At 33.8% G+C, this 68412-nt stretch overlaps 11 protein-coding genes, 1 long non-coding RNA gene and 1 other non-coding gene across 16 annotated transcripts; 5 read left to right on the forward strand and 8 right to left on the reverse strand.

Moving 5' to 3' along the window:
* Positions 1-2415: 2415 nt before the first annotated feature.
* LOC108450801 (BTB/POZ domain-containing protein At3g22104-like) lies at positions 2416-5599 on the reverse strand. 2 transcript variants are annotated; one of them, XM_017748576.2, is made up of 3 exons: positions 5052-5599; positions 3398-4504; positions 2416-3077 (listed from the first exon to the last, which is right to left on the reverse strand). In XM_017748576.2, the coding sequence occupies exons 1-3, from the start codon at positions 5112-5114 to the stop codon at positions 2631-2633; spliced, it is 1617 nt and encodes a 538-aa protein (XP_017604065.1). In that variant the 5' UTR covers positions 5115-5599; the 3' UTR covers positions 2416-2630. The 2 variants fall into 2 exon arrangements, with proteins under 2 accessions (XP_017604065.1, XP_052883913.1); XM_053027953.1 differs by lacking the exon at positions 5052-5599 and adding an exon at positions 4672-4942.
* A 2668-nt stretch (positions 5600-8267) lies between these two features.
* On the reverse strand, positions 8268-19515 carry LOC108452981 (anthocyanidin reductase; the record flags this gene model as incomplete). Its single annotated transcript, NM_001330008.1, is given in 8 exon segments — positions 8268-8585; positions 8667-8880; positions 8996-9155; positions 9245-9445; positions 9550-9716; positions 10150-10331; positions 16170-16177; positions 19503-19515. Coding segments are annotated over 6 exon segments (1011 nt in total). The 3' UTR covers positions 8268-8443.
* On the reverse strand, positions 14670-17555 carry LOC108452980 (uncharacterized). The gene is made up of 2 exons (XM_017750826.2): positions 15714-17555; positions 14670-15559 (listed from the first exon to the last, which is right to left on the reverse strand). The coding sequence occupies exons 1-2, from the start codon at positions 16294-16296 to the stop codon at positions 14925-14927; spliced, it is 1218 nt and encodes a 405-aa protein (XP_017606315.1). The 5' UTR covers positions 16297-17555; the 3' UTR covers positions 14670-14924.
* LOC108452979 (oxygen-evolving enhancer protein 3, chloroplastic-like) lies at positions 17704-18994 on the reverse strand. Its single transcript, XM_017750824.2, has 3 exons — positions 18570-18994; positions 18102-18397; positions 17704-17921 (listed from the first exon to the last, which is right to left on the reverse strand). The coding sequence occupies exons 1-3, from the start codon at positions 18868-18870 to the stop codon at positions 17823-17825; spliced, it is 696 nt and encodes a 231-aa protein (XP_017606313.1). The 5' UTR covers positions 18871-18994; the 3' UTR covers positions 17704-17822.
* On the forward strand, positions 19111-24471 carry LOC108452978 (kinesin-like protein KIN-14C). Its single transcript, XM_017750823.2, has 17 exons — positions 19111-19613; positions 19707-19952; positions 20032-20176; positions 20250-20359; positions 20446-20565; positions 20647-20850; positions 21166-21375; positions 21453-21527; positions 21641-21787; positions 21861-21996; positions 22085-22194; positions 22484-22645; positions 22723-22943; positions 23309-23390; positions 23487-23591; positions 23672-23776; positions 24021-24471. Exons 1-17 carry the CDS (start codon positions 19569-19571, stop codon positions 24198-24200), a joined length of 2403 nt encoding a protein of 800 aa, XP_017606312.1. The 5' UTR covers positions 19111-19568; the 3' UTR covers positions 24201-24471.
* A 493-nt stretch (positions 24472-24964) lies between these two features.
* LOC108450577 (thioredoxin-like protein CXXS1) lies at positions 24965-26433 on the forward strand. Its single transcript, XM_017748258.2, has 3 exons — positions 24965-25195; positions 25450-25572; positions 26071-26433. Exons 1-3 carry the CDS (start codon positions 25094-25096, stop codon positions 26221-26223), a joined length of 378 nt encoding a protein of 125 aa, XP_017603747.1. The 5' UTR covers positions 24965-25093; the 3' UTR covers positions 26224-26433.
* Positions 26434-27011: 578 nt separating this feature from the next.
* On the forward strand, positions 27012-29066 carry LOC108453434 (transcription factor ILR3-like). 3 transcript variants are annotated; one of them, XM_053028296.1, is made up of 5 exons: positions 27012-27119; positions 27899-27961; positions 28062-28139; positions 28216-28378; positions 28546-29066. In XM_053028296.1, the coding sequence occupies exons 1-5, from the start codon at positions 27040-27042 to the stop codon at positions 28810-28812; spliced, it is 651 nt and encodes a 216-aa protein (XP_052884256.1). In that variant the 5' UTR covers positions 27012-27039; the 3' UTR covers positions 28813-29066. The 3 variants fall into 3 exon arrangements, with proteins under 3 accessions (XP_052884256.1, XP_017607023.1, XP_052884255.1); XM_017751534.2 differs by having other exon boundaries at positions 27016-27547; XM_053028295.1 differs by lacking the exon at positions 28062-28139 and having other exon boundaries at positions 27016-27547.
* Positions 29067-29236: 170 nt separating this feature from the next.
* On the reverse strand, positions 29237-31803 carry LOC108453433 (sulfite exporter TauE/SafE family protein 5-like). The gene is made up of 4 exons (XM_017751533.2): positions 30855-31803; positions 29958-30092; positions 29745-29870; positions 29237-29642 (listed from the first exon to the last, which is right to left on the reverse strand). Exons 1-4 carry the CDS (start codon positions 31650-31652, stop codon positions 29337-29339), a joined length of 1365 nt encoding a protein of 454 aa, XP_017607022.1. The 5' UTR covers positions 31653-31803; the 3' UTR covers positions 29237-29336.
* A 2348-nt stretch (positions 31804-34151) lies between these two features.
* On the reverse strand, positions 34152-37657 carry LOC108450298 (cysteine-rich receptor-like protein kinase 25). Its single transcript, XM_017747856.2, has 7 exons — positions 36591-37657; positions 36188-36325; positions 35893-36098; positions 35380-35590; positions 35013-35250; positions 34679-34829; positions 34152-34599 (listed from the first exon to the last, which is right to left on the reverse strand). Exons 1-7 carry the CDS (start codon positions 37354-37356, stop codon positions 34324-34326), a joined length of 1986 nt encoding a protein of 661 aa, XP_017603345.2. The 5' UTR covers positions 37357-37657; the 3' UTR covers positions 34152-34323.
* A 3329-nt stretch (positions 37658-40986) lies between these two features.
* On the reverse strand, positions 40987-44566 carry LOC108450299 (gibberellin 2-beta-dioxygenase 8). The gene is made up of 3 exons (XM_017747858.2): positions 43898-44566; positions 41461-41782; positions 40987-41373 (listed from the first exon to the last, which is right to left on the reverse strand). Exons 1-3 carry the CDS (start codon positions 44317-44319, stop codon positions 41143-41145), a joined length of 975 nt encoding a protein of 324 aa, XP_017603347.1. The 5' UTR covers positions 44320-44566; the 3' UTR covers positions 40987-41142.
* On the reverse strand, positions 42546-42619 carry TRNAV-CAC (transfer RNA valine (anticodon CAC)). The gene has a single exon. It is a non-coding gene; the product is annotated as a tRNA-Val (tRNA).
* Positions 44567-51649: 7083 nt separating the features above from the next.
* LOC128292617 (uncharacterized) lies at positions 51650-54018 on the forward strand. Its single transcript, XM_053027480.1, has 5 exons — positions 51650-51686; positions 51769-52631; positions 52674-52880; positions 53359-53466; positions 53776-54018. The coding sequence occupies exons 1-5, from the start codon at positions 51650-51652 to the stop codon at positions 54016-54018; spliced, it is 1458 nt and encodes a 485-aa protein (XP_052883440.1).
* Positions 54019-55837: 1819 nt separating this feature from the next.
* Positions 55838-60205, forward strand: LOC128292710 (uncharacterized). Its single transcript, XR_008282644.1, has 3 exons — positions 55838-55975; positions 59375-59481; positions 59899-60205. It is a non-coding gene; the product is annotated as an uncharacterized LOC128292710 (long non-coding RNA).
* The last annotated feature ends 8207 nt before the right edge of the window (positions 60206-68412 follow it).

The following is a 68412-nucleotide window of genomic DNA, read 5'->3' on the forward strand; positions in this document are numbered from 1 at the left end:
TAAAAGTAAAAGGGTGGATTTTTTAATGATGAAAATTTATATGAATAATATTGGATGTTTTAACTTTTACTAAAAAGATAGTGGGTAGTTAATTAAGAATATTGGGAGGTAAATAAAGAATTCAAGGTTTAGGGTTTTTATCAAAAAAATTAGATGACATAATTTTTTTTTATTAATGATTTTAGTTTATTTTATCATTTAGAATTGTTGCGCACTGAAGTTAGGGCTGGCAATAGAATTGTTCATGGATTATGTTATTCATTTAGGTCTGAAGGTTTCGTCTAATATTTGAGAGTGTTTAGGCAAAAATATTAGGCCCGAAAAATAGGCCTAGGTAAAAAAATTAGGCTTGTTTAAAATATGAGTTGGGATTAGGCTTGAACATTTAAGGCTCAAGCCGACCCAACCAATTTTAAAGTTTATAATACTTTATATTATGTTATTTTTATATATTATCATATTACATAATACTATTCTAATGTAAACATTAAAATAATGTTAAGATGACTATATAAAAATTTTAATAAATAAAAATATATAAATTTATTAAATATTAAAATAAAATAAAATAAATATTTTTAAAAAATAATATGAATGGGCTTGAATTAGCCTTAAATATTAAAATAAAATAAAATAAATATTTTTAAAAAATAATATGAATGGGCTTGAATTAGCCTTAAATATTAAAATAAAATAAAATAAATATTTTTAAAAAATAATATGAATGGGCTTGAATTAGCCTTTTGTAAATATGGGTGGATTTGAGTAAAATTTTAAACTCATATTTCGAGTTTGGTTGTTTGATTAAGCTCATTGAAAGAGTTTATTATAATCAATAAATGCTAAATAGAGTGATAAGACATATTACACGCTTAAAAAAATATGAATTTAAATATTAAAAATGACATTGTTGAAAATAATAATTACGAATCCAATCAAACCAACATAATACAAAAAAAAATAAAAAATAGAGACATTCAATAGTTTTGCTTCGATTCTTAAAAACCTTTCGGCGTTAAAAATAAAAAGGGCTAAGCGGTAAGCCTATTAAACCCCCTTGGCTGAACAATAATAAAAAGCTCAAGTGAGCCCGCATTGCATAAGCCTTGTTTAGCCATTTGAGCCCATCAGAAAAGCTCAAATAGATACTGCTTTCTGGCTTCTCTCTTTATTTTTGGTTTGTCTGCATAGCGTCAGTTCATAAACCTGAAGCTTTGACTATATTATTTCCAAATAAAATATAATAAATTTAACACCTCGATAGAAGGTTTTGTTCTTGACTTGGCGTTCATTAATGATCCCACAATTTGGTAAAACTTCAAAAAATAAATTTTAAAAAATCACTAATATCAAAGTTGTAGGCGATTGTATCCGAGAGAGTAAGAGCACTGCCTCTTTCAAGGATGTTGGTCCAACTCCAATCGAATCCCTTTGCATTTATGGCTCACACAAACAATGATTCATTAAATTGCTCCACTTTCCAACGTAATGTTAACGTTGGAAGTGCCATGTATTTTGTCCCTGTTTTGATGTCCTCATTCATCGTTAATCATTAGTTCATTATTAAATTCTCATTCTCCAAGGAAAAGACACAACCATGTTATTGAAACTTGGAACTCCCAAGGCAAGCCATAGTGCTTTTTACTTTAGTCTTCGGTTGATGCTTTAAAATACATGAAATGTGAGCTATTGGCAAACATCTTTGGGGTCTCCTAAATTAGCATTCTTGTAGTGAGCCCCGTAACCACGCGTGCACTTCGCCGCATAGTTCGCGGTCTGCCTTGGCAGGGTGTGACTATCACTACGGATATCCCTTTAGAAACATCCATTTATTTTATTAGTGCGCTCTCTCTCTGTATCTTATTGGGTTAACAAAGGACATAGATACCCACATTGTCTCTATTTTTTTCTGGTATCTTCAAAACATATTTTCCTTTTCTTTTTTTAAATAATAATACAATGAGATGACGATGTAAGTTCGTTACTTCCTGCCATCGTTTCACACCAGCTTATCTGTTACTTTTGTTTAATATGCTTACTAAGTCAGCTTGATAACTTGGACAATTAAACTTCCATAAAACTGTGTAATTTGAAAAGCTTTGCTTTGGCATAAGCTGGCTGCAATTTTCTATCTGATGCAGGAGCTTCTCTTGGAAATAGATGATAAAAGTGATTACTGATAACGACCATTTAGAGATGTAATTTGGGACCTTTTTTTTTTTTTTTTTGAGATGTTCAATAATTACCGCTTTGTTGACTACATTTCATTGACATTCAACAAACTGTTCTTAGTCACCGGTTGGTAAGACCCAGAACTTAGAACTTTCTTTTGACTTCTTTTAATATTTCATTTTGATAATGTCAAAAGAAAGCAAAATCTTAATTTGAGAATGAAACTAATAGGAGATAATCAAATTTGCTTTTATAGTTCTTACTGAATGAAGTAAAACCGGAGCAGATATCCCAATGTATCGAATATTTGCTATCAACCCACTCTTTACAACATTTGAAACAAAAACAATTTGCATTTACATTGATTGGCTTTAGAATGTACAACTATTTTCAAAGACAATGTAGGGCAAACTAAAAAAAAGAAAAAAGAAACAGAACTTTGTAGGCAAGGATGTGTTTCAAGAACAGAGTTTTGGTAAGAATCTAGCATTATTACCAAGGCTGGATAATCTTGTTCTTGGGATATTTCCTATTTGAGTATGGATTGTTCCAGAGAACTTATCCAGTTCTGTTACCCTGAATTGCATTCCTGGCAGCTGTACCTCAAGTTGCTCGGTTTTCCCTGGAACGTCGACTCGTTTTGCATACACAAGGACTTGATCAGAGTTCTCGTTCTCTTTGATGCTTTCCTCGATAGAGATGGAACCACTGAAGGTGTCAATGTGTTTTTGGCCCTCAAATAAGTTTTCAAGCTTGGACTGCTGATTAATGAAACCTTGTATAGCTATTCTTGATGGAAATTTTGAGTTTCGAGCCAAGTGTCTCAATGCATCTGTGGAGAGCTTTGCATAGTTAAGTGCACTGCAGATTCTCATTTTCTCTGCTTCACATATTCCTCCATGAACCTGTTCAGAAATTTCATCAGTAACTTGAGAGTTTGGATTGGCATTGATCCTGATACTAACTGTTAAGTGATCTCTTTCCAATACGAACAATCAAATTAGAATTAGCTAGTGTTTAACAGCTATCTAATGAATTTGCTTAAACATTACAAGCCAGAATTGATTGATCCCTAGCAAAATGTAACTTGTAAGGAATATACTCTAACCAACATCATTACTTAAATTCCAAGTAACATAGAGAATCAGGTTTTGCTATAAATTTTGTGCAAAGCACTTAATTCCATTTATAACAAGGGTAAAGATTTATAAGTTGATAGCAATACCTGTAGATAAATGTCTATGGCTTGAAAAAGCCTATCATGGGATTCTCTTGCAGAATCTGGCAGCAGGAGGACTAATGCTGCAAACTTTGAAGGGGTCAGGTAGGAATCTGCTGAGACTTCCACAAGGTATGAGTCAAGTAAGCTACCAACTTTTCGTAATCGAACCAGGGATGAGCAACAACTCAGTTCATTCTGAAATGCATTTACCAGCCTCAGAACCAGGTTCATATCATACATGTAATGTTTCTTTCGTGGTGGTGGAACAAGCAGAAAATCTATGGTTGCTTGATCCAGTTGTGAACCAATAAGAGTTTCCAAAACGGATTTGCAATGCTTGCTAATCTTTTCCAAACTTGAAGCCACTCGAAACATATCGAACAAGTGCTTGCAAGAAAGGGAGTTCCTATCAAGCAATGAAAGCAAATTGATTATGACCTCCATGATTCTGCACTTCTCAGTTGGGGTGGCAGTAACAAATCTTGATCTTTGATAACAGAAGAGGAACTTAGTTATTGTAGCATGATCAAAATGTTGGCATATCATCAATTTGATTACCTTACCAATCAAATCAATATTCAAAAACAGAAGATCCTCAAACCACCAAGATACTTGAGAGGAATTGTTTCTGATACTATAGCTGCTCCTTGTATCACATGAGCATTGGAAACTCGAGTTCTCAGAGGAAGATGTGTATGGACTGGCAACAATAGGAGAGACAAGCCTTCCTACAACACAATCGAGGACTTTATCAAGAATTAGAGAAGGTTTTGATGGAGAAAGCAACAAATCTTGGCACTCTTTCAAAGCTACAAGGAGCTCAGACCAGGACCAGAAGCTGATGCCATCTAGAGACTTTTTGGTTTGGTTCAACAAGCTTGGCCTGTGGCCATCACTCTCCATCTCCATAAACTGTGCAGCGCAATTTAGTAAGACTACACTGGCAGGAGTTATCTGGGTTCTCCCGTTGTTATAGCAAAACCTTGCTATGAGCTCAAATCCCACAGCTCCCCCAGGAAAGTCATGAAATACAACTTTCAGGTTCCCGCTATTATCCATCGAATTACCAAACAAGCCGCCGAATCTTTTAGAGAATGATGCAAGAGTTTTCTGCAGTAAGAAACAAATTCAAGAGGAATTATAGCACATACTTAGAATATGTGAAAAGAAAAAGAAGAATTCTTTGATGACATTTAGTTCATTTTAATCCAAAACGCCAAGCGGTTACCAACTCAACAAAAAAGGCTAAATATGAACCCCACTAGCATTAAACATACCTATCTACGCTAGAAAATGAAAGAATCTTGCATATGTGTGAAACAGTGAGGTGAGAAGTGTCCATCAACAATAAATTTAAGAGTGGTCCTGTTTCTTCTGTAATCTAGAAGAGGGGCCAAGCCCATGATCATTGGTGAAAGGAATTGCTTATCAGAACCCGGAAGAAATAAAGACGCATAATAAAAGAGAGCACACGAAGGCAGAAACACAGTTGACTTCAAATGAATGCAATAAATCATAGAAGCTGAGACAACGAGTTAAAGCATGCCAAAAGTAGTGATATTTATGATTTTCTCTACCAACAAAAGCTTGAAGTTGAAGTGAAAAATCCCCACAATGAAAAAAAAGGGTTCAATAATCAATGGTAAATATATATTACCTTGTCTACCATAAAAACCTCTTCACCGTTGACATCCACTTCAAGATCACAGCAGACTTGCATTGTTCAGATAAACTAAAGTGAAAAGCTGAGAACCCCAATATGGTAAAAGAGGTTTAGGGAGGTGACGAACAAAAAAGAAAGGGGATGCACTTTCTTTTAGACAGAGCCAAAAAAGGAGAATAAAGGACGTAGAAAAGTTGCTTGTATGAAGAAGCTGGTGCCGGTGCGGTGTTGGTTGGTCAAATGGACTATTGAGCATAAGCGACAAGGTTGGTTAGTAGAGAGTAGATAGAGAAAGGAAAGGAGGGAATCGGAAGCAACGAGGCATTTTTTTAAAAACAATGGAAGTTTTTATAGTTGCTATTGCTATGGTGGACTGGTCATCACCACACACTCTTCCCTCTCATTACCAAATACACGCTTGGTTTTTTATGAGGATTCAACGCCCTTATCAAAAAGGGTATCAAATCCGACAACTATGATCAAAAAATAAAATTGCATAATATTAATCTTAAGATGTCTTAAAAGTTAAATGATTTTTAGTCTCAATCACATCGTTATCATTAGTGTATATGGAAATAAGATCCGATGTTAAACGACCCCCCATCCAAATCCCATTAATTGTGCCACTAAAAAACCAGTTTAAAAAATTGGGTAAATTGGTTATGTTGGTACTGCTGTTTTACATTTGTTGCATTGAAAATTGGACATCAAATTTGGTTGAATTTTTTTTTGAGTAGAAACCATGAAAGAGAAAGGGAGGACTTCTTCCTGTTGATACTGTCAAACTAAAAAAAATAAACAGCTGCAATGCGTATGACCTTTATAAACATATATTGCAAAAGTCATCGGGCAAATATATATATCAAAACCGAGCTTGAAAACAATGTTTATGACTATATTTATATTAATTTGTATGATGCACGTTTTTCAAGGGTTTCTGTCTCTAGCTTCTTTTTAGATGGGGATAATTCTCGTTGACCAAGACAAAGGATGGAGTTGTGGCTTTTCCGTTTCAATAGCGCCTGAGAGGGAAAAAAAGAACCCATAGTGGAGGCTGCATCTATAATTCTGTATCCCACTTGAAAAAGAGAAAGAAAAGCTGGTCCAGTCCAAGATTTTCTATTAGGGCATAAAATCATATCTATTCCGCCAAAAAAAGACGACAAAAATAAATTAATTGGTTTGGTGACACTTAGTAGGCAGGCTCCATTGGACCCAAAAGAGATACAAGTATAGGCTAATCAAATTGGCCCAGATGAGAAGCAGTATCTTATCCCCGAAGAGAAACGATAAAACACAAATTAGCTTGAAAGAATACGACTTTCTTCAGGACCGCTTCTGCCTATTTCCAGCTTCCTTAAAAAAAAGGCCTAATAAAAATTGGGAATCATAAGAAAGAAGACATAGCAATTGATTCTGTATGTCAGTTGCTCTGAATATGGGCTCATGAGTTGTGATGGTACTCATGACTATGAGAGTGCACGATCTGCTCACCGTGGAGAAGACAATATGTGCCTTTTCATTCTCAACCAAAAATAGCCTCAACCGAAACATAAGTTCATTGAAGGAGTGTTTGAATAACCTTTGTTATACTTTGACTGTATGGAAAGAGGACTAAGTTTATGAGTAGCCTAAATGCACCCTACAAGAGCACTCTTTACGAGGACCTCTGAAATCACACCTCCAACAATAATTTAGAGGGTCATACTTATTAACTGTTACATCAAACTTCAATTATCATGTCCCATTTAAAGTTATTTAAAGCATATAATAATCACTTCCCTTTTAAACTTTGGCGCATGACACCTCAAAACTGGCACAGGAGGTATATAAGGCTGAAGGCCTAAGGCCAGCACCAAGACTCTCCTCATTCTCTTTCTACCTTCGCCATCTCCTATTTCGACACCCCTCCATTTCCTACCATCTCCAACCACCTTATCCAACAGCTTTCTACCTTATATTAAATGACATGAACCACTCTGCTTTGTCCCAAAATACCAACAACAATCTTTGTTGATATTTTTAACTAAATTGAGACATAAATTTTTAGTTGATGCTTAAAAGTCCAACGGATGAATTGGACCTCTGATATTTTATTGTTGTTATTTTAATGTATCATTTGTTTTAATTATGATTTAATTACGATGAGAGTAAACTTGCTCATGGGTCGAGTTTAGGTAAAATTTTAAGCTCATTTTTTAGACTGGTCTAGGCTCGATCCTAAATTTTTAGTCGAGACTGGCCGGGCCTATGCATACCTATAGATGGGAGAGTTGCTTCTTCTAAAAACAAAAGTCTCTAACTATCTCTCGATGAATATATGCCTTTGTTTGAATTAAAGAATTAGAATAGACAAACAGAAAGCAAAAAAAAATGGAAATAGAAAAAAAGGGGGAACCCCAAATTATTAAAAAGGTGCAATGCAAACAAAGAAACTATAATAATAATAGGCCAAAAGAAAAAAAAAAGTGAAGAATGTAGAAGCTCTGGATGGGTTGCCTCTTAGTGACGGGCTTTCTGGTTTTCTTTCTTCTTCTATACAAAGAAACGTTAATGTCTCCCTCCCTCTGTCTGTCTGTCTGTCTGGGTTCGGTTGTGTTACTTCTTCCGCTGCTTACTGTCATCAAAACGTGACTTGACTCACTTGAAAACTACAGCTAAAAAGATTTATTGGACTTTTCCTAGTTTCTATTATAAACCAATGATAGGATCTTGTGCTAAGCAATGCCTTAAACTCCTTTGGGTCAAGTCCTTCACTAATATGGTTAGTTGGTATTCCTTGGGCCAACCTTTCTTCGACTTCAACACTGTTTGAATTCAAGAGGTACACAATTTTTCATGCTCGATTCATGGACATCTTTTACTAATATAGATATGCATTTGATCAAGCCATGATGTACAAATGTTCTGAATGATTCATTGACATTTTTTTTATTTTACTGATGTGGAAAATATTGTAGGACGAGAAGATATTACAGATTCTCGACTTCAAGGAAAATTCGATGTTTAACAAGTGAAGTGCATTGCTGCCCTTGCTTATTACTGGATAAATCATGGATCTACAAGAGACTATTATTTATTGATCCTTCTTTAACTGAACGTTGAAGTGATTAGGTAACTTGGTTATTCATTTTCCTTTTTCTTTTGAGACTAAGATGAAGACCGGAGAGTTTATGTTTTGTTTTGAGATTAGCTGAGTAGACTAAAAAGTTAGATCAAAATGCATGCTTCATTTGTAGGACATGAGGTGATAGAAATTCATAATCAAAATAGATGACAAACGCCACACGGTTTTGCCTTCATTTGTAGAGCATGAAGTTATTCGAATATTATCACAATAGCACAACAGTCAAACACCATAATCATTGGGGAAGCGTCAGAGCGCTTCACTTGAGCAGCCCCTTAGACTTCAAATATTCCACGGTTTGGTCGTAGATTTCCTCGATCCCATACTTAAAGCTGAATCCTTCGCTAATAAGCTTCTCTGAGGAAATGATCAACTTGGGTTTGGAGGGGAAATCTCCAAAACTGCAATCGTTATAAAGTAGACAATGTTAAACACATTTCTCACATAGAAGAAGAGAACTTTTTCAATGCATATCGACTTACTCGGTAGGGACTTTGAAGTCAGGGTATCTTTTGTTGAGGAACTTTGCTAGTTCTGGCACACTGGTATTGACAGCACTGCATATATATCGACCCGATGCAGATTCTTTTTCAGCCAGAAAAACATGGGCTCGGCATACGTCTTCCACATGTGTGATAGAGATCGAACCTGACAGCATCTGCATTCCTTTCAAAGCATTTATGAGGAATTCATTGCCTGCAAGATGTTGAAATTCCATCAGATATAGTTTACGATGCTCCTATTCAGATGTATTTAGATATATCTGCAGCACAATGAAACAAAGCTATGACATTAGGTTCTGATTTAATACCTGAAATCAAAGATGTAGCAAGGCCTATGCTGCTGGGGACAATTGGGGTGAGGGAAGGACCAGTCATGAGAGAAGGGATAACTGTAATGAGATCAATGTTGTTTTCTTCAGCAAATTTCCAAGCTGCCTTTTCAGCCAACGTCTTGGATGCAGGGTACCCCTGCATATATATATGGATAAAGCTTACAATAACTATCTTTTGTTTGATCATAAGATAAAAAAAAAATTGTATTTGCATCAAATTGTTACCCAAGTTGGTGGCTTTGCTGATGATAAGAACTCGATATCGGTCCAGTCTTTCTCTGTCATGACGAGATCTGTCCCATCCAGTGTGTTGATAGACACAGCTGCGGCAGATGATGTCAAGACCACTCGTTTAACTGTTTTTGCTTTGGCACAAGCTTTCAAAACGTTCACCACTCCTTGAGTCGCTGGTTTGATCATGTCATTCTATAAGATGAAAGAAAATAAAGCAACCTTGTCATTCCAGAATCAGCAAGTCATTTGATTATCAATGAAAAAAAAACCAATCTAAGGGTATTAATGTTATATACCTCTGGATCTTCAGAAGCAAAGTTAACGGGTGTCGCAACATGGAAGACAAGGTCACAACCAGCAATAGGGGCATCAAAGCTCCCTTCATCAGTTAAATCCGCCTGAAAGATCTTCAAGTCTCCCAACTCTTGTAGTGTTACAAGGTGAGAGATCTTCTTCTGGTTGTCTGCATAAAATTGAGATTAATTAACCCCATTTATATGTTTTGCTTACTTTTTTTGGCTTTTGGGTGACGCGAGAAAAATCAAAATTAAAAAAGAAAACTCTACCCATTACACAGTTGATATCTCATATCATGGTAAAAGCTTAAATGGTCTGAGGAAGGGGTTAAAAAGCCCTGGAATTCTTGGCCAGCCTAAGGAGTATAAAAAGGAAAAAAAACGGAGGAGGTAAATCATATATTAGAATGGACCATCAAAACCGAACTGATAAAAACTAGGGAGTTAGGCAGTTGTAGTAATCTAGTAACAACTGTTACCACCTGCTACTGAAAGTTTCCCTTGTAAGAGGGACGGATCAACATTTCTCCTAGTAAGCAAGCAAAATGAGAACAGACAACTCCATAAAAAAGTAAACACAAAAGACAAAGAAGATCTAACCAGGGTCCCTGACTGTAGTGTTAACGGCGAAACCCTTCTCGAGCAACAACTTGACCAGCAATGACGCAACGAATCCGCTGCCACCCACGACACAAGCTCTCTTTGTTCCTACGAGCTGGCTGGCCATGCTTCTGTCTTAATCTGTGTTTTTTTTTTCGGTTCTTTTTAATTGTTCCTAGGGACTGCTCTCCGACTCCGACGAAGAAACGCTTGTGGAATGAGCTACTGCTTTAATAAACACTGATCTCTCGGTCCAAGCTAGACTAGATTAGATATTTAGGTGAGCACGCGACCTTATGCATACCAACGACACAAAAAGTCTTATAACTTTTGATGTAAAAATTATATTTGATTCTCAACTCATTTTTAAAATTGTCAGTTTATTAGTTTTATAAAATAATTATTATTATTTTGAAGATATTTTTATTTTTATTATATTTTTATAAAAATCTAGAAATATTTATAATAGCATAAGATTTAAATTTAAAACATGCGAGCATTTATCTTAACTTTATCATTTTTAATTAAAGTCATATTTAATTTTTATATTAATTTTTATAAATTTATTACATAAAGTTTCAACTGCGCATGTAATAATCGAAAAGAGAACCAGCAATTTTTAAAACCAAAAAAATTCTAAATTTAATATTCATCTCATAATTAATGTTAAAGAAAATTGAAATCTTAACCCTGAATGATTCTTCCTCTCTTCGACCTCTTCAGTTCTAAAGTGATTTGGAAAAGGCAGATAAGCCTCCAATTGAAGTTTGTATTAATAAGGTTAATCCAGTAATTGTAGGCTAAATTATTACAATTATGGAAGAAAGGGAAGGGAACTGATAGTTTTGCAACAACAATTTAATTTTATAAAGTACGAGGACAGTTGCTTGTTAGGTAGATAGAGGCTTTCCTCCCTTTGAACAAATGGGATAATTGTTTCTTAGGTTCTCCGAAAATTAAAATTTTTTAGCCTCTAATAAAATGAAAATATTCCTTTTTGGCCCCTCTAAAGAATTAATAATTTAATTTAAATTTTTAACATAAAAATTTAGTTTTTATCTATTAAAATTTTATAAATAAGATTTTTTTTTTTTACTTCTCCCAACATTCATAATAGGAAAATAGAGTAGTATTGAAGTTGCAATCAGGTGAAGATTTAGTGTTGGGGCACCATCGGCTGCAACCTGAAAATGCCAAATACCCCGGGGGGTAGTTGAGTGAATGGCCACCTAAAAAACACACTCCTTCACCTCCATCTACCTTTCTTCCCTGGTTAGGTAGTTTACTACTTGCTCATTTTTTTTACAAGGATGGAAGGAAGACATAAACTTTTTGCAGCAGTTTGAAAGTAAATGATGTTAAACAAGCTTCTTTATTCATCGTTAGGGAAGCTATGTTGGAAGCTAAGAGGAGAGGCTTGAAGATAGTTATCTACTTTCATAAATCAAAGTTTCTGCACAAAGTCCTTGAGTCAGAATCAGAGCACTTCAATTGGAGGATTCAACCTTTATCAGAGGATATTAAATTTATCTACAATGCCGTACCATTAATATATATAGAAGCATTGTTCTGGTCTAATAGCATTAATAAGTGGGCTCGATTAGCTTCTAGATAAAAATGTTTCCTTCATTTGTACAAAATTTAAAAAAAAAAAATACAAGATAGGGCACGAATTGAACTGCGGTTCTTATTTTTCCTTGCATTTTCCTGGAAATGAAACCATCAATGGGAATTACACAAAAGGCAACCTTTCTTGACGGCCAGATTGACTTTATTTGCGCCGACAATCCTCCAAGCTGTTTGGCTCAAAATCAAAGCATTGCAAAGAAATCTAGAGAGAATAACAAGATAATTAAGAAATAAATAAGTAATCATCATAAATTTAGCTACTAATATTTAGTTCTTTCGTCACTTTGCTACTATTTTTTTTTATCATTTTGATCTTTAACCTAAAATGAAAAGTTGATAGAATTGTTAACATTTTAATGGCGTTGACGTGGTAGTTTGTGTGGTAGTTCATATCTACTTATTTTTTAAAATTCTTATTATTTTTTTACATATTTTATTAAATTTTTATGAAGTAAACAAAAACTATCACGTGGGTTATCATGCCATTGCCATCAAATTTTTTAACAGTTCAACTAACTTTTTTGTATAAAGAAAAACAATTTGACTAAATTTTAAAAGTTAAGAATCAAAGTGATGTAAAAAATTAGGACCACAATGACAAAAACAATAAACAATAGGGACTAAAATTTTCATTATGCCAATAAATAATCTGTAATAGCTTGATTTGCAGTGGTATCAGAAATGAAGATTTCAAAACTCCATTTTTGTAGTTCAAGTCTGTAAATATTAAATATTAATATTTATGAGGTTAATATAGAAATATATTAAAGTTTCGTCCTTTAATTTTACCTATTAATTGCTTAAATGGGGTACAGTGACTGAATTGTAAAAATTCAATCGTTATAGATTTTTAAATAGTTAAGGGATCAAAATGGTAATTAGATCATTTTTAATTCAAATGGTGGTGGATGGTATTAATTCTACTAACTTTGGTTAATCATGCTTAAGACTTAATCAATTAATGTTTAATTAAATTAATCTTGATTTATTAAGTTTAAACAAAGTATATAAGTTAAAAAATTAAAGAAAAATAATTGATTGAGTCTTAGCTCGATTGACATAAGCATTATTGCTAATGCAGGAGGACGTGGTAATTGAATCAAATCGAAGATAATCGAGAAAAAGTAAAAATTGCCGAATAGTCCTTAAAGATTTGCTTGTTTGCTATTTTCTAGGTAAGTTCATATGGAACTTATTATTTTGTTTTGATTAATTATGTTTATTTTATTTATAAGTTTAAATTGTTATGAAATTTGTGAATTATGCCAAATTGGCATTAGTTGGACTAAATTGTAAAGCAAAAGTTTAATGATTATGATGAATAGTACAATGTACTAAAATGGATATGGAATGTTTATAGGATTTGTGTGAAACAAGTATACTAATATAGGATTTGAAATGATACAATTACGATAACGATGCTCGTGTGAACTTAGTAAAAGACTTTGATATTTCTGACATGCCATTAAGGTTGAATACGAAATTAATCAGGGATTTACATGATGATACGAGATCTGAAATTTGTTGTGGATTCTCGATTTATAAGTTTCGTTGGTTTAGCTTGGACTGTTAACCTCGATATGATGTCAACTTGTGTGAGCAAATTCTTAAAAATGTCAACTTGTGTGAACAACCTTGATCATTGTCAGCTTGTATGAGCAAAATAGTCCCGTTTATCTGAATTTGATTTGCTATAGTTCTTTCGAGTGAAACTTTTACCTAATGAAAGTGGAAAGGTTGAAATGGATTGAATATAGTTTGAATGAGGTATGATTTCAAATGGAATTGTGGTACGTGTTTTCAAATGAAATTATGGTATATGATTTCTTATCTATTGAGCTTAAAATGCAAAATGGATTTGTATATGATTTTATGCATTAGTCATTCCAACGTATGCCAAAGAATTCCTTATTGATTGCCAACTTGTTTAAATGTTTAGCTTGTTGAATTGTTAAGGTAAGTTAAGAAAATTTCATAGGAACTTACTAAGTATTCATATGCATGTTTTGTTGTTTTTCTTTTCCTTGTAAATTGTCACTTTACAGAACATATCAAGAGGATCGCCTAAAAGCTTACACTATCTCATTTTTAATTAGTAGCTTTTTAATTATTTTAAGTCTGAAATTGTGGCGTGTATATAGGTATTTTATATATGTTAGTTTTGAACATTAAACGTAGTTTAAGGCATGATTTTAATAATGTTAATGCCTAGTTGAAATAGTATGTTTTGGCAATTGTGGTTGAGGTATACATGACACTTAAAATAACATGATTGCACATAGATTAGCATAGATGAGTTGATTTTTGAATGGCTAGTTTTATTAGATGAGTGGATTACAATTGAAAAAGTTGAATTGGTATGTTTTGTGCTATTTCAAGTCTACATGGATAATATAAGAATATGTGAAAACTAAGTACAATAAACAAAAAAGCAAATTAAATTTATAAAACAAATAATTAAACATATGGTTAATAAAAATAAGTAAACACTAAACTTACATAAGTAAAAACATCATTTTATTCCTTTAAATAAACGTCATCTTCTTTATTTATGTAAGTGGTTATCTTCTATAAAGAGTTTTTTTATTTAATTGGTTTTAAATAATATTTTGTTTTATCCAAGAAAGTAAGTGTACTTAGTAAGTTTAATATTTACTTCTTTTTATTAATTATATGTTTAATTATTTACTTTTTATTTTATTTAGTTTTTCACATAATAGTACATTATTTATGTGGAATTGATGATTTAAAAAAGAGTTCTACAAATTAAATTTTCATTGATTAGTTTAACAATTCATTAACAATATTAACATTAACTATTATGATTAAACACATATTGATAGTTCACATATTACATTGAATATTTTCATAATATAAATACCATTTGAACATTTTATAAAAATATAAATACGAAATATGATAATATCTTTAATAAAAAATAATTAATGTAGCGGTTGTCCTTTATTTGAAATAAATTACTTTGAGAGAAACAAAATATGTTACCTTTTTAGTATTTATTCTAGATAATAACGACAAAATTAATAGCCACCTAGAAGGTTGGGAAAGGAAATAGGATCCAGTGAAAATAGATAACATGTTTGATGAGTACAACATGTTCCTCTCAAAGTCAAAATTTGAGTGGTCAATCAATTTTTGCAGATGATTAATATAAAACATGGGAGGAGAGCTCTAGGGCTTAGTGAATAGAGTTCCTCAATATCTGAATGGCAATCAGCTTTTCCAGCCACTGAATCGAAGCTTGATTGACCTTCCATTTCCCGCATTTTCTCTAAACCTTTAACAACCCTCCCTGCAATTACCCTGCACACAACCAGAGCTTTTCTTAGGGAATGCTTTTCTTTATCAAGTTCAACACTCTCCATAGCCCTTTTACTTGTGGAAGAAGTAAAAACACCCCAGCATCCGTTGGCTTCCCTCTTGCTGAAAAACCCTTGTCTTAGAATTTGACACACTTCGCATTGCTCCAATGTGCAGAGGCTTGAAGTGTTTTCCATGCCAAGAGAGCATGCAACAGTTGAGCCATAGAACCTCAAAAGCTCATTCCCATCAGCTAGGCAACGTGGATGTTTCTTGGATAGTTTATTTGCCTTGAGCTTTACCATTTCTCTGTAATCTTCAAATTGCACAAGAGTTCTTTGCATGTTGTGAATCTTCAGTATCCTTTCAATTTCACCAAATTTATTTTCAGGCTCCAAAAAACTTGTTTGGCAAATTAATTCCACTATTTTCTTGGAGGAGTCTCCTTCAGAAAGTGCCGTGACTGCACATATGAGATGACTTTCAAGTTTCTCGATAACCAGAACAACATAATTTTAAAAGAACCAATAAATCACAGCATGTAAAACTAAAATTGTCATCCTAATTGACAGATGAAAAATACATATAAATGTTCATACATGAGTAATGAACTTTACCAGCATGCGTGGAGAGATGATGTGATTCTATGGCTTCCAACTTTTTAAAATTTTCACCACATTTCTGGCAAACATAACGTTGGGACTCAAAATCAAGGGATCTTCTAGGCTTGGAAGAAGAGATGCCACAGCTACTTCTCATGAGTGAAGGACCCGCAATGATCTTCCTCGACCTTCTGCTATTGTAGGCCGGTTCCATAAAACGGTCTCCAGGACCAGGTGTGCCAGGCCTAAGGGTTCCCACAAAAGTTGAACCCCCCTTGCCATCATCATTACCTGAGCACTCAGTCTTGATCTCGAGAACACATTTGGAGTCGGTGAAAACGGCTTGATGGGTTATCTGATTGATAATCTCACTGCTCGCTATAGACGTCGGGCTGCCAATTCGTGGTGCCTTGTCTGCCTGTCTCTTGCTTCCATTAATGACATCTCTCAAGTTAGATAAGGATCTTGAACACCCTGAACTACATAAACATGGGCTGTTTTTCTCAGTGCTGTCGTTGGCTGCGGGTTCCTTCACATCAGGCAACTTTGGTTTACAGTTGACTGATCTCTTGAGACTAGTTAACCAAGCTGAAGACATCTTATTCTCCCTTGCTTTGAACCCCTTTTTCTCTTCTCTACCAGTATGTTTTTTCTATGTCTCCAATCTCCACAACTCTTAAAAGTCTCACCTTTCAAACCCTATGATTGCGCCATTAGAATTAAACAAGACAAGAATACATACCATCACGGAAAGCTATATTTAGTTTGCGCATATTGTTTCTGTTTTTGTGCACTATTCTCTGTGTTTGGCAATTATTTCCTTGCTTGGACCAGCCATAAACATTACAAAATCTAGGCAAGGTTTCAGACAGAGAAAAATGGGAAACAAAGCTAATCTTGGCAATAAGTTAAGAAGATTCCTAATAAGTACTTGCCAAATATATGCAATCAATAAGTTGCCTGGCCGTTTCTTTTTCTTCTCCTCTGATTTTCTTTTTTTAAAAAAAAAAAACACTCCCAATTAATGAATCACTAATTATTAGAGATCCGAATCCATTATTAGGAATATCAGACATTTCAGAGATTTTATAGCATACTGATTTCCTTGAAACATGTAAAGAAACATTTGCCTTAACTCCCCTGTCTTGTCTGTGAAGTCTTCACAGTTTAACTCACAGGATTTAAACTTGACTGCCGATCAGTATTATATATATATATGAATGTTTTTTTGGAAAATTTTGAAGAGAAGAGTTGCATAGGGCTTTAACCTTGATTTATGAAGTCAACATATAACAATTTTGTCACTGCAACCTTGGCTTTGTTGGCTGATGTTAGATACTTGATCATCTCCATTAATATCGGATGACACCAAAGTCTATGACTTGATGTAAGGCTTTTGTTCTTACGTGCCAAGCGTAGCATGCGGGGGCATGAATTGCTGTCACGTCCAGAACAGAGAAATCAATCAGAACAAATATTAATGTTTTGTAAGTTTAGAAAGATGATTATCACTCTACCTGCTGGAAACATGTTTAAGTACGTTTTTATGCTACAATCCAAATGAATTGAAGTCGTAGTTTTCACACTTCAACATGCTAACAGAACATGATCATATTCCAATTATTAATTTTCGTTATTATCTGTTATCTAATAATAAATCAATACAACTATTAAGTGTGAAATCCATACTGTTTTGCCCTGTTTAATTGTATTTTCTTCTTCCGTATTTTTGGACATTTAAAGCTTCAAGACGAAAGAATGAACAATAATGCCAGAGTACTTGAAAATTAGGAGATAAAATTTCAATTTCAAGTAAAAGATGAAAATACTAGTATGAAAACCTTAGTTCAATAGCAGAGTAAATTAAAAACCAAGTTTGAGTATGAACCGAATCGAGCTAAACTTTGTGCATCGAACTTTTGATTTGACCTGAGGTCAAGCCTAGCAACGGACCAACTCGGCTTGGTTACAGGTAAATACGTGAATGGAGATGCAATGTTCATGGTTTCTGATGCATAAAGGCTTTGATATGGTCTTATTGATAAAGCTTCCCTTTGGAAAGCATAGACATGTACAAACTATGAACAGTGCTTTATGCTTACATCCAAAATACAACAATTCATCTTAGCCAAGCTTGGAAATAACATCGTTTAGAGTAGATGCGGTCTCAGCATAATACTTTTCTGCTTCAGGGGTGCTCTTGATCTTGGCTGCATGGTCAAGCTTGAAGAAACAAAAGAACATCCATATCAGAACTGACAAGGTGAGCTTGATTGGACAGTTCATCAGAATGGAAAATACGAGGTATCTCAGCATTTAATCTCCAGTCGCTGACACTATCTATAGGGCATTAGTTTGATGTAAACTATATGGCAAAAACGAAAAGAAAATTTCAAAACTTACTTCGTCAATGGTGTCGAAGAGCTTTTTAGTGAGTACTTTGAGAGACTTCTTTTCTTCTTTGGGCTTTGAGGAAATGACGGTGTTTAGGTCATAGCGGAGATACTCAGCCTTAAGACGGAGATCATTCTGGACATAGGGCCAAGCCTTTTTGTCAATCAAACTCTTGACACCAAGAATGTCTTTGGCTGATTCTTTTGCCCTTTGAGCTGCCTGCTCTGGAGTAAGTGGTTGGAGGTAGAACCTATTTTCGTATGGCAGATCAAGGTCTCTTGGCTCATCTGAATTCAGAGTTCCAGCTGCCAAAATGCCCCCATTTTTGTCAAATATGTAACAATTCCATTTTCAACCTACAATTTCAAGTTTTCATTTTCTTTGTGGACCATGGCCAACAGACACAAATTTAACCAAATTCCCCTCCAAACAGAACTAAATGCAAGGTGGAAAACAAAAGATAAATCGACGACTTACGCAATCCACCGGAGGGTGGGGGAGGCGGGCCGACCTTGATGCTTCTTGCATCGGCAAGCACAGCTTGAACAAAGGACCCTGTGGCCAAACCAGCAGCAACAAGACCCAGCACGGCTCTGCGTCCTGTTTCAGGCTCGGTAGGTGCCTGTTGGGCTCTGACGGTGAAACCAGGCGTAGCCACACCCAGTCTTTTGCTGCTACCAGTGTTCACACGGTTTTGGCCACTGACTCGGAGGCTGCCTTCGAGGACAGTCTGCGAGGAGCCACGTAAGCCTGCCATGGATGCCATTGCTTGAGCCATCTTCACAACAATCTGACTTACTATGTCGGGAAATGTGAAATAATTTTGTTTTTTAACGGTGTTATTCAGGTTTGATCCAATTTTTATTTTTTTCAGTGATGTAGATTGGTTTTGGCCTTTTGGGCATGCACCTTATCTGCCATTTTCTACTTTGGATAACACGGATATGGCCTTAACCAATTGTTCTTAGACACGTGGTGGTCGATGATTTTGACATTCAACATGTTAGATTTCAGTGTAACGTTGACATGCTTGTATTTTGGATCGTCGGCTCTGCATGGAGTTTGATGCTTACGTCAGCAGTTGTTGACTCATTATCAGAGGCCCAATGTTTGAGTCCGCACCTGGGTCAAGAGGATCAATATTAATGGGCTAAGCTACCCGACCCAAATGGGTACAGCTCCGAAAGACGTTAGCGTTAGTAATTTTTTATTTTTCATTTCGTAGGAGAGGGCGCCAGATCTAATTTCAAATCAATTCAAAAAATCCACTCCCAAAGGCTCACAACGCTCTCTCTTTCGCTCTCCAAACCCTAACGTTCTAATTTGTTTCCCCAAATCCAAATTCTTCAAGAGAATCAAATCGAAATTACAATCTTCAAGTCCCTTTTCTCTGAGATCAACGGCCCATACAACACTAGGATAAATTAAACGACTCTAACCAATAGCTTCAACTGAGTTTTTGACTGAGTTACAAATATGGCTTCCCGCAACCAGAACCGGCCGCCTCGCAGCCCCTCCACCGTAAGCGGTTTTTCAATTTGTTTTAGTTTTATTATTATTTTAATGTTTCAATCTGTTTGTTTTAATTTTTACTATTCTTATTATTAATTTCAGAGGAAGGAAATTGGAGATGAAAATCCGTTAGACAAACGGAGAAGGCTTGGAGCAGTAGGGAGAGGAGTGGGACCCACAGCAACAGGGCGAACCCGACGAGCTTTTTCAGCTGTTAACAATATCCAAGACACCACAACCGCTGCTAACGCCGAGGTCGGGAACGCTGAGGAATGTCATGAATTCACTAAAGAAGAAGTGGAAGCGATTTTGAATGAGAGGCCGAAAGCTAAGAAGTTCGATCTGAAGGTAAGCTATTATTATAATTAGTTTTGTTGTCCTTCTGTAGATTTTAATTTTGTCATTTATTTATTTATTTTTGTTGTAGGCTAAATATGAGCACGCGGCTGAACATAATAAAAGGCTTAAGCTTTGTGTGAAATGGTTTCAACAATGTGATGAGAATCATGTACTTGATAAAGAGAAGCTTAAGAATTCATTAGAGTCTGCTGAGAAAAAATGCCTTGATACAGGTAATTTTACTTCTTCCTAAACATTAATTTGCACTACTGCTTGATTTATGTTAATTAAAATTTGATTCTGCAGAGTTAGAGAAGAAAAACATGGAGGAAGAATTGAATGCGGTTATTTCTGAGTTAAGGGACAGTAATGCGTCCTTACAGGAGAAGCTTTCGAAGGAAGTGTCTGAAAAGCTGGTATGATATCAATCTTAAAATTCTATTGTGCATGGATGCTCTTCTTTAACGGTTCTTTTATATATGTGTTTGGTTTTAATAACTAGGATGCTATTAACCGCCATAAAAGTGAAATTGAAGCTAGGGTTACTGCTGAAAAGTCAGTTGCTTCTTTGACAGAAGATCTTCAGAAAGCTCAGCAGGATATAGCAGCTGCCAATGAGAGGGTAGGGTAATATACATATTGAATTTGATGCTATTATTAAATTAGTGTCTACTTGCAGGCTGACTTTTGTTGTATTTTGCAGGCTGCATCACTTGACAATACACACAAGCGATTACAAGAGTACATCCTGAGTCTTCAACAGTACAATTCCAAATTAATCACTGACCTTGAAACAGTCCGTGAGTCGCTCAAACGTGTAGAAAAGGAGAAATTGACAATAGTGGAGAATCTTAGCTCTCTAAGGGGCCACTGTAGTTCATTGCAAGAGCAATTAACTTTGTCAAGAGTATGGTTTTTGTTTCAGCCTGCTGTATAATTTTTCTTAGCTTATTCAGTTGTTTCTTTTGCTTCCCTTCATGTTGCCATTGTTTGGTTAAGTTAGATTTTCATGATGACTAATTCTGAACTGGCAAAAGCATTTTCAGGTCTTTTGTGCAACTTTCTGTTTTATTTGTCAACCTAGTGATGTAACATTCGGTTTTTATAGTAGCTGGTTTGTCATATACATGTCCTCATACATGCCAACTGTTCATTTTATTCTATAGCACTTAGGTTTGCATGGAGGCAACCAGTATTATCCTTTGGTTGTTATTGTTTTCAGGCTTCACAAGATGATGCTGTTAATCAAAAGGAAACATTAGTTAATGAAGTCAAATGTCTACGAGGGGAGCTACAACAAGTGAGGGATGATCGTGAACACCAAGTGTCAAAAGTTCAAGCCTTATCTGCCGAAATAGTGAAGTTCAAGGAAACTACTGGAAGATCATTTGCAGAATTAGATAACTTGACTATGAAATCAAAATCCTTGGAGGTTGGTTGACTTTCTTAATACCAAATAGTAAAATCCATTTGGGCCAGCTTTCCTACATTGCTTTTTACCTTTTGCAGGAAACATGCTCTTCTCAAAGGGAGCAACTAAGAATACTGGAACTTCAGCTTGCAGCTGCAAACGAGAAACTAAAGGTAACAATGGCACTGCTTAAAATCGAGACTTTATTTTCTTTATCTTCTTCTGCAAAAAAATCATCAATCTGTCTCCTGATGTCATAGCTTTTTCTTGCTTTTCCTTTCTCCAGATGGCTGATTTATCAGCTTCAGAAACAAGGGTGGAATATTTAGAACAAAAAAGAACCATACAAGAACTACAAGATCGATTGGCAGATATGGAACATAAACTGATTGAAGGAGAGAATTTGAGGAAAAAGCTGCACAATACTATTTTGGTACTACAAGATCGATTACCCTCCCTTTTTTGCTTGTAATTATGTGATGATACTAACTTACCTATAATTGCAGGAACTGAAAGGGAATATTCGTGTATTTTGTCGGGTACGTCCTCTATTACCGGATGATGGTGCAGCAGAAGGTGCAGTCGTCTCTTATCCTACATCAACGGAATCTCTTGGCCGTGGAATTGACTTGATACAAAATGGTATGAATTTTCTGTTCTTTCATTGCTATTCAATTTCTGTTCATGTCAAAAGCAACAACCTTAATAAAATTTATCTCATTGTTAACAGGGCAAAAGTATCCTTTCACATTTGACAAGGTTTTCAATCCTGAAGCTTCACAGCAAGATGTTTTTGTGGAGATATCCCAGTTGGTACAGAGTGCCCTTGATGGATACAAGGTGATTTAGCTACTTTATTGTTTATACTTGTGTTTTTGTGAGTGGTGGGAAGGATTGTTTTTTCTTTTTCTTTCTTTCCAAAACTAAGGAAGATTTACATTTAAAGGTAGGTAATTCCTTTTGCACATACTTGTCTTCTTCGAAGCTAAATCTTGAATGTCTATTCTGATATTTGAGTAATAAAATCACTAGCAATTGTCTATGGTTGCTATTTGATCTACATTATTTGCCCCTAGATACAGAGGAAATATGCATTCACAGGCCGTTGGTGGTTTGTTTTGTTTTCCAGGTTTGTATATTTGCCTATGGACAGACAGGATCAGGTAAGACTTATACTATGATGGGAAGGCCAGAAGCCCAAGAGCAAAAAGGGTTGATACCTCGTTCGTTGGAGCAGATATTCCAAAGTAGCCAGTCACTGCAGGCACAAGGATGGAAATACAAAATGCAGGTAATTTAATTTGATTCTGGTTTCCACCTATTACATTGGTTAATCATGGTTTTAATCATCCCTTTATAAAATTTTAGGCTTCAATGTTGGAAATATACAACGAGACCATTCGTGATTTGTTATCAACCAATCGATCTATTGGTTCAGATCCGACACGCGCAGAAAGTGCAGTTTCTGGAAAGCAGTATACAATTAAACATGATGCAAATGGTAATACACATGTCAGTGATCTGACCATTGTCGATGTTAGTACCATAACAGAGATTTCCTCTCTTTTAAGGCAGGCTGCTCAAAGCAGGTAAAATTGTTTACAATCTTGATGATTTTTTTTCCAATGTTGAACTGATTTGTCTTGCATTATGCATCTAGCTTAGTTTGAGTAAGTTTCTACAGTGTTAAGTTGGAATTAAAATTGTTCCAGAAATTTACCAAGTGAATGACTTTTTATGGAAAGACTTGGTTCTTTAAAATTACTAATCATTACAAACTATGAAATGTTTATGAATGATGAGGCGGTTAGTTTCTAGTGTAGGTAGCACAAGAACTTAAAAAAAAAAAATAACAAAAGTTTCTCTGATATATAATGCCTCATGAGTTTCTTCTTAATGACCATGTTACGGTATATTTGGATATTCAAGGGGGTTCTATTTTTCTGTTTTCCAGGTCTGTGGGCAGGACGCAAATGAATGAACAATCGTCTAGAAGTCACATGGTTTTTACATTAAGGATCTCGGGTATAAACGAGGTAAATATACTTCCTTTGAGTGCTTTCTTTATGTTGAATCTCTTGATAACCCTGTTTCTTATGTTTACTGACATTTCTTTCCTTTGGTTCTGTAAGGGTACTGAGCAACAAGTACAGGGTGTCTTGAATCTCATTGATCTTGCAGGAAGTGAACGATTGTCAAAGAGTGGTGCAACTGGAGATAGGTTGAAGGAGACTCAGGTGTTTACATACTACTTGATTTTTCCTTTTCATAAATTGTTCTTTAATGTTATTACGCTGACGGCTTTCAATAAAACTAGGCCATTAACAAGAGCTTATCGAGTTTGAGTGATGTCATATTTGCGTTGGCCAAAAAGGAGGATCATGTGCCTTTTAGGAATTCCAAGCTGACATATCTTCTCCAGGTAAAGTGCTCTTAAAGAACTTGTAATCTTTTATACCTTCTCTTGTTGATGCTAACTCTGTTTGCTGATATCATATTTGAGTTCACATTACCGTAACGGTTCCTCCTTCTGAATGTAGTATCACTTTGACAAACATACCTTCTTTTAATACATTACATGGGGGCCTAAATGTATGATAGCATTGATTTTGCTGTTGTATGTCATAATTATCAATGAATGACTGTATTTCCATCCCCAATTACAGCCTTGTCTTGGTGGAGATTCAAAAACCCTAATGTTTGTGAATGTATCACCGGATCCTTCTTCGGTGGGTGAGTCTCTGTGCTCCCTCCGTTTTGCTGCTAGAGTGAATGCATGTGAAATCGGAGTTCCCCGCCGTCAGTTGACATTGCGAGCAGCTGATTCTCGGTTGAGCTGCGGCTGAAATGAAGTTATGATTATTATCACATTCTTTTATAACTGTAGTCGTAACTATATTTTGTAATTCAAGTGTTTTGCGTTGAATTTTTGTATCACTGTAGGGTTTCTGCTTGAGCTACTACTACTAATCATTTGTGTTCTTAGATTTATGCTTCTTCTGATAGGAAAAAAAAAGGTGCATTTTATTTGACTGGCACAAAAGTAACTCTTTCATAGTTGTATGATATAAAGTTCATTTGATGAATACAGAAACAAAGGAATTCTATGTTTTATCAGAGTTCAGTTTTAGGCTTTTGCTTTCTTACTGTTCTTCAAGTTCTAATTCGATATTTCGTCAAGTATATAAGCAGATTGGGATTTTAGAACACTGAAAGGCACCTTTCTGTAAACATGCTAAAATAAGGTTTTGACAAAACTGAAACGAATTTCATGGCCAAAAAAAAAGAAGAAAAACTTCATATTTTCTTTTCTTCTAATGGGAAAGTAACAAACTGGGGAGATATTTTATTTGTGATGGACATTGTAGTTCTAGACGTCTAGAACCTTCAAGTATCTCCAATAGAAAAGATAAACGTATTAATATTATATACAGAATAGGAATGGTAGCTAATATGACAAAAGTATATAATGAAATCTACAGTGTTTACAAGTTGAAATTATCAAGGGAGGAAAAAACAGGGGGTTTATCAGTTGAACGCCCATGGTAATTTCAGAGGGTTCCTTTTGTCTTTTCCTACAAGGTTCATCTTACAATTTCGATCAAAATAATGTGGGCCTAGCTTTAAATGTATTGTCATAGTCTAAAAAGACTTTTCTCTTGTTCAAACAAGCAAAGCCAACAACCAAAGCATCAAGGAGAATCGCCTAGGGAGGTGAAAGAGCAGGAAGGAGAAAAACATGGAGGCTCCAGAGCAGCACAACAAGTCCAGAGTTGTGAAGATTGACTCTGTTGAATCCTGGGACTTCTATTTTAACCAAGCTACAAATCAAGGCTGCCCAGTAAGCTATTCAATCAGTCACCTCCATGTCTATTTTCTTTCTAGTGGTAATAGTTTAGCTTTGGTCCTTGTCCTCCATCATTGTTCCTTACAACAATCCCATCTGTCCCCTTTGCTTTGTCTTATAAAAGTTCCATATCCACATTCCACGGTTCATGTCTTTATCATAAATGGTCAGTCTGTTGATCTCAACCAAGGAATTTTGTTATGGTTTATTTTTTAATTTCAGTTCTTTTTCTTCTGGATTTGTTGTAGATTGTTGTACACTTTACTGCTTCATGGTGTATTCCTTCAGTGACCATGAACCCCTATTTTGAAGAACTGGCCTCAGCTTTTCAAGATGCCCTGTTTCTCACCGTTGATGTTGATGATGTTAAGGTAAGAACTGTATGATCTGTTGATATTTTGTTCAGATTTTAGTTTTAAAATAATAGGTTGGCAATTTGGCATTTAAATTTAGACTTCACACCTACTGATCACAATGGAGATAGAGCTGTTTGTAATCCACACAAATTTTATTAGGACTAAATTGAAAAGAAAATTAGAGGACCTAAAACAATTTTACATTATTTTCAACTAATTATACAAAGATAATTTAAAATTTTAAAAAATATTAGGACCAAATCCCAAATAGATCTTAAAAAATTGAGGGGCCCGCCCCTCTAACTACGCCCCTGGTTTGGCTTGTAAGTTGGATCATCACAACTTGTGGATTGGAGGATAAGTATCATTCCTTTTGTGATAAGGATGAATTCTTTTGGTATTATTCGGTATTATGCGTTCACATTGTGCTCTATTTTTTAATTCCAGATTAGGTTTCTGGTTAGGTCAAGCGGTTTAGCAATGATATATATATATATGAGTTGATTATTGTAGGAGGTAGCAACGAGGATGGAGGTGAAGGCAATGCCAACATTTTTACTGATGAAAGGAGGGACTGTAGTAGAGAAGTTGGTGGGAGCAAACCCAGAAGAGATAAGGAAAAGGACTGATGCCTTTATGCAATCCAATCGTGTATATGTCGCATAGTATGGATGCTTGTGATGTCTAGACATGTTTGAACGTGTAAATAAAGGTGTTCGCGTTCTTATAAGTGTGATTCTGAAATGTGATCGATAAGATGACACTCTAGAACCCGATTCACTTGACCATATTTGTTGTATAAAGCATGAAGATATCGAATTTCTTGTTTTGTTTTTATAGAGTGATGAAAGTGAAAGGGGTTAAACTTAAAATTAATGATGCTCTGATTTTTTTTTCTAGTGAATGAAGCCCAGCATTCACGAAAAAGAATTAAACATAAAAGCCCAATTCCGGAAAGGACCGTTGTTTATTTGTGAAGTTAATTACACTAAATATTCCCAATTTATGAATTTTATTTTAAATTAATCTTGAAATTTTAAAATATTTTTATTATATTTATATTAATTAGGTTATTATTATTATTATTAAAACTGTTAATTTAAATGTTAATAACATGTCAGTACAATTTAAAATGAAAACCTTAAAGAAAAATTAAAACTAAAAATAAAAAATAATCGAAAAAAATTTAGAAGTTAAAACTAAAATAAATTAAAACTGAAAACGAAATATTGAACAGTAATTTTTTGTAAAATGTTTCAAAAATTTTAACATCAAGATTTTATAAATGTCAATTTAATTTCTCATTTAATAGTTAAATAAATAATTTTAATAAAAATAACTTCATAAAATATAATTTAGATAATTTTAAAATGTAATTAAAATATTTTAAAATAGTTAAAAAAAAGAATTAAAACATTTTCAAATGTGGGAACAATATTATAAAATGAAAGCAACACACTCTTGCGTAGGCGAAACCGAAGGATGGGGCAGTGGTGTGGTGACTTTGGTTCTGGCAGTGGTGGAGTGCAAGTGACATTAAAAAGAAACAACTTTGGGAAAAGGTAAAAAGGAGTGGACTTTCTCTCAAATGATTTATCTCTTTCGGTTCCCGAGTCCAAATCCAAAGAAAATATTCCCCACCTTTCCTCACCATCACATTCTTCCCTCACAGATTCCCCCAAATCAACCAAATTCACTCGTTCCATATCTCCAATCTATCTCTCTCTGTTCTCTTTTGTTTTGTTTTCTTCACTTTCTGCATCAAACATCTTCCGCTGTCTGGCATAACTGAATCCTTGCCGGGAAAAATGATATCCCGGCGGCAACCGGGTGCGGAGGACCTGGTCTCCTCTGACAATCCCAATGCTTGGATTTTTGATGATTATGGTTTGTTAGAAGACATTCCTGTCCCTGGTGGTGATCTTCCCTCACTTGACCCTTCAGCCCCAATCTGGTCATCTCCCTCCCTTACTTGCTCTACTCCTCTCAGGTTCCTCTTTTCTCCCTTTTTCTTCATTGCTTATGAACTTTAAAATGACATGGAATTCATTACTGGTTGTAAACCTCATGTTAGATTAGCTCAACTTTCAAGTGGGCAAAAGTTCCAAGGAAGGATTTTTCTAACATTATAGTTCTCAAAGCAATGATTTTTTTTTTCAACTTTTGTAGTTCTGTTTCCAGTTTGTTATTTGTTTAGCCTTATATTTTACCATTATGTTTAGCAATGGACTAAGTGGTTGGCAAGCTACCAAGGCCCCCAGTTTCTCCTTCAAGTTAGGCTATGTTAATTTTCTCACTGTTCTTGAAACCTGCTCATTGACCTTTCTTCATGCTTCTGCAGTGTTGAATTCACTGAATCGTTTGGGAATTCAGACAGTCTTAATGAAACAGGCTCCCGAAAAAGGTATGCAACTACTTTATTTTGCTTTTGTTATTGTATATTGCAATTGTGCTTGGTTTCATGTCTGGTTTGCTTTAGTAATCCCTTCCCTATTCTGTCTCAGGATGAGGTCTGGATCATCCAGTGCATCTGGGTCCAAAGCTTGCAGAGAAAAGATGCGAAGGGATAAGCTAAATGACAGGCATGTATTGTTGTCCCTATTTCTCTCCCTTCAACCCAATTTGCTTCCTCTGATATTTGTATGTCAATGTCTCAAGGTTCCTAGAATTGGGTTCTATTCTAGAGCCTGGAAGGTCTTCCAAAGTGGACAAGGCTGTAATATTAGTTGACGCTGCTCGGATGGTTACTCAATTACGGGATGAGGCCCAGAAACTGAGGGAGTCAAATGAGAGTCTGCAGGAGAAGATTAATGAGCTTAAGGTGAGCTTGGATTTTGATGTTCATTTATTTATGTTATATTTGGCGGTATACATGTACAAGTGTTGCATGTTAAAAATTTTATTAGATGCATCAGTATTGCTTAAAATTTCCAGGTGGCTTGAGTATCCATTTCTTCTTGTATATGATGGGCTTAGTTCTATTTGTAGGCTGAAAAGAACGAACTTCGTGATGAGAAGCAGAGGCTAAAGACCGAGAAAGATAATCTCGAGCGGCAAGTAAAGGCATTAGGTTCTCAACCAGGATTCGTACCTCAGGCTCCTGCTATTCCTACTCCATTTTCTACCCCAAGCCAAGTTGTTGGTGGGAAACTGGTGCCTTTCGTTGGCTATCCCGGAGTTTCCATGTGGCAATTCTTGCCTCCTGCTGCTGTCGATACATCACAGGATCATATGCTCCGCCCTCCTGTTGCATAAGCTGGCAGCCTGTTATTTTGAGGTTGCTTTCCTTAGCAGAAACAACCATTGTTCATAATTGTATCTGTCATCTCATCGGGTGTTGATCTTTTTGATCTGCATTGTTTACTGTTTTACTCCCTTTTGAAAGAGTATGTGAAGTGAGAACTGAAAGCAATGCTTGAAACTACATTGATTGCTCGGATATTCTAACTTTTGTATCCCTAAAAGTTGGAAAGCATTGATTACATTGCAGTTAAAGCAGTTTTGTGTAACTTGTACGTGTAGTCAAGTGAAACCAACTTATTTGCTTTTTTACCTATTTGATTCCTTTGCTGCAATCGTTTGATAGCATCAGCCATTTGATGAAGTTGCCCTTTGATATTCCTTGAAAATGTTTTTATCTCTAAATGGAAATGGAATGAAGAGAAATGGAAACCTCAGATTCTTGTAAACACAGTAAGGTTTTTAATCTTCTACCTCTCGATTACAAAGTTAAAATAAAACGCGGTTGGCTATTCAAACAGGTCTTCAAAATTTGATTTTCAACAAGGGAGTTTGAATCCCATGTAATTTCCTGATGAGTAGTCCCAAACATCAAGAGCTCCAAAGGTAGTCATCAAAATGGCACTCAGAGCCATGACTGTACCAACTGAGAACACAATTGGGGATGCCCTTCCGAACCGTTCTATGGCCTTCTGCACCACCACCAGCCCAAGAAGCGATGCAATGAAACAAATAACCGAAAATATAAGGGCAGTGCCGGTGTGCTCCATGCCCAACAATAAGTACTGGAATGCAGACATCGTGGATGAGAAGAAAACCATGAAAGAACATGTAGCTGCTGTCACCTGGAGCAAATGGTTACATCATTGCTTTTTGGTTTTTGCTGTAGATAAAACTATGGAACTCTATTATGGTTAAAACAGGGATATGTAAACTGGTTTACTTACCTCGGGGTCTACTCCAACTTGAAGAAGAAGTGGGCTTATAAGCATGCCACCTCCGATTCCAAAAACTCCACCCAAGGCCCCAGCCATTAGAGCCATTAAGGGGAAAATTAGCTTGTTAACCACCCCCTTCACAAAAAAAGAAAAAAAAATATAAAAACTTTTAATCATTTCTCAAGTAGCTGGCTAATTTTGTAAATAGATTTTGTGAAGCACCTGCTGATTTGGACCTTGGCCTGCAATGGACTCTTTCCTGCAAAGGATCCATGCAGTAAAAGCTATGGCGAGGGGAACTTGAAGCAAGGAGAGAGACCAATATCCTATTCCACAAGGCTTCAGTGGTATGACACCCTGCATGTTTCTTGAATAACTATGAACATTGAACATGCCATGATTGATCACATAGATTCAAGATCATCCCCATCATTCCATGCAATTTTAAATTTTTAAATAAAAGTTAAAAATCTCCTCTTTCTTTTTTCTTTTTTTTGCTTCTAATTTTATAAATTTGTTGCTATGTAAGGATTAAGATTAAGACAAAAAGTGGGCACATAAACTCAAAGCTAGTGCCCTGTCCAAATCGAATACGTGGACCATATATACTTAGCATAATGCCTATTAATAACTTTCACTCTCCAGGTAAATCCAAAATAAGGTAGCTTTCACTCTGCACTCCTTTTTTATTCATTTATTTATTTTTCCAGTGGGTTTGCTGTAAAGAGAAAATAGACCTTAGCCTATAATCAATCCTTGAGCATCAGCAATTCTACCTATTATTTTAAATTCATTTTAGATTACACTAAGCTAATTACAGAATATACGAATTTCCTTAAAGTAGATGGTCCTTTAATTTCCAGGCAACTTTTGCAAAGGAAATAATAAGGTATACACATAAAGCTGATTTGCAGAATCCTGTGAGATATTCTAACATAAGCCTAACAGTCAGGTAATACTTTTTCTTGAAAAATGGGATTGTTGTTGTTCTTTTCATTTAATAATCATTTCATATCCGGACATTAGAAGAGCAAGACGTATTTGAAAATGAAAACAGTAGGAAAGTCATGCAAAATTTATCCCAAAGAAAGATGAGACAATTAGACAAGAAAATGTTACCTGTCCATAGCGATTCCCACGAAGGAGATAGATGGCAAAGAAGGAAAACCAGACCATAATTAAGACCATCAGTTTCTTCCATGGAAACCTGCTACTACTTTCTTTATCTTCCGTACCCACCAAAGGTTCTTTTAGACTCTTAACCTCGCCGCTTTCACCATTTTCCAGTTCTCCGTACCCATCTAAGGTTCCTAAATGTCGACCCGATTCCTTTTTCCAAAGCCTGACCCCGTTTCCACAAGTCTTAATGGTAGACCAAACGAGGAAAACGGCAAACATGATGGTGATCAACCACTCTGGTAACACAAGGTTGCAAACTACTCCCACACTGACGCCTAATAACATGAATGGCTCCGACAAAAGTGCTATATCATAGTCAATCAAAGACTTACCCCCAAACATCGCACTTTGGGCACCCAAGTTAAACATAAGATTTGCAACTGACCCTCCCGTCACCATGAAAGCTGAGAAACTAGAGGCAGTTTTGAGGTCTAAACAACCCACGAGGGTGAGAATGGGAATAAACAACCCTCCCCCACCAATGCCTCCCGCACTGGATATGGAGGCAGCTACGAAGCTCAACACTGCTGCTACCACTGTGGAGGTTGATAGCTCCAGTCTGTTCCCCTGCAACTTTAACAGGTGAAGAGTATTTTTCCTCCATTGGAGAGTTTTGTGGATGAAGCTTTCGATTGTGAGATTATCATCTAAAATAGGATGTTTTTGCGTTGAATGGGATTGGCCCTGGCTGATGAGGAAAATGAGAGAAACCCAACTTAGCAAATTCTGAATCTTCATTAGCTGGCAATTTTTTAATGGTGATGTTCCTGTGGAAAAGAAGGGTCCTGGGAAATGTTCTTATATTGAAGACGCGAATCTTGAATTGCATGGCAGTTTGTGGGAAAAAGAACAAAAAGGCAATCAATTTCAATATGGGTTTTTGAGATAACTTTTAACCATATTATTATAATAAACACATATATCTCATCCGCTATTAGCCCCCCTCGCCCCTCCCTCCCCTCCCCCAAAAAAAAACAAAAAAAAAAAATCTCTTTCACTTTATTGATGTCAGCTCCGTTTGTATCTTCCTTCTTCGGAGATTTAATTAAGCATTTTTTTATACAAACTAAGGACATGATTAAAAATATAATCAATAAAATTTAAGAATTCAATATCTTATTTTTCTTTGTCATTCAACAGGCAAGTTCGACCTAAGGTTATATTGGGAATAGGGGGGGTGGGGTGAAAGCACAGCTAGTGCCCCTTCTCATTCCAAGTGGGACGTCAGTTACATACATATACAATTAATGGCAGAAAACTCTGAAAAGCTTTTAAGTGAAACTAGACAAGTAAACAAAATGCAGCTATTCCTAGTGGCACATGCTTTTTCTAACCATTAAGATTAACCCATTTGCATTCCTTGAAACTTTTAATGTAATATGAGGGAGAATTGTCATGTTTACTTTTTTATGTTGAAATTCTAAAAACAATGCGCGTGTTAAACTTGATTAAACGTGTTGTGCTTGTTAAGGATATGCTGCTATGAAAGTGCTTACAAAAAAACCGAATGATGAAGGTTGGAAGTGGATAAAGAAATGGAGATATTTATGCAGACATTTTTGTGTTAATATGTATAACAATTGCAGCTAGAGTATCAAATTTCTCTTTTTCTCCTGAATAAAGTTCCTGTTTGTGTTTTGCACATGGAGTATCCTATTTTCCCCTCTTCTAATTTAAATAAATGGAAGGAATAGTAAGAAAGATAGGAGCTTCTATGTAAGGGGCGAAATCAAAAAAACTTTTAGAGGTCAAATAAAATTTTAATTTTTAATAATTTATATTTTTATAATTTTTAAATAATTAAATTAAATTTTTATAATTTTAAAATAGTAAAAATATAATTTTAATTTTACTAATTTAAAATTTTAAAAATTTTGTTACATGTGTTTCACACTTAGCTAAAAGACTAAGGAAAATGGTATAATAAAAACATACTGCTTGCATTTGCATTTCGTTTTTCAACAAGTGGAGGACCTAGAAATATCCTATGGACTAAAATTGGCTTAAACAAATATCGTGTTTCTACACTTTCCTAACTTGTGAAAGAAATTATCGATTAAAATTATCTATAAATCTTTTATACACTTCGTAAATTTAAAATTAAATTATTATATTTTTATTTTTAAAAATTTAATTTCTTTATCTTATTAATAGTCTTAAATTTATTTCATTTCATTACAACATCATTTTAAAATACTTCCATATCCATTTTAAAAACACTTATTAAAATGCAAAGAAGAACGACCCCTGAATTGGGGCGACCCTTCTGCTCACAAGAGAAGCACGGCGTTCAAGAATAAAGAACAGTCAACAATCAATTGCAATTGATGAAAGCAAAAACTGGGAAGAAAAGATGTGATCACCTGAAACTAGCTGTAAAAAAGGGCTTTTAGAGTCCAGACATATGTTTGGGGCTTTTAATTTATTATTTTTATTTCTGACCTTTTAAATTTTTATATGGGATGAATCCACATAGTGAAAACAGCAAAGCATCCCTCAGAAAATTTCGAGCTGATCTTCCCAAGGGGAAATCAACATAATAAGCAAGGGAAGGTTTAAGGTCTCAGTGCGAAAACACAGTGTTTGGATTGGAACGGATCACTGTCAAGGTGAAGGTATTATACAAAAATGAAAGCAATAACTGATATACTAATGACTAATATAATAATATTTGCATCGGAAGAAGTGGTTGATGTGGATATGGATATGGATGAGATGTAAGAAAAATGTCACTTTCATTTAGGTCAACTAGGGCTGAGATTTATAGCGTTAAATCCATTTCCTTCTGTCAAGTTTATCTCAATTCCACCCTCCGTACATTTAAAATGAAAAACCTATCGTTTTTTTTATCATTGAAAACACAATCAAGTTGATATTAAATGGTCGGGGAATTCAAAGACATTCATTTTCTTTTATCTGAGACTTCAAATCGACGCCTTTTTTTTATTATGAAAGACGTTTCTCAAGTTGCCAGACTCTTCTTGTTTTCGACTTGGGGAAAGCATTTATCAGATGATGTCACAATCGGCCTTTTTTTATTTCGAACATCGATGGAATGATATTACAACTCTTACTTGTATGTATTAGTCTGGGCCTTTTTGAGATGAGGCTGTTAATGAAATCACTGGTTTCCGAAAGTCATTTCGGGCTTTTGATGGATCTGATAGAGGAGTTTGGACCTTTTGGAACATATAATTCTTGGGTTTTAGGTTGTTAATATGGACTACAGTATGAAACTTTCCATTAAGGCTAAAAGTAGTATCAGATGAAGAATGTTTAGATGATGCATCATCAACTTCAGAATCCATTTCATCTATATTTGCAAGCACATAAAGCACCATTCTCCTAAAGAACAATTATAATTGGAACCTATAAGGTCCACCACAATGGAGTCTATCTCTTTAAATTCTTAAATCTCTGAGGTAGGAAGATTCAGTGGATGAAGATTGATCATTTGTAAAAATCTTGCTGCTGAATATGGAGATGTTGAAGGCTGGGGGAGGTTAACTGATTTGCTCCCAAGCATGAGAATAGCTGATGACATTGTAGGCCTAAGTGCAGGGTCATCCTGAACGCACAACAATGCAATGTGTATCCATCTCAGAACCTCTTGAATCGAGCAATTGCCGGCGATGTTTGGATCTATCAACTCCTGTCCTTTGCCTTCATTCCACAGCAGCCATGCCTGCTCAGGGCCATATGTTTAGGTGCAAGAAGCCTTAAGTTTAGGTACAATAAAGAGATAACAAAGAGAGGATGCCTACATATGTTAGAAGGCTTTGGCCGCAGTCCTGATGGTAGAACCCCCTGTTCTTTTTACCACTTAATATTTCTAGCATTAGGACTCCAAAACTATAAACATCCGACTTGTTCGAAAACAATCCTTCTAGCGCATATTCCGGTGCCATGTATCCACTGCACATTGAAGCAAATATTAACATCCTACGCTCTTGCAATCGTTTATATTATGAATTTCAAATCTGTTTGCCCCTTTTGTTTTCCATCTCATATTGACCTTTGATGAAATATAGCTAGAGAGGCATAATACATAATGCTTAGCAACGATAATTGTGTGAAGGAACAAAATGAAGTGCTTACTATGTGCCAACAACTCTCTCAGTATTAGCTTCCATTTGGTTGCCTCCAAACGTTCTTGCTGTGCCAAAGTCCGATATCTTAGGGTTCATATCATCATCTAACAACACATTGTTAGCCTTCAAATCTCTATGAATTATTTTAAGCCGAGAATCTTCATGTAGATATTGAAGACCTCTTGCTGTTCCAGTGATGATGTTTGAGCGTTTTTCCCAGTCCAGTACTTTACATTTTTCAGAATCTGCCTTCAGAAAAAGCACAAGAGTAACGTTCTTAGCTATTGAAAATCCCTGGATCTGATAAGTAATAAATCCTTAGACCAGACTTTTGACATGAAAGGTTAAAGAAAGAGAGAACGAACGTTACGGACCAAACAGAAAAGCATCCAAGCTGGTGTTAGCCATGTACTCATAGACAAGAAGCTTTTCATCTTCCTCCAAGCAATATCCCAATAGCCTCACAAGATTCTTGTGTTGAAGCTTGAAAATTAGCTTCACTTCATTCTTGAATTCTTCAAGACCTTGTTTCGAGTTGATCGAAAGCCTTTTAACTGCTATTTCCTTCCCATTGGGCATTTCCCCCTGAAAGCATTTTGAAGTTAGTCCTCCAACAGAAGATTTTTCCTTGCAATTCTCAAAAGTGCATGTCTGTCGTTGGTGAGAGGTTAACGGCATGTTAATATGCATATGATCCAATCTTGTATTGAAAGTGCATGTCTATCGTTGGTGAGAGGTTAACGGCATGTTAATATGCATATGATCCAATCTTGTATTGAAATTTCTACACATGAAATCATCTCCTGTATGAGTTAGTGAATTCCTTAATCCTAAGACAAATACTAATCAATTGCCAAATGTCAATGGATCAAAGAACCGGTTTCAACCTTGTAAACAGGTCCAAAACCACCTTCTCCAAGCTTATTTTCCCTGGAGAAGTTGTTTGTTGCAGCCTGTATGGTAGCTAAATTGAAGTGATGCAAGTCCCCGCTGTGATCCTCATCTGATGGATGTAGATGAATACTTTCCCCCGTCCAATGTGCAGCCTTTGAGCCTTGAGAACTTCTTATTAATATTTCTTGGCTTGTTCCTTCTACCGAGTATTAAGCAATAATGTTAACCTTTTGTGCAAAATCGACAAGTTATAGTCTGACCAGAAAAAAATTAAAAGTCAAAGAACACCTTTTTGTCTTCTCTTCCTGACTAAGGGCGAATAATACGAGAAACCCGCCACCAGAACTGATGCCAAAAAGCCTGCCAATGATGATGCAATGATAATCGTGTTCTTCCTTGTGCTTTTCCCTCCCTTACCTACTCCTCCTGTCACATTGTATCAAATATTCATGTTATTTTAACAAGTCACAATTTTATCAACAAAGCTTGTAACATTTCCTTTGTGGAGAAGATCATTCCTCATTGCTAGGAATACATAATAATAAGACCAATTTATCATAGGAATCAGAAAGCACCCCAAGGATTTCAAAGTGCCCTTTCCTCAGGTATTAACTTCGAAGCTAAGTTGCCGTCTAAATAAAAATTGTTCAAGGGTGATAAAATAACTAAATATTAAGCCTGTTTGGCTTACCTTCATTCTCCGGTGCTGATCCTGGTAGGTTTGATGTTTGCTCATAGAAAGAGTACATTTCATACCTTATACAGCAACTTGGAGTTAAAATTCGCCACCCTCTTCTCCCTATGCAGCAATCCTCTGTCTGATTTAATAATTCTCTCAAACAAGTAGAACAGCCGCCGACATCAAGATCTCTGCTGCAGTGAACGAGTCCATACCTACGCCCCGGTCCGTTTCCGACCACCATTTCATTTGTTTGAAACATGTTCTCCTTATAGGGAGCCTGAGAAACTAAGGAATATAACAAACCTCGGGTACCGATATCCCCCTCTTCAGGTGAAGTGTTGTTCAGACCATTCCACATGAACAGCCTTGGATAAAGCCGCAGCTGGCCAAGAAAGTTGATGTTCGAGTATCGAAACAAGCATTGATCGTACCAAATAATTGCCCTTTTATCAGAAGGGCACGTTTGCGTGAGTGTTTGAGTGGCATTGCTGACACAAACCCGACACACATCACTAGAAACATCACCTCGGCAAAGGAAGAGACTGTAAATCCCGTTCAAGCTGTCGTTGTAGAAGCTCTTGTCGGAAGCATTTGAGGACATATAATCCAAGAGAAGTGTAAGGTCAGATTTATAGCTTGCAGTGGCGGTATCATTACCTGGACCTAAACAAAAATGATAATTATATGTTGGTGACTGACAAGCGATGAAGCTAATAAGCTCGAAGATTGTGATCAAATATATGGGTTTGTAAAGGGAATTCATTGTTTTCTTCATACTTCTGATGGGAAAATGGGTTGAGAAAAGGATAAGTGGTATGATTCTAAGCTCTGGTTGGCCATTTGTTCTTTTGTAGAAATTAGATTGGGTTAGGTAAGAACACGTCTCTCTTTGTTCAGCTTCCACGGCACCTTGTTGATTTTGTGAAGCTTTGATGAATAAATAGTTTAAAACTGTAGAATATAATCGATAATTGTTGCTGCTGCAGCCATTGACTGGTGGCTCACTTCGTTTGGAGAGTTCGTTGATTGATTTCTAAAGGCCTGCAATGACATTTGGAAGGTTCTCAAAGAATGAGTCCGTCGAATGACGCACTTGATTTTTTTGAAGGAAAATACGAAAAACTTTTATTGAGTACATCATAATTAATAAATAAAGTAAGAATAAAATAATAATAATATTAATAATAATAACTAATTAATATTGAGCGTAACCGTATGCGTTTTCAAAGAAATAACATAAATTTAAATTTTAAATACGAAGAAAAATAATTAAACAACTATAGATAGTAAAATAGAACTGAAAATTATAATAAAAAAAACAATAATAAACCATAAACAAATTTGAAAGGGCCCAACAATTTGACCTCTTCCGTCTTTCTTCTCTATATTTTTTTTAATTATGGAAATTGAATTAATTTGAATTATATGGCTTATGTGAAATTCTAAATTTAAGTCTTTTAAACAAAAATCAATATTGAATTATTTAAAATTTAATTTGTTCAATTTTAAATTTAATTTAATTGATATCTATTGCTAAACATCAATAGCCTCAAGTAAAAGGATGTGTTTTATATTTTTTTTTACAGCGGTTAAGTTCAACTTCAAACTTTAAAAAAAAAAAAAAAGAAATTAAAAAGTTTTAACTTCAAACATTTGATTGAGTCATTGAGATAAAATTTGAGGCGGTCCAAGACAAAAATAAAAGAAAAATCAGCATTAAGCGAGTAGTATTGGTGGTGTTGAAAATTGTGGCTAATAAGAGTTTAGCAGCTCGCTAATTAAATTCGGCTGCAAATGTTTATAGCTTAAAATACTTATTTTAGCCTCTTGGGCCCATGTAGATGCTGTTCGGGCTTTGATATAAGATCATTTATATTTTAGATAAGGTTAATTATTGTATTTTTATAGAATTTGAGATTTGGTCTTCGTATTTTAAGAGTTAAATGTTCAATCATTTAAATAATTTTGTTCAATCATCATTTTCATCGGTTGTATTATATTTGTCAAAATTTATTAATTTAATATGTTTATTTTCTATTAATTATATGCCATGTCATTTGAGAACAATCTAATTAAAAATTTAAATTGATCATTTTTACAAAAAATACTTAGAGATTTTAAATAAATAAAATAGGTCTTAAATCTTAATTTTTAAATATAGGGATTAAATCCAAACTTCATCCAAGTATAGAGGCTAACAACATATTTTAACCTTTAAATAATTAGTCGTCAAGTTTCTTAACTCAAAAAGTAATTGTAATCACGTATTTTCACTTGGTATTTAAAAAAAAGTAAAATAGAATAAATAAAATATATTATGGAGATATTAATGTACGAAATAATATTTCTTATATTCTAAGGTCATTTCATTTTGCAAGAAAGAAAATGATGTTCTCAAATTCCCAATTCCGCATACGTATATATTTACATTCATTATGCAAGAGCCAAGAAGTTGATTACTGGGGCTTTAATTAAGTTTTGATAAATGATTATGTACCTTTATCCTACACAAATAATATCTTATTTCTAATCAAAACAATATGAGATTTCAGCACTAGTTTTTAAATAAAAGGTAATTAAAATATTAGTAAATTTATAATTTAGTCATTTAACTTTAAAAGTTACAAAAATAATTATTGAATTATTTAAAATTTTTATTTAAGTTAGTGGATTGTTAATTTTTTTTTTAAACACGGCTAGCGATCTCCAAACAACGATTTGATAATTGGTACAATGGATCAGTACCTATCCATAAGTAAATGAGCATACGTTAAATCCAAATCAATCTAATGATCAGTTCGAAAATAGGAAAAGAAAGTTGTTTGAATTTTAGTTCGTAGATTCGTAACTTTAAAAAGTTGTTTTATTAAAAAAAATGAATTAAAGAAGCGAAGGGGAATGAATGAAAGTATTCAATTAGTGCGACGGTGCAAGCAAAGAAGGCCGTGCAATAATAATTTTAATAGTTCAATAACTTAAATAAAAGCTTTTGAATAGTTTAATAACCATAGTTTAACTTTCTGAAGTTCAGTGTGACCAAAACATAAATATACTAATAGTTTATGACTTTAGTGTAATTCATGGTCATAATTTTGCTTGCGAGAACATAGAGTTGTTTAGCATTTAAAAATATTGTAGAAAATACTTTTAAAATATTTTATAAAAATTTAATTTAATATTTAAGAGTTTAGAAAAATATTTTGAGAAGATAAATATTTATTTAATGTTATAAAGTAAGAAATATATATTTAAATGATACTTAAATTCATTAAAATTATATATAAATATATTAAATTAAATTATAATAAATTATTAAATTTTACTTTATTGTAATTCATTATTTATATTTTGATACATGAAATATAAATCTTAAATGCTTTTAAAAATTAATATAAATTGTTCTTAAAATTTAATTTAAATATATAAATCATACTTTGGATATTAAAATTATATATAAACACACCCTTATAAAAGGGAGAGATCGACTTACAATAGTATACCTTTATGTATATTTTATTTGATTAATATTTAATGATCTAAACGTCATATTTCATATTTCATTCAGATAGATAATATATGCTAAATTTGATATAGTTTAAAATTTTCTAACTATCATTTCAAGAAAAAATCTAACTATTTATTTTTGTAAAAACTTTGAAATTTTAACAAATATTAATATATATATATATATATATATATATTTATATATATTGATATGATAGAGATATCGATCGTTTAAAATTTTTACATGTATAATAAGTACAATTATATCAATAAAATTAACAATTAAATTATTAAAATATTAAGCGTACAAAAAGGTACGAAAGTATGTGAAACTAAAATAATTTGATACTGATATAGTTGGATGCCGCTAATAAATTCAAATATATAATTCTATATATTTTAACTAAATTTCAAAAAGAGAAATGAAACCAGAATTAGTAAATGAATAATTTAACTCAAAAGTAAGAGTTTCTATTAAAATCTCAATATTTTATTTAATTACCCCAATTATGGAATAAGAATTAGGAAAAGAAAAACAAAAAATTAAAAGGGTAAAATATCTTCTTCTTCTTTTTTTATTCTTTCTTCCTTCTATTTCTTTTATAAATAATTTTATGAAAAATTTAAAACTGTAGAAATTCATTATAGTTAATGATTTATTTTTCTTTCCTGAAATAAAAATGGTTAAAATTACTTCAAATTCCTTTCTTTTACTAACATTTAGTATCTAATCCAAATATAAGGCAAGCTTCTGAAGTCTGATTGGAAAAGCAGTTTTAAAGCTAACTATTTTAACATCGCTCTTAGCTTTTCAAAAGGAGTTGTAGTAACTGAAATTCATTTAATATTATTTCTTAAAGATAGTAAAAATCATGAAAGATTAAGCCGAGGTAAAACAAAATTCTTTCTAATTAAGCAGGACTTATAGGTTATACCGTAAGTTTTTCTTGGGATGGGGTAGAGCTTAGATATTTTTGTAAACAAATTAATGACCTAACTATGTATATAGCTAGAAAGAAGATGAAATCGATAAATTTTAGCTGGTGATAATAATAATTTATACAAGGAACCTGGAGAGTCCTACTTTATATCCATGGAGTTGAACATCCTCCTGCACTTTCTGTCTATATTCCCTAAAGCTAAACTTTCTGTAAACCGAGGGCATGCTGCAACTCTCTATCACTGTCTCATACGATGGGCAAAGGAAATATGCTGCTGAAAACCTTTCTTTCGTTGGATGCGTCACCGCACAATGTTTGACGCTTTTATAACAATCATTGCTCCAAGCCTGCACAATATCAATCAAAGCTTTTTAACACCCTTAACTATTTTCGAACCGGTAAAGAAGGTGATCGGTATATATGAAATTGATCACCTGAAATAGATCTCCAATGTTGATGACTAAAGCCTCGGGATTGGGTTTAACAGCAAACCATTGTCCATCCTTCACTAATTGCAATCCTCCGACTTGATCTTGGTGCAATATAGTTAGGAAGTCGCTATCAGTGTGTGGCATTAGACCATAAATGTCTGAAGGAATCGGGCAGGGTGGGTATCTGTTCAGCCGGATATAGCAAGTGCTTGGCAAACAACTTTCCTGGAAAAAACTCGATTTGTGACCTAACTTCTCTGCCAAAATTTCAGCTAATTTCTGAGCAAGAATGGCGACTTTTGTGGCAAACGGTTCCATTGGTGTGCTGGTTAACACATTACGAGGTGTTAGAATCATTACTTGTATGTATGTATGTATGTATGTATGTGAATGTACGTATGTAGTTTGAAAAAAGAAGATAGAAAAGGAATCTCCCAACTATGGGGAAGTGGGTCCACACACACAGTAGGGAGTAGCAGTGGTAAAAATCAGCAAAAACGAGAGCCACTGGTGAGGCCACTTCAAGCTTTTCCTTCCTTGTTGTAAGACTGGAATATTTGACTGAGGTCGTCTAAATAAAACTTGTGACCCTCAAGTCAGGAGGGTCCGTTGCCTATGGGGGCTGATGCATAGCCACTCGCCATAGATAAAAACGAGAAGAACATGCATGGAATGGAATTGCAAAGGAAAGGAAAATACCCATGTTACTTTGAAGGATTTGATGCTGATTTTTCAGAACCATTTTCTTTTATCAGGGTGCAATGTATCAGTACTGTGTGTTAAATTCCATACACTTACCACCAAACATGACCACAAGAAATAAATGCCAACCTCTTTGAAAAAAATAAAATAAAATAAAAGCGAACATTGAATTGTCTCACTAAATCTGAGAAAAAAGCTACTGAAACGTTGCAGCTTAATTCCACAAATAGGGTGACACCACCACACACAATCTGACCATGGAGCTGTGATTCCTGATGTTTACATGTGAAAATTAGTAACTCAGTCTGAAGCTTAGTCCCAGTAAATGTAGTACGAGTTGACAGAGAGGACCACCAACTATAAAAAGTTGGAAAAATTAGAAAAAATGTCTGAGCCCGGGTTCGAACCGGGGACCTCTAGTGTGTGAGACTAGCGTGATAACCAACTACACCACCCAGACAAGTTGTGACGTGTTATGTGTAATTATTTAATTTGTTATTCTTGTGTTGTTCTTGTAACTTAAATTTTTGAAAACTTATTTAACATAGAAAACCGTATGGTAATATTAAGGAAATTCATATGATATATTAACCGTGAAATTTTTAAATTTAATTGAGTTTGGGAGGATAATACATGTTCTTAATTATAAGATATATGAAAAAGTTTAAAAAAAATAAAACTCAATTGAAAATTTTATCCTATCAAGATTGACCCCGGACTATTATATTAATAATCTATCACACTAATATGATATTTGTGAACCATATTCTATGACTATTTAGAGAAAAGAAGAATCTAGTTTTAATTTCCAAAATACTCTTTTTCTTTAAAATTGAATATTTATAACATAATCTATCTCTTTAAAAAAAATGTAATGCTATCCATTAATTTTAGTCAACTTTTCCAATAAATATTTTCATAATATTGTTCCATTCAAATAATATTAAATTAAACTATTTAACTTTTATTTTTTTCATTTAATCCATTTTTTAGTAAATTAATAAAACTTATCCCACCTAATCACATACTACCTAGACAAGTATGAAAGATTAAATTCATCACATCTTCTTCCATGCCATAATTAAAAACAGTGTAATGTCTACAACTATCAGCTCTTCTAAGCAAGCTTTAAGCTTGAGTTTTATAAGAGATCATTTACATTAATATTGAAAACAAATCATATATATTAACTAGTAATTCTCATATAAATACATATAACTGCCTACTTTATTTGTGAACAAACAAAAACCTTTTTTATTATTATCCAAAATTCAATTTTTTTTTTAAATCGTACAAACTTAACTTAGACACAACATATAGAATAAAGAAAACAGAAAATAATAGTATGACAAAGATTTAAAACAGTTTATTATATTACAGCAATCGGATTAACCTAGAAAAAACAGTATGGATTTGAGCGTTGTTGTCTTGTCTCATCGTTGTATTAGTTGGTTTTTTTGAATAAGAACTATACGTAGGTAAACTTAAATTGTATGCCGACATGAAATATCAGTATATACAACATAAATTATACTAATAGATAAAACAAAAGGCTTTACCGTCTTAACTTAAAGAGAACATATATAATAACAACAAACTCATTTTGTTAGCTCTTTAATTCTTGGTTACTATTTGTTTTGCCGAATTTGTCGAAAAGAAACGAGGTAAGGAGATGAAGAGAAAGAGATATCGTCAAGAAAAATAAAATATAAAAAACCGTAAATTGATTAAAACATACCTTGAGATATCGTTCACGGGGATGTGGAAAGCTTCAGACCACGATAATTGCCTAAGGAAGTAGCTCGTTGGAGTGCCCCAACGGTAACTACCAGCGGAGAAATTCAAGAACTTGTCTTCCCTGCACTTGTGGTGGAAAGGTTGCTTGAAGACTCTCACTTGCTCCTCCCTCAACATCTCCAATAACTCCATCGAGATTCCATGGTTTACGACTTGGAAAAAACCCCATTGACTTGCAGCCCTAGCTATCTCTTTCTGGCATCTTTCCTTCTCCGTCTCGTTATGGCTTAAACGGCTGAGATCAATCAAGGGAAGGTGGCGTTCCTCCACCGCGACAAGGCGGTGGTCGTGGTTGTTGGAAGAGGTCTTGGAGTTGGTGAAGAGGGTCTTGTATGTCTCCAGAAGTGGGGGGTCTGAATCCATGTGTAGAGGCTGATCAAAACAGAAGACGGAGATCGAAGAGAGGCAAAAGAAAAAGAGAGGTTAAAAACGGCTAATCATATAAGCGGTTTGTACGGTAGTGATGAGGGAGAATGGGACAGAGGAGGGATTGGGACAAAGAAGATTTTCTTTGTTTCCGTTCGATGGAAACGTTATACGGGTTTTCATTTTTTTCTTCCCTCTCATTTTTGACTTCGGAGACAAAGTTCAATTGCATGTCTTTTTGTTTACGGACTGTGGATGAGGGTTGGATTGAATTGATTAATGAGTCTTGTTTTATTATTTTAATTTGATTTGTATTTTTTAGTAGATTTAAATGATATTTGAAATAAATTAAATAAGTTAGATAATATAATCAAAATTTAAGTTTGAATATATAAATTTAATATGATAAACTTAATTTGATAATTTATTATTTTAAAGTTTCAAATTTATCATTTTAATTTTTTATAGTTTTAAAATTTTATGTGGTTTTATGAAATTTTAAAAAATTATATATATAAACAATTATAAAAGTTTAGAATTTTTTCCTTTAAAGATAGATAATTTTATTCATTTTAAAATTAATTGGAATTAAATAAATATTTATACTAATTTTTAATCAAAATTCAACTCGAATTAGTTTGAAAAAATATGTATGATCTATTGATTTTTCTTGTCAGTTTGAAATTTTATTTTGTTTTGAAAATATTTATCAAAAGAATAACATCAATATTTATAAAATAAAATTCATTTTAATAAAAAATAAATTTAAAAGCTCTAAATTCAAAATTAAAATTAGAGAATCGAACTGGATTGGAAAAATCATAAAATTTAACACATCTAATCTTCAATGCAAAAATGAAGTGGATGTGAATTGGGTACCGATATTTGCGGGTTTTAGCATGTACCGATATCTGAAAATAGAAGGTAATGTAATAATAAATGCGGATGGCCTTTGGAATGAATGGACAGCTAGCTATAAGCAACCCATGCAATGTTACTACTTTCTATGTCCGCTAAGCTATGCCGCCATCCCTACTCTGATCATTTATAAAACGCTAGGATATTGGCGAATTTGCACCACCACCTCCAACTAATTAACCTGATGAAGAGAGCTACTAATAATTACAAGGTTGAAACTCAACATTGCAACAATATCGCATATTCCCCGTTGGGGCTGCCTACACTCTAGATTTTATCCCATTTTTATTGCCACAAACAAATAATGATAAATCGGTCAGCTCTCTCTTGTCCATCATTCTTGTTAATTGTCAACAGGATATGTCTTTAGGTGTCTCTATTTTTATTATTTTGGAGTGAGAAAATCACAGAAAAGAGGTGGCCACTTTGTTCTTTATGTAATAATATTCACATGGTGATGTAATTGGACAAAAGACATTAAATATTTTTCGTTTTCATTGAATTCATTCTTGACTTTGGTTTTTGATGAAATTAAACGCCAATTACGTCTTTATTAGCCTACCATTTTGCATCTCAAAATACACACAATTATTCAATTTGCTATTTAATTCTGATTTTAGGTAATATTTTGATTTTGGGCTCAACAGTCTAATTTATTCCTTTAAAGTCCAATACCTACTTGATATTCAAAATGCATGTTTTCAAAATATATAGAGATAATAATAAAAATTTAATCGGATTAAAGCTGGTAATTTATAAAGATAGACAGGCGTGGGTAAACTATATATATAAAATTAAGATAATACATGAGCTTAGCCTGAACCCAACAAATTCACTTAAATTAATTGCATAAGTAATAAAAAGGTATAAAACAAAGTTATTTATATTTTTATTAATTTAGCCCTTATTTTTTTTTAGTTTAATTTGACCCTCAATCTTCTAAAAAGAGTTAAATTTGACCATCAACCTATTGAAAAAGAGTCGGAATGATTTGTTTAATGATAGTACTAACTAAAATGTTAAATTTTTAAACACGAAAGCTTGCATAATAATCCACATGTATTCCTCGCTAATTTTTAAAAATTTTATGAACTTCTTATATTTTAAAAATTTTAACTTTGATTTATTTTATTTTGAATAATTTTTAAGTATTTATTAACATTAAATATAAAAAAATGATGTTATGTTAGCATTACGTATATATGAACTGTCATGTGAGTTGTTATACCAACAACGTTAAAAGTTAATGTTTTAGTCATTATTTCCACTAAAAAAATATTATTTGACTTTTTTTTAAGATTAAGAGTCAAATTGATAAAATATGTAAATATTGAGGATCAAATTTATCATTATTGTCAAAAAAAAACCTCAACATGTTTGTAACGGGTTATCTCTTCATTTTTACCTGGTTAACATTTACCATGACATTATCACCGTCCGCCATTTTACTCTTCCATCAATATGCAATTTCGCACAACATATTCATCTGCATGAATAACATTAAAAATTAGAAAAATTAGAAAAGGAAAGGAAACTACTTAAGATTTTCAGTTGATAACTACTTGGACATCACTGCACGTAGACGGTGGCTGTCTACGTCTATCTCTTGTTATCAGTTCTCTTATTATATAACTATCCTTAACTGAAAATAAAAGGAAGATAACGAAAGGAGGATTGGGCCACAAAGAAAAAAAAATGCTAGCTACCTAACAATTCTCAGGAAAGGAAACAAGTCGACTTGAAGGAGAAGAATGCTTGTTATATATTATATGTTTAGAGGGAATTATACTGGAAAAGGGAAAGGTAACATGTATTTATTGTAGAGCAAAATTTGGAAGGGGGGATTCGATTACTTTATTTGTGTAGTCGGGGAAAGATTGAAGGACAGATATTTTATAGGAAATGACACCCCCATCAATCATTATAATTATTGGCGTTAATTATTTACGAATGGGAAAACAGTACGGGATAACTCAGAACCTATGCTTTATACAAAGACCACGCGGCACTTGTGAATATCAGAGAAACTCAGCTGGGCGAATGTAATTTAGCAGAACCACACACAAAACTGGTTTGTTGCTTCTCATTGTTTTGGAATTGGAGTGAGGAAGGTAATGGGAGACTTTTGAATCACAAAATGCTACAATTCTTTGTTTTCCGTTCAACCAACTGCTACAATTCAAAAGCACTTTTTCTAATGATATATATAGATAGGTATATAGTTGTATGAAGTATGTAAATTAAGTCAAGTAGTTCACATAAGAAAGACTTGTAAGAAAGAAAACCAAACAAAATTTCGGGTGTAGTAAGTGAATGGTGAGAAGATACCTGGCTGAATATGCACCAATTAAAGGTTTTTGGGTTTTGGAACTTCAATCATATTTAATTTCTTGAATGGTGAATGGTAAAATTTGAGAAGCAAGGCACATTATTGTTCCAAGGTCCGCTCCAGCTCATTCACACTATGAGAGCTGGCCATGTCCAAAGTTGTTACCTTAACGGCAAGCAAAGGGGTGCCAAAGGCAGGACTAGTGATTGGAGTGACGTCGTAACAAGGTAGTCGTACTTGGTATTTTGGTTTGACACTGCTCTACACCCAACTAGAAGTGAGCTATGTCTGAATTAAACTTGGAGATCAAAGTCTTCTTTCATTTCTTGACAATAAAGTAAGACCAATCCCATGAACTTATTATCCTAGGTTGGAATGAGTTGATAGGATCCTTTTTACACCCCTAGGTCTCTCTTATGTGGCGACATGGGGGCGTTAAAGCGTAAAAAGTGAAGAGAGGGATGGGATTTCTCTCGCTTTTGGCATAGCGAGCCCCCAGCTTCTAGTGGTTCAAGACACCTCTCTTTCAAGGAAGCGGCGAAGATTCGACTTCCCCTTGAGAGTAGGGTATTATGAAAGGAAGTTGATTGTGTATTATCAATAAACCTAGAATTGATTCTTTCTAGGTCGATGCCCGAGCAATTAATAGGGATGGATTATAAATTCATTGGCAATATGTCTACGCTGGTTCAAATCCAGCTCGGCCCAATAATTCATTGATCCATTATAACCTAAAATGCCTATTTTTTATATTTTATTTTCGAGAAAAGCTAAACAAAAAAATTAGAGAAGAATAAAAAAGCCCAATTTTCTCTTATATATCCATCCCTATTGTTATTTATTTTTTATTTGTTCTATTTATTCAGTTGTTCCCATAAATAAAAAATGAAAATATAATACATAATATAAATATATAAATTGCATAAAATTAAAATAAAATAAAGTAGAAATTACTAAAAAAAATAAATACATAAAATAAATACAATAATAGATAAAACGAGATGCGGCTTCCCCTTAGATATTTTATACTTTCTCCCACAAAAAAAACTTGTAATGCCTACTCCATTTACTCACCTATCAAAAAACTGAGTCAGTTCTGCCAATCCTCTTATACATTTTGTTAAGGATATTAAATAAAACGTATCTATTGTAATGACCCGAATTTTACCGTTACTGAAAAAGTGTATTTTCGGGTCTCCGTTTCTGAAAAATGGATTAGTAAATATTTATTAAAAATATTTACGAAGTTAATCGAGTGGTTAATTAGAGTTTAATTAAGTGAACTTGTAATGACTCAAAATCCACGGGCACCGGAAAAGTGAGTTATAGGGCCTCCGTCTTAGTGAAATAAGTTTGAAAATAATTATTAAAAATATTTATGAGCCTAGTGGTGTGTCTAATTAGGATTTAATTAGGTGAAATTAGCTTAATTTAGAATAATTAGCAAAAAGAACTAAATTGAAAAAGGGGTAAAAGTTTAATTCTAAAGTAATAGAAAATAAAAAGGATCAAAATGGGAATTAAGCCATTTAATAAATTGAGGCGACAAATGGAAGAAAAATCAAGATTTTTCTTGAATGTATGTATTATATATATTAAAATTATTATTATAGTTTTATAATTATTATGATTATTTAATGAATATTATATTTAAAATAAATTAAATAGTTGATAAATATATGGTAATAAAATATACATGTGTAAAAATTATATTGGTACATTTGTAATTTAAATACTAAATTACTTATAATTTAAGTAAAAAGATATTTGTTAATTAAATAATTAAAATTTTAAATTATGAGATTTTTGTTTGAGAAACAAATTAAATAATGACAAAGGTAATAAAATTATTGGTACAAATGTAGAATTAAATATGTGTACAATTGTAAAATATGTAAATGATGTTAAAATAGATATTTAAAATAAATATATTATAATATATGCTAATTAAATAAGTAAAGCAAATAAATATAAAAGAGAAATAAAGAAACAAAAGGGAATAGAAACAGAATTGAAAACGGGAAGCAGGGGAGAAAAAGAGAAAGAAAAAGGGAAAGAAAAATAAAAGAGAAAACTAAGGATTTGAAGCTTGGAGTTAATTTGGTAAGTCAATTAAGTCATTTTTAGTTAATCTTGATGTTTTAGAAACTTTGAAACAAGATTTTGATGAAATTAAGTTGATAGTTCAAGAGTTCATATGTTTCCAAATATGGTTCATGTTGGACAAATTATGCAATTAGGGATTTAATTGAATGAATTCTAAGTTAGAATTGATTAAGGGATTAAATTGTAAACTAGGCTATAAGTTTTATGTTGTAGGGACTAAATTGAAGAAATTTCGAAATTAGGAAAATATGCAGGAAATTTTATAGTTAAATATAAGTTTAGACAAAATTTGAATAGAAAAGAGAGTGAATTGGATTAAGAAAATAATTAAGTTTAGTTAGGATTAAATTGGGAATAAGGTAGGAATTGTTTAGAAATTTAATTATTTATTATAATTAATGCTGTAAATAATAATGTAAATTACTATTATTTTCAGTAGCCAACAAAGAACACAAAGCATCAGCATCAAAAGGAAAGGAGAAAGTCATCGAGGACTAAAAGCGGAGAATTACGGTGTGTATTACTATAATTGAATTTTAATTATTATTGATTGCTGAATTTTTAATTGTTACGTATGGTAAGTAAGACTTGAGGTAAGTATGTGAAATTGATATGAATATTGAGTGAAAATGAAAGTGATGCAAATTGAATTAAATTGAATAGAATAAGTGAATTATGAAATAAGTGATTATTTGAAAAGTGTATTGATTGAAAAATGAATGGTGATTTGAATTGTGAATTGAAAGTGATATAGAATTGAGAAAGTAAATTGAATACCCTATTAACTAGTCGGGCTGAGTCAGATATAGTTGGCATGCCATAGGATTAGAAGTGTTCAGGGATGCTTTGACCTCGAGTCGATGAGACACTGGGTGTCACTAAATTTCTTCGGATAGATTCGATGAGGTACTGGGTACCAACTTTATTTCGGCTAGGCCGATGAGACACTGGGTGTCAACTATTACTTCGAACTATCCGATGAGGCACTGGGTGCCATATTGGTGTGTTTGATTGGATCCGTGTATCCGCCAAAATCCGAGTTACGTTAATAAGGTGAAAAATTGAAATGTGAATTTAAGGCATTGAAAAAAAAAAGAAAAGAAATTGAATTATGAATAAAAATTGGAATTGTGATAGAAAGACAAAAGTATGAGCTAAATGTTCATAAGTAGTTTCAATTCAAGTTTATGAAAAATACATTAATTGACGAATAATTAAATTGAATTGTTTTTATGAAATGATGAAAATAAAAATAAAAATAAAGTATGAATTAGTATTTAAGAAATTAATTGTTATGTATTTTAATATTTATATTTTATTATTGATGATATATTTTGAATTATGGTAATACCACTGAGTATATCCATACTCGTGTCACAGTTGTTTCCGTGCTGAGTTAGTAAAAGTCAAGTGTCCCACTTCAACATCCGAACAATCCCGACTCCAACACAAATTTGGTGATGTATATTTTTCTTTTGGGTAAAGGTGGCATGTACATAGGTGTTGTTTAGTCACTTGAATATGTATATTACTTTGGGTAGTGAAGGATGAATTATAAGATTTAGATGGTTAAATGAATGAAGTTTTTAATCAATTTAGAATGATGCTATGATAGTTATTAAAAAAAAATTCTCGGAATACTCGAACAAGTCCCGTTCTACTTTTAATACGTGTTTGAACTTCGAGAGTCCAATATAGGGACTTAATTATTATATTATACTATGAAAGTTATATTAATTGTAAATTATTCGTAAGTTGTCTAATATGTCCGGTAATGCCTCATAACCTCGTTCCGGCGACGGTTTAGGGTTAGGGGGTGTTACAGTTCTTAGTATCAGAGCTATCAGGTTTAGCCGATTCTCGGGCTAAATTGGGCTCGAAAGTGAGTTTAGGAGTACATGCCACTGTCGAGTCGAAATTGAGTCGGGATTTTTTAATGCTAATATATTTATTTGATTTTGTTTTATAGATAAAATGTCAGATGAAAGACTGGATAATGTTGAGCAGAAATGTATCTTTGGAAGTCGAGAATTAGAAAAATCGAATCGCTACACCTAGTGTGAATCAGTTAGATAATCAACCTCCTAACGTAGGGAGAGAAAGAAATACCTCACAACTGTTAAGAGATATAGCTGATGCATTACAGCATATAGTGAGAACTATACCTGCTACTACATCTGTACCTACTGTCAAACAGGCCCCGATTAAAGAGTTACGAAAATATGGTGCCACAGAATTTCAAGGATTAAAAGGAGATGATCCGTCCGCTGCTGAAAATTGGATGGAAACAACAAAAAGAGTTTTGCAACAATTAGACTGCACCCCCCGAGAGAGTCTAATATGTGCTGTATCACTGTTACAAGGAGAAGCGTATCTCTGGTGGGAATCTGTGGTTAGACATTTACCGGATGATCAAGTAACCTGGGACTTGTTTCAAAAAGAATTTCAGAAGAAGTATATTGGGGAATTGTACATCGAAGAGAAAAAGCAAGAGTTTTTAGTGTTGAAACAGAGGAATATGTCAGTACTGGATTATGAGCGAGAGTTCTCTAGATTGAGCAGGTATGCTTTAGAATATATTCCAACCGAGGCTGATAGTTGTAAACGATTTCTACGGGGACTGCGAGATGAAATCAAGATTCAATTGGTAAGTCTCAGAATTATTGAACTTGCTAATCTAGTTGAGCGAGCAAAAATGATAGAACAAGTACTGGGCCTGGATAAAAAATCAGAAATTGGTAAATCAGCTGGGAAACGTATAGGAACTACTAGTTCTAATCCATTACCGAAGAGATTCAGAGAATCAAGAAGTGACTGGAGATCCAGTTTTAATTCAGACAGAGGTGGTAGAAGCAGAGGTAAACAGATGACAGTATCTACTAGCAGTGTGAGAGGTCCATCTCGAAGTGTAGAAATTCGAATTGTGAGCCTGCATGGAAGAAACACAGAGGAGAATGTTGGAAAGTAACTAGAGGTTGCTTCGGATGTGGTTCTACAGACCATTTTATTAGAGATTGTCCGAACACCAATAGTGCTGCACCTGTATCGTCACAATGATCGATATCTACTACTAGAGGCAGAGGGTCAGGTAGGGGTAGTTCGGCTTCCAAATGAGGTGCTGGTAGAAGGAGCAGTGATATTGTTACTCAGCAGTCTGAAGCCAGAGTACCAGCCAGAGCTTATGTGGTCAGAAAACGAGAAGAAGGTGATGCTCACGATGTGGTGGCGGTATATTTTCTTGTATTACGAGCTTGTTTATGCTTTGATTGATCCTGAATCTTCGCATTCTTATATTAATTCAAAATTAGTTGAATCGGGGAAATTAAAATCTGAAATGTCTAGAGTGTCTGTAGAAGTGTCGAGTCCGTTGGGGCAAACAATATTAGTGAATCGAGTATGTCCGAGATGCCCGTTAATTATACAGAATAAAACTTTTCCTGTTGACTTGTTGATTATGCCATTTGGGGATTTTGATATAATATTGGGAATGGATTGGCTATCCAAATATGGAGTGATTTTGGATTGTTATAAAAAGAAATTTAGTATTCAAACAGACAGTGGGGATCGGATTAAAGTAGACGGTATTCGTACTAGTGGGCCGACACGTATCATTTCAGCAATAAAGGCTAGTAAATGACTTCAACAGGGTTGTTCAGCATATTTGGCATATGTTATTAACTCAGATTCGGTTGGAAGTCAATGTAGCAAGATCCGAACAGTTTGCGAATTTCCTGATGTATTTCACGAAATTATCGGGTTCTGCTTTGATAGAAGTTGAATTTGCTATAGAGGTTTATCCGGGTACTGCACCGATTTCTATACCTCCGTATCAGATATCACTACAGAATTAAAAGAATTAAAGATACAATTGCAAGATTTGTTAGATCGTGGCTTTATTCGACCAAGTATATCACCGTGGGGAGCTCCGGTATTATTTGTTAAAAAGAAAGATGGCTCTATGCGACTTTATATTGATTAAAGCAGTTGAACAAGGTGACAATTAAAAATAAGTACCGTTGCCTCGCATTGATGATTTATTTGATCAGTTGAAAGGAGCTTCTGTGTTTTCGAAGATTGACTTAAGGTCGGGTTACTATCAGTTGAAGGTAAAAGAAAGTGATGTACCGAAAACAGCTTTCCTTACGAGGTATGGCCATTATGAGTTCTTGGCAATGTCATTTGGGTTAACAAATGCCCCAGCTGCTTTTATGAATCTCATGAATCGTATCTTTCAGCCGTATTTAGATCAGTTTGTGGTGGTTTTTATTGATGATATATTGGTTTATTCAAAGTCAGAGTCAGAACATGATCGGCATCTAAGGATTGTGCTACAGACTTTATGAGAGAAGCAACTATATGGAAAACTCAGTAAATGCGAGTTCTGGTTATCAGAAGTGGTATTTCTGGGACATGTAGTATCTGCAGATGGAATCCGAGTTGATCCGAAAAAGATTGAAGCAATTGTTCAATGGAATGCACCAAGGAATGTATCTGAAGTACGTAGTTTTCTTGGTTTAGCTGGGTATTATAGAAGATTTGTAAATGGATTTTCGAAGATAGCTTTGCCGATAACCAAGTTGCTGCAGAAGAATGTTCCTTTTATTTGGGATGATCAGTGTCAGAAAAGTTTTGAAACATTGAAGCAAATGTTAGCGAGGCACCGGTTCGACATTGCGAATCGGGTGAAGATTTTGTAGTGTATAGTGATGCTTCTTTGAGTGGTTTGGGTTGTGTATTGATGCAGGATGGGAAGGTAATAGCCTATGCATCTCGTCAATTGAAACCACATGAAAGGAATTATCCGACTCATGATCTTGAGTTAGCAGCTGTGATTTTTGCATTGAAGATTTGGAGACATTATCTTTATGGTGAAAAATGCTACATCTATACGGATCATAAGAGTTTGAAGTATCTTCTTTCTCAGAAAGAATTGAATTTGAGACAAAGGCGTTGGATCGAGCTTCTGAAAGATTATGATTGTGTTATAGACTATCATCCGGGAAGAGCTAATATTGTAGCTGATGCATTAAGTAGAAAAGCTATAATTAAATTAAGAGCAATGTTTGCATGGCTTAGTATCAGTGATGATGGGAGTCTTTTGGCCGAATTGAGAATAAAACCAGTAATGTTTGATCAGATTAGATCAGCTCAGTTGGAAGATGACAAATTATTGAAGAAAAGAGAGATGGTACAGAATGGCACAGCAGAAAATTTTAGTATTGATGATTGTGGATGCTTGAGGTTTCGAAATCAAATTTGTATTCCAAATACTTCTGAGCTTAAAGAGTTGATTTTACGGGAAGCTCATGATAGTTCATTTGCTATGCACCCCGGAGGCACGAAAATGTATCGAGATTTAAGGGAATTATACTGGTGGCCAGGGATGAAAAGAGACATAGTAGAATTTGTAAGTAAATGTTTGACTTGTCAGCGGGTAAAGGTAGAACATCAGGTTCCTACTGGATTGTTTCAGCCTATTAATATTCCTGAATGGAAATGGGATCGCATCATGATGGATTTTATTACGGGATTACCGTTGTCAGCAAGCAAAAAGAATGCTATTTGGGTGATAGTTGATAGACTTACCAAGTCAAGACATTTTATAGCGATCGGGGTGATTGGTCGATTCTTGAAACTAGCTTAAATTAATGATAATTGGATAAAATGATTAAATTGAATGAAGTGTGAAAGTTTAATTATAGAATAAAGAAAATTGAAAGGACTAAATAAGTAAATAAGCCAAAAAGAGTGCTAAGTATATGGAAAAATAAAATACAAGTGTAATAAATATAATACACACATTTGTAATACATGTATGTATTTGCTTATTATTTAAGTAAATATTAGTGTATTTATTATTATTAAATTAATATTATATGATAAATAAATAAAAGTAAAACAAATGTGTGGTAATGATTGGGTACAAGTGTATTAATAAAAAAATACAAACACTTGTAATGCTTGTATTTAAGTATTAAAATATATTTATTAATTATAAAAGATATTTATTAATTAAATAATTATATTATAAGATTTTATATGATAAATATATTAGATAATGACAAATGTATGGTTATAAATGAATACAAATGTACTAATAATATACACATGAATAAATAAATAATACTTATTATTTAAATAATAAATACATGTGTGTATATATATAAAAGGAAATAAAGAAAAAAAAAAGAATAGAAATAGAAACAGAATAGGCAAAACGAAAAGCAGGGAAAGAAAGAAAGAAAGGAGAAAAGAAAGAAGAAAGGGAAAATTAAGGTTTGAAGCTTGAGGTTTAAATAGGTATGTCAATTTAGCCCTTTTTACTTAATTTTGATGTTTTAGAAACTTTAGAACAAGGTTTTGATGAAGTTAAGTTGATTTATTGTAAGATAGTTGATTATAAGACATTGTTCTTATTGAACAAAAAGATGAATTAAGGGCTAAATTGATAGAAATTCAAGTTAGAAATGAAATAAGGATTGAATTGTAAAGTGATTCATAAGTTTTATGCTTTAAGGACTAAATTGAAAGAATTTCAAAATTATGGTTTTATGATGAAAAATAGATAATTATGTCTAAGTTTGGTTAAAATTTGAGTAGAAGCAAAGTATGAATTAAGATAGCAAAGTAAGTGAATTTAGTTAGGATTAAATTGAAATTAAAAGTAGGAAATCAACATTTTGCACTAAGACTATTTTGGACAGCAGCAGTAGTCTAAGTTTGAAAAATCACCAAAAATTGTATAAATTTAATTATAGGATGAATAAAATATGGAATTAAAACTTATTGAGTCTAGTTTCTTATAGAAGAAACGATATAAGCAATTGAATTGTAAATTATGAGATATAATGAATTTTGTGAGACAAGGTCAGAATGATTTCGGGTTCCCCTATTCTAACTTTGGAAAATCACCAAAAATTGGAGAAAAATAATTAGAGGCCTAAAGTTATAGTTTTAGAATCCCTAATGAGTCTATTTTCAGGATAAATCAACAGGAATATTATCCGAGTTTTGTACTGTGAGATAATTAATTTTTAGTGAAGAAGGGTTGAAACTGTCAGACAGCAGAACAGGGATAACTTTAAAAAATAAACTGTACTTATTGGCTAAACCAAAAAAAAAATTCTTAAACTTTTATGGTAAGAATATATATGAGTCTAGTTTCAGGGAAAATTAGCGGATCTTAATTTGGAGTTTTATAGCTCCAGATATAAATAATTTAGTGACTATGACACAGATGGACAGCTTGAATATCTATAAAAGTAAATAATAAAAATTATAGATAATATTACTTATAAGTGTGTTATATACATTAAGGATGTGGTATGGAGAGGAGGAGGAGGAAAAATATATATGAATATTCAGTTGGCATGGCTAATTTACATGTTTTAAGCTCATGGACTAAATTGAATAAAAGTAAAACTTTGGGGGGTAATTTTGTAAAAATGTCGAAAATGACTAAATTGAAGGGAATGAGTTGTTTTATTATCTAAATTAATAAATTGAATGAAATTATCAATTTAATATTGGGTGAAATTTGGGAAAATGGTAAATTACCAATATGACCCTAAATCTTGGTATTTCTGCAATTTAGTCAGGTAGGTTCGTATATCTTAAATGAGCATGTAAATATGGCAATTTAAGTATTGTATCGTATTATATATGATATTTTGAATTGAATATATGAAAAGAATGTTACATGAAACATGAAAATGAATACTAAATAATATAAATTAATTGAAATTATTCTGAAAATCTCGGTAATGCCTCGTATCCTATCCCGGTCTCGAATGCGGGTATGGGGTATTACATTTATATAACTATAATTATATGACTAATCATATATCAAATATATCATTTTATCCAATAAAATTCTTTTAAGACCCATTTTCACAAATGAATTTAGTAAGTTGAAATTGATAAATCATTCAAAGTTGTTAAAAGAAAATCTAATACATAAATCATTGATATACCTTTTTTTGTCATTTGTTTAATTAATTTAATTAATTGATAAGTTTAATTAGTTATAACTGAGACATTTTATATAATATTTCATATAATCAATTAAATTCATAACCATCAAATATATATATATTTGACAATTGAAAAATTCCTTTTATAAATAAAATACTATAACGTTTAATAACTTGTTTTCTATAATTATAATTATAATTATAATTGTTATATTTAAAAATGATTCACATATTCTAATATAAAATTACATTTTATAATTTTTATGAAATATTTTCATAACTTTACTTTTTGTGTGATTTTATCTAGTTTTTTAATAATAATAATAATAATAAGAAAGTTAAATGTATTAAACATCTATTAGAGCTATTCCTTTAAACATGATTTATTTTTATGAAATAAGTTTCTTATGAAAAATTAAATCCAAATTATGTAGTTTAAATAATAACACCAATCAAAAATTAAATTAAATAATATAAAATTCGAACCAAACCAAATACATCAATTTTTTATTTTCTTGATTTTTTGTTCAACTGTATTTTTGGAGCGTGTCAGTAAGGGATGATAATTACACCGCAAAGAAAACAGTGCTGGTTTGGTTTTCATGTAGGGCTAGCAGGCTAGGAATTATGAATCGTGCCCTATAACAATTAAAGTTGAATATGAAGCACGGATTATTTTTGCATCATCGAGTAAGCGACGGATCTAGGATTTTAATTTAGGATTGAAATTTTAAATTTGAATGATATTTATTAATGTAAAAAGTGTTAATTTATTTTTAATATTTTTTATTAATTAAATTAATTTAATGTTTTTTAAAAATATGAACGATTTAATTATAAAAATTAAAAGAAAAATTTAAACTATGTAAAATTAAATATTTCTTTTCAATATATAAAAGGAATAATTAGTACTATATTAAAAATTCAATATTTGATTTTTTCCCACTAATAACAGAAGATTGAGGAACCGATCGATTATTATTGCTTTCTGACATCCTTTTCTTAAAAAACGATTCAACTTTTTTGTTGACCATAATTTAATTGAAAAACTTGAAGACTGTAATAATATATTAAACAACAACATATTAGGAAAAGGAAAATATAGTAAGTCAAATAAATAAAGAATATAATTTATGCAAAAATATTTACGGAGAGGTCTTTTGTGTAAGGAGTTAAAAGAAGATAATTTGTATTTTTATACTCTGTGCTCTCAATCTCTGCATCAAACTCCTTTTTTTTCTCTCTGCAGTGTTGGCACATTATCAGAAGAAAATAATTCCTTAGCAAGACATACAAATTAAAATACAAGAAAATCACTAACCTAATATGTATAGATACGGGCCAAATCATTTAATTTTGAAATTTAACTTTAAAGTCTATATTAAGTCTCTAAATTTAATCTTTCAAGATCTATCATATATTAATATTTGATTATTATTATTAAAGTTATATCATTAAAAATTAAAAAATATTTTGTTAACATAAAATATTACTTTATAACTTAATGGGCGAATTATATAAAATACAATTTGAATAAGTGGAATGAATGTTATATAACATGAACATTAAATTTAAAATACATAATAATTTATATATAAAATTTAAAATTTTTAAAAATTCAAATGGGGCGACCGCCCATGTCCCCTGATCCATCCCTGATCAGAGTGCATTTATTTTGTGATGCTCATGGGTTGTGATTGAGATGAGTCACTCACATGGATAACAGGACTGGGAGAGTGGAGAGGATAAGGAGGATGAGGCTGTGAGTGAACTTCCCTGGAACTGATCATCTGCTGGAACCTTACCTGCAATGCTACTGTGTCTTTTCTTTGCGTAAATACTGCCTTCTCTTTTGTCTTCCTTATTTATTTATTTATTTTTATCAATTGGCATAGGGACACCCAGAAATAGATGAAGAAATTGGACTTATTTGAAGCTGAAATTTCATACAATCTTCCACATACATATACGATCCTTCTCTATAAATAATGATCTTTTAGAAAAACAAAATCTATCTTTCCTTGCATCCTGCCTCTCTTAATTTCATAACTTTTCAACCCTATAGTAGGTAAAGTCGAAAGATCCATTCATCAATGCCTGCAAAATATGTCCTCCTGTTGTCCATATATATATCAATAACTAGCGTGGTCGACGGAGGAATTAATATATTCTTATCATACCTGAGGATATATATATATATATGTATATTGTCCAACATTGAAATTAAGAAAGCATGTGATTCATGCTCAGGTGGAGCAGCAACACTGCAGCAGTTGTAGTTTTAGCAAAAGATTTGAGTTGCCTAACGGATACCTAGCCACCTTCAAGAGCATAATAAGGGAAGGCCGATGTGATTTATTTCGGGGGTTTTCAAGGTATTCATTCGAATATACTATTAAATAATTTTTACAAGCACATTATAAAATTAGACGTTTTAAAATTATTTCATATCTAAAGTAAAGATCGAACTCTTGACTACTAATAACAATAAGGTTGTTTTTTAATATAAATATATATTGTTTATATGAAATAAGAGTTTAAATTTAAATTCAACTAACTTTTATCTTCATCACAATTATAAAAAATGAAAAAGGTAAACATCGGTTTGTCTTTTGGCTACCTTGAAGCCCCAGTCTTTGCAAGGGCCAAAACACGCAAATATCTTTTTACTGAATTGAACAAGCAGATAGAAACATAAAACAGGTGACCAGTTTTTGCCTCCATTATTGTGAAACTATCCACATGGACGGTTAGTGCGGGTACGGTGCAAAATTGTGTAAAAAAACAAAGGAATTTTGTGGAGCGTTGTCATTTACTTTAAAAGGAACGGATGAGTCTCTCTCAAGACTGTGATGATGGGGGAAGTGGCGGTTGATGGTGGGGCGGGCTTAGCTGGTCGTGTCGTTTGTTGGGCTTCCTTCGCTTTTTTGTCCTGTAATCACTATTTCAGAGACACATATATATTGATTTATAAGAAGTCACAAAATCTTTCTTTGCATTATATTCAATTAGACCCCCACTCAATCATTGACAGCCCCCCAAAATTCGCCCTTTTCAACTTTAATATGCTTGCTTCCATGACCTGGCAGTTTTGTCATTGATGGGTACGGGTTTGCTTTCAGCACAGTACCACTCCCCCCTGCCGACCTGCTCAGCTCACCTCATGTCCATGGCATTGTGATTAGATTGATATTTTGGGTTATATACTAAAAATTTTATTGAAAAATTGTACTTTCTTAATTACTAAGGCCATCCAAGATTATTTGTTGAAATATGTTTTTCTAGCTATAACTTTGATAAATATCAGGTCTTATTAAATGTCCTTAGTAATCTTAAACCTAAACTTTATAAACATTTTCACTTCTTCTTCTTTTTCACACAAAACTATTCTACTTATTTTCTCAACTCTAAATTATTCTACTTATTATTCTCATGGTAAAATTATCAAAATAATTCTAAATCTAAATTTTAAAATTTTAAAATAATGTTCTTAATATTTCATAAAAATAAACATATAACTCTACTTATACGGTCAACAAATGAAAAATAAGTGTTTCAGTACCACCAAAATATGATTACAAATGAGATAGACAAGTAAACCATCTCACCATTTATTATAAGTTTTTATTATAGATGTTCTTTTTGACACGATACCTATAACTATCATAGTCTCTTTTTAACCAATAAATAGGAGGATAATGCATTTTAACGCACTCGAACTCATGTCCTACTGCATCGACAACAATACATATACCAATCAAGTTAAGACTCGATGACAATATTTTGTAATTAATACTTTTAGAAATTAATTAGTAATTTGGACCATACAAATTAAAAAAGAATCTTAGTTGGTAGCAAATATAAATCCATTAATGAGTAATGTTGCAGTTGTTTTTGTGGTTGTCATTGTTCCTGCCAAAGTCTTATTTCTTTTCTTAAATAAAGTTATGTCGTATTATTTTTTGTTCCAAAAATTATAATCGATTTAATTTTATATAATATTTAACTATTACATATGAAGCATAATTTGCAAAAATACATGTAATAAAAATACATCTATTTGAGTTTTGAAAGAATCAAGTTTCAACATATAAAGAGAGGGGGAAACCAAGTAGCTCACCTGCTGGTCAAGGAAGGATTTCGGTAAAAACGAGATGTCTGGTGGATTGAAGAAATTCTGATGGTGGTTTAGGAGGTTGTGGAGACGGAGAAAATCTATCATCTCAGTTGAGTGTCACGGAACAAATGTCTTGAAGAACTAAAATATTTTATTTATTCTCTAACAGAGGAGCGATTGTCTCATATTTAATCTGATTTATCATTTTAATTTGTGATATGAGATTTTATACCGACATGAAGAGGTGCTTAGGGCAGAGAAAAAAAAGATCTGATTTCCTTTCATTTTTATTTTCCTCGAATTGCCCGAAAACGTTTATTTTCTTTGATTTATTACTGTTATTTTTATCTTTCTTTACTAATAAGAACATCTCAATTTGCATTAAAAAAATTTAAAATTTATTAGGTTTTACAAAATAGATGTTATATTTTTTTCTCTTAAATAATAAAAACACTAAGAATGTATGTTTCGATTAAAATTTTTAAAAATATTTTTGGAAAATGAAATGAATATATGTGGTTTTTTTTTTAAATAGTTGTTCCTCTATTTTCATTAAAATGGTTTGAAAAGGTTGACAATTGCTTTAAATTTAATTGATATAAATTCATATAAAAAATTATTTCAACACTTTTTAATATATCAAATCACTTATCCTAATTTAAATTCATATGAACGTGGTATTTTTTAAATTAAATTAGTTATTTTTGAAACAAAATTATTTTATTTTTTATTCGATCATATACATTTATTATATTAGTGAACACCCAGCCTAAGTTTGAATCCGTAAGTTGCCTTGGTCGACTTAAATTAAAGGTAAAGGAAAAGTGAGAATTGATAGTAATCACCAGAAGAATGATAACAGTTTTGACATTGACAAATTAGCAATTCAGCTCGAGTAATAAGGTAGCAGCCCATATAAGACTACTATCGTATCCTCATTACACTGCCCGTTGGACTCTCCAAAGGGCGGTTACAGTGGCCTAAGGTTGGTTCCTAGAAATGTTCAATGGGCTGGACTCACCTCACCTCAGCTCAATGCAAGAATGGAATGGCAAATTCATGGGTTCAATTATACCTACGTTGTACTGCGTATATAACACTTTTACTGTTCATTCTCGCCATAGTTAATGTTAGGATAACACTCTAGTGTCACGGGCCAGAGTTCAAAGCCCGTGACCATCGAACCAAATGCATCCGATGGAGGTCTATTACTTAGATGGGGATCATTTGGCCCACGTGAGCTGGCCCGATTCAAGGAACTGTTGGAGAAGCTTGTCGAATTAAAGTCTAGTTGGCCCGATCGGACTGGCCCGTTGCTTGAAGAGATTGAAGGTCCATCTACAAATATAGAAACATGATCTTAAAAGATATGATATTATAGTCTTAGAGATCTTAGATATGATATGGAATCTTATAAGATATTATTTTATAAGATTACATATCTTATCTAAGATATGTAATCTTAGAAGATATGATATTATATTCTTAGAGATTTGGTGGTAGGTAACCTTTAATCTCGTCCGTCGATGTAATTGTATCTTGACCGTCGGTTTTGGGGGAGCTCAAGTATAAATAGAGAGCCTCCCCCTCATTTGTACTCACTCCATTCATTGTTTCATTATTCTTTGTGAATAAGAGAATAGAGAGCATTTACTCAAACACTTTGTGTGCGTCCCTTCATTGTTCTTATAAGCTTCTTTTAGGCGTAAGTAAGTCTTCCATTTGCAGTCGGTGCCTTGGAGGAGTTCTTAAGGAATCCTCATTCGAGCAAAAGGCTGACTTGGGCGAGTTTGACGAGCGAATCGCCTAAGGCCGCACGGATTGCGAGGCAAAGCTCTAGCCCGTGACAAGTGGTACCAGAGCTAGAGTTCGAACCAAGAAGTATTCGATTTGTTGGTTCAAGGCACCTTGTTGGGATGTCGAAAGAAGAGTTCGAACAAATACGGCGAGGAAGTCTTTGAGGAGATGCTATCGGCGATGAGAGGTGCTGCGTGGGTAAACTTGAGGAGTCCATGGAAGATGTTAAAGAGTCTGACAATGCTCGTGGGGAAAGCATTGAAGACATGAAGGAGCAGTTAAGAGAATTTGTGACCACGTGTCTAACTTCCCAAAGGGATAACGTGCAAGAGTTGCTAGATTCCCAAAGGAAGAAGCTGATAGAGAGGAACAATGCTCTCGAAGCCATGGTGAAGGCTTTGAAAGAGGAAACAATGGCCACGACGCTGACTTTAAGCACAAGAATAGAGGAGCTCGAGGGAGAGCTGGCCTTGTGTCGAGCAGCGGTGGAAGAAGGAGTGTTGAGTCAGACTCGATGGCGAGTGTGTCCGGAACCGAAAGAGTTTGCGGGGACAAGGTGCGCATGTGATGTGGACAATTTCTTGTGGAGGATGGAAAACTACTTAGTGCCAAAGGCATCGTGGATGATCGGATAAGGTACAAAGCGCTTCATTATTTCTTATTGATATTGCGCTTTTATGGTGGCGAGTAGGACCACGGATGAAAGGCAATGTGAGATTGGAACATGGGAGAAGTTCCAATGCGAGTTGAAGGGACAGTTTACCCGAGTTTGCGAGGAAGAAGCTCGGGCAAAGTTCCAAGGAATAACGCCACGGGGCACAGTGGGGGAGTATGTTTGTGAGTTCAAGGAACTCATTCTCCAAAGTTCGGATATGACCAGAGAGAAGCAATGCTTGCTTTTCAAGAGGATTGAAGCCGTGGGTCGACGGGAGGTGGAACAAAGAGGTGTCCAAAAGGCAGCCGGAAGCCATGAAGGTAGTGGTATCCGTGGTTAAGCTTGGTGCGGAGAAAGACAAGCTTGGATCTTCAAGTCCGAGGAAAGGCGTATGTGAAGAGAATCACAAGGAAGATACGGATGAGTATGGTAATGGCAGCGGTGACAATTGTGGTAATGGAAAACCACGAGTTGGGAAGAAGAAACCCAAGAAGAGAAGGGACAAGCTGAAATGCTTTCTCTGACGGTCCGCACATACTAAAGAAATGTCCAATAAAATCCGCTTAGGAAGAAGCCGGGGATAAGGCCTTGGGACTTGGTTTGAGCACAAGGGGTGATGAAGCCAAGGAGGCGAAGGCGAGAAGAAGCGGTCGAGTGCTTCTTATGTCATGGTCCGCATAGGTTGCGGAAGTGTCGAGAAAGTCTGTCATCAAAGGGAGCGATGGAACAGACAAGGAGCCCAAGAAGCTTGGTTCGAGCAAGGGTAAAGCCGAAGCCAAGAGGGCTAAGAGGAGCAAAAAGAAGCGAGTAAAGTGCTTCTTGTGCCGTGGTCCGCATGAGTTGCGGAACTGTCCAAAGCAAGCCGTAGTCAAAGGAAAGGCAACGTCCGAGCATAGTGAGTCGTCGGAGGGGCTTCCACCCAAGGGAGAGGTGAGTTTGTCATCGAACTTAGAGGAAGAAGTTGCGATGAAAACAGTGAAGCTAGGAACAATGAGGCTCGAATCGAGTGAAGCGTCGGAGTTGGCCGAGTCATCGACAAGGCTTCCACCTATGGGAGAGGTGGGTGGTGCATCGGACTTCAAGGAAAAAGAAGTGATGCATGTGGGACAGTTGACCCGAGTAAATGCAAAGGTACATTCGAAACACTCTGATAGTGTTTTGCATTCTAACTTGTACACTTGGCGAGAACGTAGGGGCCCTCTCGAAGTTCTTGAGCAAGGAGGCCGAGAGACTGTGTGCAAAGCGAAGCCAAGTGTCGTGAATCATGAGGATTCTGTTCGAGGGAAGTTAGAATGTGGGCAAGGGAGTGACATAACTCCTTGTCATCGAGATGTACCAACGAGTAGGACGGCTCGAGTTAAGAGGCGACGGAAGCCGAGGCAAAAGTCCAAAAGGAAGGGAAGAGCTAAGACGACAAGTGAGATTCAAGGCGAATCAAGTCAGTGTCATTCAGGAGTCGCAACGAGGACGTTGCGAGAATGGGTGGGGGAGAATGTCACGGGCCAGAGTTCAAAGCCCGTGACCATCGAACCAAATGCATCCGATGGAGGTCTATTACTTAGATGGGGATCATTTGGCCCACGTGAGCTGGCCCGATTCAAGGAACTGTTGGAGAAGCTTGTCGAATTAAAGTCTAGTTGGCCCGATCGGACTGGCCCGTTGCTTGAAGAGATTGAAGGTCCATCTACAAATATAGAAACATGATCTTAAAAGATATGATATTATAGTCTTAGAGATCTTAGATATGATATGGAATCTTATAAGATATTATTTTATAAGATTACATATCTTATCTTAGAAGATATGATATTATATTCTTAGAGATTTGGTGGTAGGTAGCCTTTAATCTCGTCCGTCGATGTAATTGTATCTTGACCGTCGGTTTTGGGGGAGCTCAAGTATAAATAGAGAGCCTCCCCCTCATTTGTACTCACTCCATTCATTGTTTCATTATTCTTTGTGAATAAGAGAATAGAGAGCATTTACTCAAACACTTTGTGTGCGTCCCTTTCATTGTTCTTATAAGCTTCTTTTGGCGTAAGTAAGTCTTCCATTGTCTGAAGTCGGTGCCTTGGAGGAGTTCTTAAGGAATCCTCATTCGAGCAAAGGCTGACTTGGGCGAGTTTGGACGAGCGAATCGCCTAAGGCCGCACGGATTGCGAGACGAAAGGTCTAGCCCCGTGACACTAGTAGATTCTTAGGGCCATTTAGATGGGTGTTTACTTTTAGTGCATTGCATTTAGTTTATTTTTTGTCTTACGTTACAATATCGTTATAATATTTAATCTCATTGTTATCATTATTTTTACACTAATTATAGATAAATACACCATTCATCTAAAATGGCTCTTAGTCGTGCTGCACCTTTAGTTATTCCACTGGTGTAATTTTCTCTAGTCAAATTTTAAAAGTTTTCAACTCAAAATTTCTTCTAATTTTACCCAGACATATATGTTTAGTTTCTTCTTTTTTTTTCCTTACTAACTTATCTCAATAACTTTTAACTAATTCTATTATAAAATAAAGAATAAATTATACCCGAGGTCACTAAATTATTAGCAAGTTAATATTTTGGTCATTCAACTTTAAAATGTTAAAAAAATAATCGCTAAACTATTTAAATATTTTCATTTAAGCCGTTCGATTGTTAATTCTTTTTTCTTAAAGTATAATTGGCGAGCTTTGAACAACAATTCAATGATCGATGTGGTGGAATAGTATCCATCGGCACATATCTCATATCCAAGCTAATCCTATAACACCCCACACCCGATCGCATCGCTGAATCTGAATGTATGATGTCACACTACATCGTTGAAGCAATTCAAGTTAATATAACACAAGTACAATCAATTTAATCATCATTACAACTCACATGCATACATTTATACACTCAATGCCTTCATTTCATCAATTTACGGGGTATATGGGTTAATTTCAGAGTTAGGCTCAAAACCAAACTCATATGTCAAAATTCAAATCCATGCCTCAAGACAAGAATCTTTATATCTTGAGACAATTCATAAATTATTTTAGAATTTTTAGCTTCGAAGTTAACATGTCTCGAGACATAGTACATTGCATCTTGAGGCAAGGTTCTATATGTCTCGAGACTTTAGCTCATGAATTCAAAATTTAAATTAAAATTGTTCCAACAGTCTCGAGACATGTTCTTTTTATCTTGAGACTTAATGGTCAAATAGCAAAATATGCACATTTTCAAACATCCAAACCTCACTTAATTGTATCTAAAACATACCAAAATACTACACCAATACAAAATCACCAATTTAACACATGTAACCACAACCAAACGTCATTAAATCTTAACCATCAATACATCACTGTCTAATCAACTAATTCACATATTCAAATGCATATAATCTACCATAATTATCTACTAATTCAATTATGAAATTTCACTTTTGTAACTCTTTTAGGCCAAATACCAAATATATTAAAATACAAACTCATCACCAAGGGTCCAAGACACAAACACCTTTAAGTACATGTCATATAATCCAAAAATTACTTTTACATGTAAAAGAGATAATAAGGCATGTTTTGAGCTGAGTTGTTGAGTTGGATGCTTGACCAAATTAAATCTACATTTACTCACGATCGAAACATGTTAAAACTGAATGTCGATAATGACAATAGAAAGATCGCAAAATAAAGAAAAATAAAAACACACAGATTTTACGTGGAAACCCTTTCGGGAAAAACCCATGGGCAGATGAGAAGAAATTCACTAATGTTGAAAAACGAATTATACAATAGGAGTTTCGACTACATCTATTTAAAGGTTGAAAAACCTTATTCTAATCAATATCAAAAAGAAGAAGTGTACAAATCCCCTTAGTTTTGCCACTGTATTTTATTTTAACAAGGATTCGGGTCACACAACTCTAACAAAACATGCGCACATAAACAAACATAATTGTATCCTGAGTATGTAACACCCCTTACCCGTATCCTTCACCGGAACAGGGTACGAGGTATTAACAAATTATAGTATATACTATTAAACAAAACCCAACAAAAATATGACGTGCAATTTGATCATTACAACATATGCCATTAACAATACAAACCAACTTCAAAGACTTCGTACAAAATGATTAGTTTGATACTATAAGTAGTAATTTTAACCTAGACAATTAGGACACTTAACAAAATAACTAAGTCTGCTATA

Source organism: Gossypium arboreum, chromosome 5 (genome assembly GCF_025698485.1).
Source record: "Gossypium arboreum isolate Shixiya-1 chromosome 5, ASM2569848v2, whole genome shotgun sequence".
NCBI classification, from domain to species: domain Eukaryota; kingdom Viridiplantae; phylum Streptophyta; class Magnoliopsida; order Malvales; family Malvaceae; genus Gossypium; species Gossypium arboreum.

Coding starts and splice junctions, on each gene's coding strand:
- LOC108450801 (XM_017748576.2), bottom strand. CDS start 5,114: ATGCAAGTCTGCTGTGATCTTGAAGTGGATGTCAACGGTGAAGAGGTT. Junction 4,505..5,051: donor AGGTTTTTATGGTAGACAAG/GTAATATATATT, acceptor TTCTTACTGCAG/AAAACTCTTGCATCATTCTC. Junction 3,078..3,397: donor CCATAGACATTTATCTACAG/GTATTGCTATCA, acceptor ATTTCTGAACAG/GTTCATGGAGGAATATGTGA.
- LOC108452980 (XM_017750826.2), bottom strand. CDS start 16,296: ATGTCTTCAGCTTGGTTAACTAGTCTCAAGAGATCAGTCAACTGTAAA. Junction 15,560..15,713: donor TCATCTCTCCACGCATGCTG/GTAAAGTTCATT, acceptor TCATATGTGCAG/TCACGGCACTTTCTGAAGGA.
- LOC108452979 (XM_017750824.2), bottom strand. CDS start 18,870: ATGGCTCAAGCAATGGCATCCATGGCAGGCTTACGTGGCTCCTCGCAG. Junction 18,398..18,569: donor CCCACCCTCCGGTGGATTGC/GTAAGTCGTCGA, acceptor GCATTTTGGCAG/CTGGAACTCTGAATTCAGAT. Junction 17,922..18,101: donor TCTTCGACACCATTGACGAA/GTAAGTTTTGAA, acceptor TGTTTCTTCAAG/CTTGACCATGCAGCCAAGAT.
- LOC108452978 (XM_017750823.2), top strand. CDS start 19,569: ATGGCTTCCCGCAACCAGAACCGGCCGCCTCGCAGCCCCTCCACC. Junction 19,953..20,031: donor CTAAGAAGTTCGATCTGAAG/GTAAGCTATTAT, acceptor TTTTTGTTGTAG/GCTAAATATGAGCACGCGGC. Junction 20,851..21,165: donor AGCAATTAACTTTGTCAAGA/GTATGGTTTTTG, acceptor TATTGTTTTCAG/GCTTCACAAGATGATGCTGT.
- LOC108450577 (XM_017748258.2), top strand. CDS start 25,094: ATGGAGGCTCCAGAGCAGCACAACAAGTCCAGAGTTGTGAAGATTGAC. Junction 25,196..25,449: donor CTACAAATCAAGGCTGCCCA/GTAAGCTATTCA, acceptor GATTTGTTGTAG/ATTGTTGTACACTTTACTGC. Junction 25,573..26,070: donor TTGATGTTGATGATGTTAAG/GTAAGAACTGTA, acceptor TGATTATTGTAG/GAGGTAGCAACGAGGATGGA.
- LOC108453434 (XM_017751534.2), top strand. CDS start 27,366: ATGATATCCCGGCGGCAACCGGGTGCGGAGGACCTGGTCTCCTCTGAC. Junction 28,140..28,215: donor AGGGATAAGCTAAATGACAG/GCATGTATTGTT, acceptor CAATGTCTCAAG/GTTCCTAGAATTGGGTTCTA. Junction 28,379..28,545: donor AGAAGATTAATGAGCTTAAG/GTGAGCTTGGAT, acceptor TTCTATTTGTAG/GCTGAAAAGAACGAACTTCG.
- LOC108453433 (XM_017751533.2), bottom strand. CDS start 31,652: ATGAAGATTCAGAATTTGCTAAGTTGGGTTTCTCTCATTTTCCTCATC. Junction 30,093..30,854: donor GTGGGAATCGCTATGGACAG/GTAACATTTTCT, acceptor AGAAACATGCAG/GGTGTCATACCACTGAAGCC. Junction 29,643..29,744: donor AAGTTGGAGTAGACCCCGAG/GTAAGTAAACCA, acceptor CATTTGCTCCAG/GTGACAGCAGCTACATGTTC.
- LOC108450298 (XM_017747856.2), bottom strand. CDS start 37,356: ATGAAGAAAACAATGAATTCCCTTTACAAACCCATATATTTGATCACA. Junction 36,099..36,187: donor CAGGAAGAGAAGACAAAAAG/GTGTTCTTTGAC, acceptor AATACTCGGTAG/AAGGAACAAGCCAAGAAATA. Junction 34,830..35,012: donor GAGAGAGTTGTTGGCACATA/GTAAGCACTTCA, acceptor TTCAATGTGCAG/TGGATACATGGCACCGGAAT.
- LOC108450299 (XM_017747858.2), bottom strand. CDS start 44,319: ATGGATTCAGACCCCCCACTTCTGGAGACATACAAGACCCTCTTCACC. Junction 41,783..43,897: donor CCCGTGAACGATATCTCAAG/GTATGTTTTAAT, acceptor TGTGTTAACCAG/CACACCAATGGAACCGTTTG. Junction 41,374..41,460: donor ACATTGGAGATCTATTTCAG/GTGATCAATTTC, acceptor GATATTGTGCAG/GCTTGGAGCAATGATTGTTA.
- LOC128292617 (XM_053027480.1), top strand. CDS start 51,650: ATGTCAGATGAAAGACTGGATAATGTTGAGCAGAAAT. Junction 51,687..51,768: donor GGATAATGTTGAGCAGAAAT/GTATCTTTGGAA, acceptor CTCCTAACGTAG/GGAGAGAAAGAAATACCTCA. Junction 52,881..53,358: donor GGTCAGAAAACGAGAAGAAG/GTGATGCTCACG, acceptor TTATTAACTCAG/ATTCGGTTGGAAGTCAATGT.